Source organism: Manduca sexta, chromosome 19 (genome assembly GCF_014839805.1).
Source record: "Manduca sexta isolate Smith_Timp_Sample1 chromosome 19, JHU_Msex_v1.0, whole genome shotgun sequence".
NCBI classification, from domain to species: Eukaryota; Metazoa; Arthropoda; class Insecta; order Lepidoptera; family Sphingidae; genus Manduca; species Manduca sexta.
This window is the reverse complement of record NC_051133.1, coordinates 327,464-399,552: the sequence shown is the minus strand read 5'-3', so window position 1 is coordinate 399,552 and position 72,089 is coordinate 327,464. Positions and strand designations below refer to the sequence as shown.

The 72,089-nt window shown below is 36.4% G+C and overlaps 3 protein-coding genes across 3 annotated transcripts in view; all 3 read left to right on the top strand.

Annotated features, from left to right (window-relative positions):
• LOC115441469 (tetratricopeptide repeat protein 7B) overlaps window positions 1–1,504 on the top strand; it is a 17,549-nt gene extending 16,045 nt beyond the window's left edge. The window contains exon 16 of the mRNA XM_037440317.1: window positions 80–1,504. Within this exon, the coding sequence (XP_037296214.1) occupies window positions 80–285 (206 nt within the window). The 3' untranslated portion in view covers window positions 286–1,504. The remainder of the gene's footprint in view (window positions 1–79) is intronic.
• Window positions 1,505–17,110: 15,606 nt separating this feature from the next.
• LOC115440483 (organic cation transporter protein) lies at window positions 17,111–43,562 on the top strand. The gene is made up of 7 exons (XM_030164810.2): window positions 17,111–17,353; window positions 30,197–30,398; window positions 34,058–34,158; window positions 34,551–34,705; window positions 34,969–35,619; window positions 35,990–36,171; window positions 42,162–43,562. Exons 1-7 carry the CDS (start codon window positions 17,190–17,192, stop codon window positions 42,339–42,341), a joined length of 1,635 nt encoding a protein of 544 aa, XP_030020670.2. The 5' UTR covers window positions 17,111–17,189; the 3' UTR covers window positions 42,342–43,562.
• An 11,661-nt stretch (window positions 43,563–55,223) lies between these two features.
• On the top strand, window positions 55,224–62,795 carry LOC115440486 (organic cation transporter protein). The gene is made up of 7 exons (XM_030164823.2): window positions 55,224–55,490; window positions 56,766–56,991; window positions 58,058–58,313; window positions 58,581–58,903; window positions 59,198–59,498; window positions 61,217–61,398; window positions 62,484–62,795. Exons 1-7 carry the CDS (start codon window positions 55,285–55,287, stop codon window positions 62,643–62,645), a joined length of 1,656 nt encoding a protein of 551 aa, XP_030020683.1. The 5' UTR covers window positions 55,224–55,284; the 3' UTR covers window positions 62,646–62,795.
• The last annotated feature ends 9,294 nt before the right edge of the window (window positions 62,796–72,089 follow it).

The following is a 72,089-nucleotide window of genomic DNA, read 5'->3' as shown; positions in this document are numbered from 1 at the left end:
TATTCCGCGCGGGGTAGGCACGGAGCCGCGAGAGTGGAGTGGTCGCTATGTTTGCGTGAGAGGTGTGGTATTGTCGCAGGCGCGGCGTACTACGAGCTGGGCTGGCTGGGGCTGGCGGAGAAGGCGCTGCGCGAGGCGGCGGCGCTGGAGCCGGCGCGCGGCGACACGTGGCGCCGCCTGTCGCTCGTGCTGTGGGCGCGGCGCGAGCCCGCCGCCGCCGCCGACGCCGCCGCCGCCGCGCTGGCGCTGCGCGACCACGCGCCCGTCGAGCGCCTGGCGCTGTGAGCGCGCGCGCCCGCCCGCCCCGCGCGCCCCGCCCGCCCCGCGCCTGCGCACCGCACGCGCCCGCTCCGGCCAACACGTAACTACCGACTCTGCATGTGCTGCTAACTACCGACAGTTCCGACCAGGGAGTCGGGTGTGGCCGCATACTCACTCGCCGGTGTCCCGTAAGGCGCCGATGTTCGGCGCGATTGGTTCACAGTCGATGCTCGTCATCTGTTGGATTGCTCGTGGTATGCGACTACTCTACATTTCCGTCTGATTTGTTCATACGCGCCCGCCCCCACTACTGTTGGTGTGTGCTCCTGACTTGTGCCGATTGCTGTACTAATATGAATATTTTGCTAGCTGGAAAACAAGTGAACTCACACGCCCATACATCAGCTACGACATGTCTAATCTACGTGTTGTAACAAATATGTACGAATTGAAACATAAAAATTAACATCCAAAACGCCTCTCCCGTCACAAGCTACCCCGTTTCAAGTATACACCATGAAATAAAACCAAACAATATCGTGTTAATCGGCTAAACACGGTAATATATAGAATGTGAACCCATATAGAATGATCAGGACATTGTTATATAGCCAAACTACCGATATTATACACGTTGTTTATAAGCGACAAGTCAGCATAGCGTGAAATACAAATACGTATTAATATTTTGATGAGTATATTGAATACAGGTACTTTATATGCATTTGTCTCTGTAGTGGAAAGTCTCTACACATCTTTATAATTATGAACAAAAAACTACGTGACCATATAATTATAAGTATAGAAAATCGATGTTCCACATTTCTACCACAATAATAGAAATTTCAAATCTATATTATACAAGGTGTTGTAAAAACCGGGTATAATATTCAAACCGTAAAGTGGTGTTAAATTTACTTTAGAAAAAAAACTATAGCAAGCGATAAATTTTGACAGAAATAAATTTCAATGTTTAACTACTCTATAATTTGAAGGTATTTTTTCCCTTTAAGTATAAATTGTAAATGGCTTTCCCTGAATCGTGTTCAATTATAACACCTACCTTTTGTAACATCCTGTATACGATAAATGACTGTAAAATATACTTAACTATCGTAAATAATTCAGAAATCGAGATTAATAATATTTATTAGTATTTTCTTTTTATTTTTATCTACAGAAATGTTGAGAAAAAACCTTAACTGAAACTGAAAAATATTTTTTACATTCCACTTAGTCTGAATAGTAACAATTAATGGAGGAAATTAAAATGGACCGACACAAATGTGTTGATGTCAATATCGATAAGTGAAATTTAAACATACTCCGAAAAATACAATTAAATTAGAATCATTTTGAGGATACATTAACATCCATTATCGTAGATCCAATCATGGAATTGTGCGGTACTGTTTAATTATTTGGGAATCAGTATTTATTGCACTTGGCTTTGTTATTTCAGATCGGTGATTGTAACCATTTACTGAATACTATATTACAAAAAATAACACCTAAATTATCTATAATAACATAATTTAAAGCAATACAATCTAATTCTGTTTATTGAAGTTTACCAGGGTTGTAATATTTAATAGTATTTTTAATTCTGTAAGTGTCTTGTTGTTCTTAAATGGTTTTCTTCATACTGGCTTAAAAGAATTGATAAGTGAAATCTTTCAATTAGAGTTGAATTTTTCTACACAGTCATTTCATTTTCTGGCAACCCCGAAAGCTTAAAGCTTAATACCTACCGCCAGTGACTAAGTTGCCGTAGATTTATCAACACAAAAAATACTCACACTACACAAACTGAAACTTACTAAATTAGCGTAGAATACATGTGGACAATAAGGCTCGGCGCACACTCCGTCAGTCGTATCGCAACGAGTAGCATTGTGCGCCATAATGTGTTTAGTTTTCAAAGTCAAGGCGTTATTCAGGATTTTAGACATATTTGCCTGGAGATTACGCTTCTATTTACATAGCGGCACTGTAACCCGACGATGGCTATATTTCACGCCGCAAACGTATCTTTTGTATAATTCTCAATGACTTAACTATACATGAAGATCACTTATTTACTACTATGTTGACAATATTGAGCATTTTGAGGGTCCGCTCATTTTTCTTTCATAGCATTTGGTATAAGCATTGCAATGCCATTTGATATGCGAAGGACTTACTTTATACTATCTAGATACTTTAGAGATAATTTAATATTATTTTTACATAGCGTTCTTTATAAGCGTTGCGATGGCGTTTGATGTGCGACGAGCTTACGTTCTAGATATTTTAGTGTACTCCGACTGAATACTTGCTGTACTCTTTTATAATTAGATAGTAGATGCCATGGAATTAATAAAGGTACGGTTCCGAACAGCGCATGACACCACTGGAATATGTGGCTACTGTTTGTCGCCACAGTACTGTTCGGATTCACACCTTAACTATATCGCCTTGATTGTTCTTTATAAGAGAAGTGTGGTTAAGGAAACTTGGGAATACGCATTATCTATACTATTATATAAAGCTGAACAGTTTGTTTGAACGCGCTAATTATATATAAACTTTGTTCAATTCATTTCATTAAGGGTTATAACCTAAAGGCTTAGAACCTGAAAATCCTAAAGTAGTCTTTTCATTGGTATTTGCAATAACTCGTTAGAAACACTGTATGGAATGGTTAAATGCGTTCTTTCCTTAATTGTACATGTGCTGGTCCATTAAAAGATTTAAAGATAGTCGAGTAAAATATTTAACTACAAATACGATTGAATGTTCAGACGATGGAACAAAAACTTAACCTCAAGTATACACCCAGTTCGTAAAGGAAAATTACCGGTCTGTTTCAATCTCAAATTATTGTAACAGAAAATTAAGAAGTACTCTTGCATGTGGTTCAAAATGAAACATTAGTTACTGATTCTAGAAGCAGAACATTTTCTAACAGAAAAGGGTTATGATGGCGCAGATGTTTTGGGATATTAACTTTTATTACGAACTGTTTTAGTTTACAAATTACCTGAAATTATCAAAGAAATAAATAGATGCATAAAACTATTTTGGTCTACAAATTATTTGAAATTATCAAAGAAACGAATGGCATAATATAAATTCTCAAAATGCTTTATATTACTGCGCCATGTTACTACATTCTAGATTACATTTCCAGGAAAATATACAGTTCAAATGATTTAACTATTTAAAGATAAATGAATTTGACCATTCAGTGGAGTCGTGGTAGTACATTAGTACATGTTATTAAAACTCGAGCCCGGAACTCGCGAGCCTTCTCTAACCGTTATCTGCTAATCTTTAATTCTCAACGATACGCTATCTGGACACTAATATCGTATTAGAAAAAGGATTCGTGCAAATATTTGGCAAAAACTACAATCGATTATAAACGTCTAATTTCAAATGGAAATGATGGATCTTTAAAGCCAAAATTATTTCGATAAATAAAAGACGTCCAATCTGACTGAGCAAAATTTTGTCGGCGCAGCAACCTGACTCCACTGTACCTGATGGTAAGTGCAGTGGGGTCCAATAGAATGTCGACTGACGAGAGATTACCACTCGACAGTCGACAAAATTATGCCGGCCTGTTGGAGCGGGTTATACACAGGTTAATCCTGGAACGCGACACACGTGGGCTACTATAACGGGTTTTAACACTGTGTTCGGTGGTCGCTATTCGGGCGGATATAAAATATGTCCGACTAATTTTATGTTGTCGCTCATGTATACGTTTAGCTGCTCGAAAACTGCTAAAAAGTTTTCTAGAACAAATCGAGTTTTAGTACACAATTTTAGTTATCATTTATCGAGAGACGCTACAAAATACTCATATCCAGGAGAGACAAAATAAAATTTATGTTTCCTCATTGGGATAAAGATCTATGATTGTGGCGCGAGAAGTAATTTTTGGGGAAGATTGTAGATTCTACTTGTATAGAAGTGTAGTCAATCCACGTGGGTTTCAAACCGTAATAATAAAAAAAAAGTGAATCATAACAAAACTCATTTCTGCTTACATTGTCTGCAAGATGAACAAATAAGATAAATCAAGTTACGTCGCGTGGTCACTGCAGGTGTGTATTCAAGGTACGGGGGGTCAATATACAATTCTTCAAACTTTAGTCCAGTACTCTAGCCCCGCAGTAAACCTGGCAAATTACATTTTTCATAAAACGAAAATATAATAACTTATGTGCCTCACTAAAAAACAATTTGTCACCCCAACAATATCCTAGATCCGCGCCTGATTTACCAAGAAGTATGTAATATAATTTATGTATTTATAACACACGCTGTAGAAATTACGATTGTAATTATTTATAATATAATGCAACGCATTGAAACGGTGGTTGTTTTTATACGCGGTATGTTTGGTGTATTTATTTAAGTCGGTTAGATGGTTTTATTGTAATTCATTTATGATCCCTTGGTTATAAACATTAGGTCTACATTAATATATTGTTAGTGTTTTGAGTACCACTGCGTCATAACTCCTTTCTTTGCCTTAAGGTGGTAGCTCAAGGTCCATTTTCATACATTTTGTTTCGGCTTTAATCTGGGTAACTAAACAAGTATTGGCAAGTAAAGAATTTAAATTCACGTCTAGTTAGTGATTAGTTCTCGCAGTTGAAGAAAAATGTAAAAATAATTAATAATCATGGATATTTCTGCCTTTAAAATTTCGTCATATTAAATTTTAAAGGCCGAAATATCCATGATTATTAATTATTTTACGTTTTTCTTTCAACTGCGAGAACTAATCACTAACTAGACGTGAATTTAAATTCTTTACTTGCCAATACTTGTTTAGTTACCCAGATTAAAGCCGAAACAAAATGTATGAAAATGGACCTTGAGCTACCACCTTAAATTATAATGTATATTTTTGTCTCCTGCGCATATCTCACTCCGATTAGAGACTAAGGGTCAATTCATACGAGCGCAAGGTCGTACGTAGCATCTCTAAGCATCAAATTGTTCACAAGTTGTGCGAATGCCCGCGTCCGATTCGCGCGCATTCGCACGGGTTTCCGTTTAGTGATGATAGATAACAGTTATCAGTTTACTACGCGTTAGTCCGCGCCGAAGCGCGCGCACCAATCAATGATCATTTCAGTAGAAATATATACTTTACGTTATGGAGATAAAGGTTCATTTCCTTTATAAAATTTCAGGTATTCATTTCGATGCGTTGTATTTATGCTCGTATGAATTGACCCTTAATTTTGATTAGGATGACCGCTGCTAAGAAATATTTATTGGTTGAGTTCTTGTTGCTAATCACCGTTACTGCAAACGTTGTTATTAACGGCGATGTAGACAACATACTGACAGCTCTTCCAGATGTTAGTTTTATCCAGCTTTGAGTATACTAAGACAGACAAAATACACCTATCCATATTGAAAACTACGCTTTTTCATACAAAATGTGTGAGGACTATGTTTTAACGACTAGTAATATAGTGTATTTTGATGTGTTACTTTTATTTTTGTTGTAGGCTGCAGCACGTGCGCAGTTTTTATCGTGTAGACAGGGCCTTATAAATGTTATAACTAAGGGTTCGGTGTTTATCGATTTACCCCCTTATTCATAAACGTTTTTTATCTAAGGACGGAGTAAAGCTGTGATAACAAGCCTGTTTCTCAGTGCCCAACGGCACTGAGAAATAGACATAGGGCCGTTGTGATTGGTTATTATTGTTGTATTTCAATATTAGCCAATCCCAACGGCCCTACGTCTACGCAATGCGAAGACTGCCATGCTGTCAGCACTGAGAAACAGACTTGTTATCACAGCCTTACTTGATCGTTCGATAAAAAACGTCTATGAATAAGGGGGTAAGTGTATAAGGGAATGATTTTTATAACACTGTATATTATAGATAATGTGTCAATTTGTTAACTGATGATAAATATTGATATTCGTTTGAGAGTTTATGATCCACGATCAGTTGTTTCAAATTGTTTGAAGCATTGTTCACGACTCATTCTTCCCGTGAATCAAAGCTTCAAACTGTTTAACGTGTTTGGAACAACGCGCGCCGGTTGTTGATCGAGATCCATTGATATTTTAGAATATGCTGCCGTAGATGTAAATTCATGTTAAATACAATAATATTTATATTTCTTAAAAAGAAATGTTAATAAAAGTAATAATATAAGAAAATTCCAATAATATAATCATGCATTTCGCTTTATTACTTGTTTATTGTAAATGTAACGTTGTTATTATTTCAAGATATTTCACGTGTTGTAAATACTTGAGATGCCATAATTGTATATTTACCGTTTTATAAGTCTATCTAACTGAAACGTATTTACTCGAAATAAAAAAAAACTGAGTCTGGAAACTTCGATCAAGCAAAAATTAATAAAAAAAATTGTAACTCATGTTTTTCGTTCTATTATATTTTATATAATTTCCATTCAACTAGTACATAGACAGAAGTATTGATATATTTTCGTAGAATAATATGAGTTATTATGCAACGTCACAAATATTTTTACACCAACAAAGATGATACAAGTAATAGTTTGTCTGTAGCAAGGGTTATGTTTGCATTCCTTGTTTATTGACAGTACGCAGTGACTGTACCACCATCCAAGTCTCAGACTTAACGTTCGTATACATACATCACGGGCGGAACGTGAAATATTCTAAACGGGAACCCGACACAACATGTAGGTGCTAATGTATGAATGCGATCTGAAAATATTTCTAATGATAATTGGGATTCTATTCCACTGCTCTGTACCGCTCGTGTTACACTAAGACATTAGATAGGAGGTCTTATATTATGAATTCTTATGTTTAATTGTATAATTGTAAAATGTAGGTAGATATTGTAACTTTGACTATTTTAAGGACCAATAACACAGTCCCCCCCGTGACCATGAAGGCTGCAAAGTCTTCGAAACGTCGGGAGAAAATAATAATATATAATTAACCGAGATAAAATCCGATTTTTTATTTATTTCAATATATTATTTTAAATGTCTATGTACTGGTTGACGTCATATGGCTTGCCTAATGGCTTCCTAATTTTAATTATTAGCTGTATTTGCGGAATCCTTGGCAATAATACTTGTGAAATGACTAACAATAATAATTTAAGATTGTGTGATGAACATTGGATAGCGCTAACATGCTGGTACAGTTGAAACAGGTGACAAACGGCGAATGATAAATGATCCTTAACTGCGGATTAATGGTAAGGATAAACCAATCTAAACAACTCAATTGAAATCTTGTCAAACTAAATTCTGATTGGTCGGTTTTCGATAGCAATTCTAAGGTGGCGTATTGAATGGTATATTGACATTAGTAATAAACTATGTGCACGTAATACGTATCTATCGCTGAGGCTATACTAATTTCAAATGCCACTAATTATCCCACTAAGTATAGCTGAATATTTTGACAACGACAGACAGCGTCAGACGTCCACCAACCTACAGATGACCTAATAAAATTCTCAGGAGGTCACTGGATGCGGACGGCTTCCAATATGTCGATCTGAAAATCTTTGGGTCCATGTTCAGCAGTGGACATCCTGCAGCTGATGATGAATTAGGCAATTGATTTGATTTTAATTTAATACTCTATTTTACGCCATATTACGATGAATGGTTGACCTTAGTGTGGCCGCCATCTAAGCAAGATGGTTGTTGTGTTTCAACTGTATATCTACGTTTTTGGTTGCGCGGGAACCAACTAATATAAATCAATGTTATGTATAATTGAAATGTGTCAGTCTATCCATTATTAAAAATTTATGTAGAGTCGAAAATGTTGTAAAAATTACTTACCGAACTGTGAAGTCTAAAATCTAATTAGAACTTACTAATCTGAATTCATTGTATTACGTCACTCTTGTATACAAGGCATTATGTACAATGCACAGATGACTTCACAATATATACAGACGTTAAAATTATCCATTTATTGTCCATTTGTATCAAAATATGGTAAAACGTGTATATATTTCAATTAGATAAATATTTTTTATTATAGTGTTCATTCAGTGTCATCTGTAGACCACGTCTTCGATAATGAATCGTGAGTAGTTGCAATACCAAAGTGTCGTGACGTGGTTCATGGATGATACCCTCGTTGGTAAAAGCGAAAAATAACTATTGAAATATATATGTATTTATAAAAAGTGAGTGTTCGTTAGCTTGTATTGTCTATATACTTTTTTAAGTGGATTTATTTTTTAAAATGTATTGAAGCAGTGTCGTAAATACAATATGGCTCCACGTTCAGAAACGGGAAAGCATAAAATACGAGTAGTTATTAATAATTAAACACTAGAAAATAGTCCTAGTGTGCACTATTCCAAATTAGAGTCAGGTCACATTCCCGCAGGTATAAGATTCATGCGTTTGTAAAATAAACCCACTTAATAAGGTAAATACTGTGTTGTATATCTTTGTAAATGACCAATGTATTTTTAAATCGGTCGTAGTTCACTATTTGGTATTCGTGTAGCAAGATGGACGTACACTCGGGCGTGTTAATCATGAATGCACTGCGTGATTGCAGCATTGAGATATAGTTTCATATCAAATCACACTGCCTATAATATCCTGTATAGTAAATGACTCGCACTGCCGGTTGTTGAATTTAATATGCAGTGGGGGCTGCCTGTTCAACTCTTACACCATGTTTTTATTGCTTTGAATGACGAACGAGCATGCCGTTCGTCTGATGGTAAGCGATACGACCGCCCATAAACAGTAGAAACACTATCCAACAATTTGAATTACAAAGTATTGTTTGGTATTCCACTGCACTCGCAATACTGAGACATGAGATGTTAAGTCTCATTATGTCCAGTAGTTACACTGGCTACAATATTCTTCATACAAGAACATAACAGTGACTACACACTGCTGCAGGCGGACTCTCCCATATAAGGGATCTTACCACCAGTAAAATAAATTGCTAACCAAATTTCGATACATTTGTCACTGTTACTTTACCTAATTCCCTACTAAACAAATACTATAAATAAATATGACAACGGGAAAATGTAAATAAAGCTCCACGCGGAAGTTGTACACCTACTAATCACAAAACGGTATCAAATGTATGTAATATGGTAACATTGTTTAAACACACGTGCTACTGTTTGCTCTTGTAAGATCTCAGACGGTACGCAAACAATACAACAGTACAGTAGTAATACCGCAGCTTCAAGTGTCTTATCTACTACTCTGAAATGTTAAGTACATTATTGTAAAAAGTATGTACGTACCGAGTCGGCACAGTAAATGGAGCATCTGATAAGAGATAATTAAAGTAGACAGCCAAAGGTTGAAGGAATTGTGACGAATTGGGATTGGCAAGGTCATAAGGCTTCCGAAAAACTGCACTTTAGAATTTAAATAATCAAGTAATATCTACTAATTGTAATGAATCATAATAATCTAAAATTGGTTAGTATCTTAATATGTCAGGGTTACCTTCAGATCATATACTCGAAAGTCTCCAATAGATTGAACCTTACCCTAACCTAATCTATTGCCTCACAAGAACAAATCGACTTTTAAAATGTTTAATAGAATCTTACGATATAAACAATACCATATCAAAATCAATCAATATAAATTGTTTTTTATAGAACATTTGCGCACCGCGTGTACGGCCATCTCTACCCAACTGTTTCTAATACATGTATCCACTTGTTACTGTGTACTTATATACCTTGTGACTGTATGTAGGTATGCGCGGCGCCGTACGCGCCGAGTGCTACGCGTTAGTGTTTTGTGTCGATGTTACTGTATATAAAACTTTAAGGATATGGAAAATATATGATAATTATTATGTTACACAATGTTGTGGTTTTATTTGATGTGTTTTGAGTGCGCAGAAATACTACAGCGTACCCATTGTTAATTTTTTTTATTGCTTTGAATGACGAGATAAGCTGGCCGAACGCCTGATGGTAAGCGATACGGCCGCCCATAAACAGTAGAAACATCATCCAACACCTTGAATTACAAAGTATTGTTTGGTATTCCACTGCGCTGGGCATCCTGAGGCATGAGGTGTCAAGTCTTATTATGTCCAGTAGTTACATTGGCGACAATGTCATTCAAACCGGAACACTACAGTGACTACATACTGCTGCTTGGCGGCAGAAATAGATATTGCGGTGGTTCCTACCCGGGCGGACTCTCACATGTGTGAGACCTACCACCGGTCTGCAGCGTCTCTAATTCTCACAAGTTAGACTTCGCCGAGTTTATATCTCGTAGGAGGAGACGGCGTTTGTCTCCATATATCTCGCATAGAGTCTATTATCGGAGAACAGGTGGTATGAGCAGGATTTTAAAATCTAGGATATTTAATCTAAAATTACGCGTTTTTATTTAATGCCAAGATAAGTAAGGATTTTCAGTATGTATTTGCTTTTTAATCGCAAAATTACATCATTCATTAAAATAAATGATAAACAGATTTTTTGATTAGCGTCCTAAGGCTTAAATGGTTCAGGACTTTGATTAGCCAACTCACGCTTAACTCCTTCATGAGTCACTCTGACTTAGATACACTATCATTAGTGTAGCAGGGCAGGCAGTAGTGCAGCGTGGGTTCTTGCCCACGAGGCGAACCCAAACTATGCCACCCAACTACCGGGCGAGAGCAAAAGAAAGATAAAATCATCACAATATTCTTGCGCGTCCCCTCACCACTAGTACTTGCAATAAAAGTAAAAAATAAAATAAGAATTTATTTTACGAATTTTACTGCCCCAATCACGTCGCTGACTGCATGTCCTGTCTTGAGAATCCGAGGACTTGCTGGCTCGAAGCCTGTGTCGGGAAACGAAATTTAAGTTTTCGGATTTCAAAATTGAAATATCAGTTTTTAATTAATATTTTTTGGCACAATGTCAGCAAAGGTGAAGTATGTGGTATCATTTAATAACGCAATGTCAAAATGACCCTGTATAATTGAAGAATATGTCGAATCTATGAGTGCAACGTACTTTATCTAGTCATCTAGTCGAGTGGTTAGATTGTGTCAATGATTAGAGGATCTATAGAAGATCTAGTTACAGGTTGAAGAGACCTACCTAACTATATATATCTAAAGTTAGTAGTAAATAAACAATATCCATATAATCTTGAATGGAATATAAATTTTAAATAATAAGTATCATTCGAAGCTCGACATGATCCAGGTATTGTGCAAGCTGTGTTATGTTCTGCGACCTTATTCTCTGCTCCACGTCATTTTGACAATACTTCACAAGCATGTAACCCACCGAGTCGCGTTTAAGACAACAGAAATTGGCAATAAAAAAATACCATTCCACGCTAATTTCACGTTGAAAGATAGGTAACACGGCCGTGTTACGAGTTTGCACTGTCATACAGAATTAGGCCCTTGGTATGAAGAACATAATGTCTATATGTCACCTGGTTGGTATTAAGCAGTTATTATGCACTATAATTACAGGTAGATTCAACACTCAACATCATGTATACATATAAAACGAAGTCGCCTTTTCTGTCTGTCTGTATGTCATCGATTTTCGCAAAATCTACTGAACGGATTTTTATGTAATTTAGTATGGAGGTAGCTAAAGACTCTGTGAAGGTTATAGGCTACTTTCTATTCCGAAAAAATATATAGCAGGATGTTTATCTCGGAAAACTTCCTCACGCAGGCGAAGCCCCGAGCAAAAGTTAGTTTTTATATAATCCTTTGCCATCCACAGACCCACTTACACATTAGCTGACTTTTCCTGCTTCAAATCTAATTTAAACGCGATATGTTAAGACATAAAGCCCTTGATTAGCAAAAATCATGTCTTCATTTGTACTTCATTCAATCAGCGCGTGGGGAAGACGGGATCTCCAAACGCACTCTACCGTAAATAAATTACAATTATAATCTATTTTGTTTCCATACTGATCCAGATAGCACATAATACCACTTATCAGATGATTACTTTAAAACCTTGCATTTTAATATTTTATAAATAATTACATGCTGGATAAAATAATTAAATCCTCATGAATTGAAAATTTGAAATGTACGTAGTATCTAAGTGGCGAATAGAGTCTGCGTATAGTTTTTTTTTTCCGGGGCAAACAGCATTTGCAACCACTGGTGTATTCAGATTTAGAGGAAACATCTCATACTGTTCATTATGATATTTAATTGTTAATGTGTCAGAATTATGTTTCGTTTAGCTCGCGTGGTTCAGAAAACACATAGGGCAGAGCATAGTTTATTAACGTAGTTTATGGCCTGCATACATATTTAAAATAAATATGTATGCGAGCTAAGAAGTTAAACTAACTTAGCTTAGTTTTCGCTCTTCAACCACCATAATATTACCGATCTTTAATGACTCAAACGAACTCTTATAATTAATGAGCTAATCAACAAAGATAATGACATATCTCCATTAACTTATCCCGCTTAGAGCTACGAACTCGAAGGCACAATCTGTTGTTATCAATTCTTAACAAGCTTAATATATAATCAATTGATTTATGTACTTTACGGATAACATAATAAGCGTGATTATGTACGAACCTAGATGTACGCAAATACAAAGGTAAAACAACGAGAAGTTTTCACATACCTTCAGAATTCTTATGAGGACCTCTAAGTTATGTAGATTTCTTGATATTTTATTCCACTCTTGAAGCGAGCAGTCAACTGTAGGTAAATACATACTTTCATTAATTATAATCTTTCCGTAAAATCAGGATCTCTTAGTTAGTAAAATTCTTTTGATATTGTCGATTTGCGGTGAATATTACCCTACTAAGTGATCCATTTTCTTGTTTGCTTACCAGCTTCATACTTTGGATAGGTTAAAAGGCTAGATGCGTGTCACAAACGATCGAACTCATATCCTCCTTGGCAGCATTCTCATCTACCTTGAGCCGTGACAACGTAATTCATATCAGACTGAAAGTGATAAGTGACGAAAAATCGACACACCGATATGGAATATTTCGTAAGATTAGCCACGATTGGTAAATATTAAGCAAAATTACTTAAATACTCTGAATAATTATTTAGATATAACTAGCTATACTTAACTGTTAAGGAAAACGTAACGGAGTTTGAAGTTACCTACATACCATGTAAATAAAATATCAACGAAAGATACGTTTAGGTACCTTCCTGTATCCATGAGCGAAACTAATTATTTTCTAGAGGAACTTGAGTCTAATACTTAAAAAAATATTATGGCAACAAGCATCTCCCTCTACGTACGCCTATGACTGTACCCATCACTAGTAAGTTTTGAAGGTTTTGCTGTATTTCTGATTGACCATATTAAAGCCAGTGCATTTCTGGGCAATATGGAATATCACAGCCAATGTACCAGCGAGTTGAGAGCAGTACAGTTCAATGTAATGTTTTGTAATCTGTAGTTTAGTTTACATTACCTTTACCACGGCTTGTTGTTAAAAAAAACCTGGAACTTATTCTATTTTCGCATAAATAAAAAGTATAACTCGAGTATCCGCGCCTACTCTCCATTTTTAAATTATCGAATCAGTTAATACAAAGTTGCAGAGCCGGATCATATGAGATATATTCAGATAAAGATGTATGATAACAATAGTGACATAAAAAATAATCGCGATGCGATTAGATATATAGATATTCTAAGAATGTGCTTGGTAATCCTAAATTTATCGATAAGGCGTACAATGTTTAATTTGTATGTTGACACGTCCAAAACTAGGCGGTCCGTAGGCTAGTTCTTGGTATAAAGGCTGTCAAAAAGCATGTCAACCGGTACTAAGGTGGACTAAGGCTTAAACCCTTGCAGTAGTGGCCCGTGCCCAGAGAAGTATAATAAACCGCTAATAATATTATTATTTATTAACTAGCTTTTGCTCGCGGCTCCGCCCGCGTTATAAAGTTTTTCAGGCTAAAGTATTCCGTTATAAAAGAAGTAGTTTCCCGGGAGCGTATGTTCTTCCCAGGGTCTCAAACTGTCTCCACACCAAATTTCATCTTAATACGTTGGATAGTTTTTGAGTTTAATACGTTCAGGCAGACAGATGTAGCGGGGGACTTTGTTTCATAATATATTTTTTAGAACTTTTTAAGAGGAAAAATCCGATGGGATTATAGGCGATATAATTTATGACGATAAATCATTGTTGCATAACTTTAACCGTTTACGCAGCGCACGCAACGGAAGCTCTCAAAACTAATAATTTTCCCCGTTTTTGCAACATGTTTCATAACTGCTCCGCTCCTATTGGTCATAGCGTGATGATATATAGCCTATAGCACTCCAGGAACAAAGGGCTATCCAACACAAAAAGATTTTTTCAGTTCAAACCGGTAGTTCCTGAGATTAGCCATTACTGCTCTGCTCCTATTGGTCATAGCGTGATGATATATAGCCTATAGCACTCCACAAATAAAGAGCTATGCAACACAAAACGAATTTTTCAGTTGAAACCAATAGTTCCTGAGATTAGCCATTACTGCTCCGCTCCTATTGGGTATAGCGTGATGATATATAGCCTATAGCACTCCACGAACAAAGGGCTATCCAACGCAAAAAGAATTTTTCAGTTTGGACCGGTAGTTCCTGAGATTAGCGCGTTCAAACAAACAAACAAACAAACTCTTCAGCTTTATATAATAGTATAGATTAGCATGATTATACCACCCTCTCGCTTGAATAACCATAATGGTAGATTTTCTTATACTTACGTGCACGGCAAAGAGACCCTGATGGTAAGTGGAATGGGGTTCAATCGCATGTCGACTGACGGAAGACCTTTACCTCTAGACAGTTGACATAATTATGCCGGCCTGACAACGTACATGGAACCGGATATACCCAGGCTGATCCGGAACGTGACACACTTACGTGGGCCACTATGGCGGGTTTTAACATCTTGTGTGTGATGGTCGCTATCCGGGCGGACATAAAATATATCCTACCACTTGTAAAATATGTAGATGAATTGAGATGGCAATAATTGTTGAGAAAAGGTCGCCTCCCTTTGAAGGGGATATGGTAAGCCGTTTGTCTTATTAAATAAGTCAACCCCAAAAGGGAAAAGTCAATAAAATTATTGTTGTTTTAATTATGAATTAATTTCCAGTCTCCAAGATTTTTTTATGTTAATTGGACTTAATATCTATTTTATGATAATTAGGTCACGTTAAATAATTCAATAGACAATAATGATTTCTTATGTTTACGCGAATGTTAGACATTGAAATTAAACTAATTTTCGGATTCTATCGCGGTGCTAGTATTTTTATTTTCTCCCGACGTTTCGAAGACTTTGCAGCCTTCATGGTCCCCCCCGTGACCATGAAGGCTGCAAAGTCTTCGAAACGTCGGGAGAAAATAAAATACTAGCACCGCGATAGAATCCGAAAATTAGTTTAATTTCAATGTCAATAGACAATAATTATCCTTCGGTCAGGGAATGCTAACTAGTTTTGTAACGGCAAATACGGCGAGGTCTTTGCGTGGAATCTTAGTCCCCATGTCAAACAAACATGGATTGTGGTAAATAGAATTATATTTAAGCGAAATTAAAATAAACACGACAACGTTTTGCAATTCACTATAATCTTCTTGACATTCAATGTTAAGTCTTATAATCATTATCATCATCCACATAAAGTACATTACTGAACATAGGCCTTTCCTAAAGGTTTTCAGACGGACCTTTCGAAGGCGGCCTGCATCCAACGCGTTTCTGCGACATTTATCAAGTCGTCTGTCCACTTTGCCAAGTCTTATATTGCTTCATATTAATCTGCATATTGTTGAAACAAGAACTGAACATTTGCACTGTTGCTTGGTGGCAGTAATAGACAACGTGGAGTTACATATACAGACTAAGTTTTGCCTACAGGACGTACCATTTCGTTACTTATAGTATCTAATTCATATTCAATTCGGTAGAAATATCCATCAAATCAGTTTATCTCATCATTATATGAATAGTTTGTACTTTTTAAACGCGTTGTTTTTCCCCATATGTTCCCTCCGGTTGCTCAATAGCCATTACGTGTGTTTTTATATACTAGCTTCTACTCGCGGTTCTTCCCGTGTGGGAGTTATACCACCACCGTGTTCGTACATCCAGCATTTTTAGGAAAATATATAAATAAAATATTTAAAACAAGTCAAAAACGATGAGTTTCTTCACGTAACATTATTTGTTATATATATACCTATATGGTGTATGTTCTTGAGATCCTTGATTATTTATATATTGTCACAGGTATTAATCGCAGTGGAAAGATAATTCAAACTCAATCGACCATTGCATAATAAATCCTGATAACATTCTGTCACGGACAATGTATAAGTATACATAGTTAAATGATTTATATTAAGGCTCAAATATATATGTAACACATTTTATAGGTTTCGTGGCCCATCCAGCAATGATCTTTCTGTGAATCGAAACGAATGAATACTGTAAACTAAATTGCTAATTTTGTGCCAAGTATATCATTACAAACTACGAAGGTTTTGTGATTCCATAATAAAATATACAAGAGTATTACAAATCATCGCGAACCACACATTAAGTTTCTTCGTAAACATTATACAAACTCAGTAATATTTATTGCGTATTTTATAGAATCTCTAAACCACACACCTCGATTGTTACACTAACAGATTCCAAAAATATAAAAAAATCATAACCTGTCAAAAAAGGTTAGCACCATAATGTCCAAAGAGAAGAATACAATTATGACACCTTCAATAGACGTCAAGTATGTCAGCCCAGAGTCGCGAGTCGAGTGTAGATTGTAAATTGTTTAATGGTTTGTATTAGTATCAGTGGTAGGCGCGATAACGCGGTGGTAGGTGCCGCGTGGTGGCGACAGACGGACAGTAGCCGCCGCGCGGTGCTGTAGTGCGATGACGAAGCCCAAGGATGGAGTGGACCTCGACGCGATCCTGTCGGAGCTGGGCCAGTTCGGCCGCTACCAGATCCAGAACTACTGCCTCATACTGCTGCCGATTATGTTCAGCGCTGTCTACAACAGCCAGTATATATTTGCCGCCGGAGAAATAGCCTACAGGTGAGTGAAATTTTGAACTCAAATTCGATGTCTTGTGAAATTTTTGTGTCTTTGTACGTGCAGACGTGAGCTGGCTGTAGTGTTTTCGATTTAAAATCATTACTCATATGCATTTTTGTGTGATTTTAAGTTTCAATCGTTTTAAAAATCGTGCTCAGTATAGAAAATACTTTTATTGGCTTGTAAAATATGTGGATACTGTCCGTAAAGACGATTTTACCTTGATTTTTTATTTGCTGTTTCCTTTTGGACTAGTTTTTACTGGCGGGTACGCTCGCCTCCCAAAGTTTTACGCGAATTAAAAACAGAACTATACACTTTCCCGCGATAAATAATAATTATCTGTCAAAAACTGTGTTAAATTTCATCAAAATATATTGAACGTTTATTGCATTTGTTTCTACCAATTATTCGAATATCTTCATTAAGTTATCTACATATTATTATTATTTATAACATTAATTGTAATTAGTAGATAGATACTTAAATTTATTTTCATGTAGCATTTGCTTGTCGCTTCACCCGCGTGAATGAGTTTTCCGTGATAAAAGTCCCGCTATAGATTTCCCTGGGATAAAAAGTAGCCTTTGTCTTATCCCGGGTCTCAACTCTCAAACTATCTCCATGCCAAAATTCATCGAAATCCGTTGGATAGTCTTTGAGTTTATCGCGTTCAGACTGACTGACCGATGCGGAGGACATTGTTTTATAGGATATTTTTTTAAACTTTTTAATAGGATCAATTCCGTCATACATGTTTGTGGCGTAACTTGAATCATTTAAGCAGCACACACAAAGAAAGCTCACAAAAGTAATAAATGTTCCCCGTTGTGTAAGAGTACAGCATTTTCTATAAACAGGCTATCCAAAATTTTAAGAATTATTCAATTCAAACATGTAGGTCCTGAGATTAGCGCCTTCAAACAAACAAACTCTTCAGCTTTATATAATAGTATAAATATTGATATTGCGCAAAATGAATTAAGATTTGAGGTTGATAATTGATAAATATCGCATGTATAATATATTTGGATACAATCTTTATGTTATCGTTGGATTATTAAATAATTATTTTCATATTTTCTCTACAAAACTATGTTATTCAAAGCTATGCAACTAACAGTTCCACATTTCTTTCACTATATCTAATTATAAATGCAACATTTAGGTAGATATAACCTCCGCATAAACTACAATAATTATTACGCTGGTTTTATATTTGCTATTGTTGGCACCAGCACAGAGTCAACATTTATCAAAGAGGAGCCCAAATCTAAATTATTTTTTTATTTATCACCACCATCTGCAGCAGACTAAGCCAAATTATTTAGATCCCTCGCCTCTATCATATATGTAATGTAGTACATCACTAATTTATTGCGAGTCAGTTAACTCTACATAATATTACCTATTCTTTAAATTGTTTCGAAGCACACTCATAGTTCAGGAGTACTAGTTGAATAAAACAAACGTAACTTCTAATACTCATAATATCATTAACTGTTGTTTCTTCTTTCTGCTTCGAACCAACTATCTCTCTGGGCTGCGTTAAACTTACCACTAACTGAAAAACTATCGTTACTAGTATTACTAGACATATAAATCCTTTTTACTCTTCCGTGTATAAATCAAACACGAAACACTGTGATACAACATTCTATATGAATGATTCTATAATAATATCGTTTTGTGCTCTTATATAATCTGCGTATGAATACAATTTTATTTATACAGCGCGTATTCGCATACCATTCCAAACCAAACCATAAGTTATTTGAATTTTGCTCAATTACTACAATAAAGTGACAACACCGGACATTTAGAAGAAATGCTCATGATATAGCGATCTTCGCCGAAATCATTTAAAATACTAATGACTGACAGATTTTTTTTTGTATGTCGTAAATAAATACGTACATTGCCAAAAATAACATCACATGAAACATAAATGCGCTAGAATTAAGCCTCTGGTACTAATCAAAACAGTCCAAATATTGTGTTTGCAGATTTGTTTGAAACTATTAAAAGCGGCGGTAGACTAGTTGGCTGTGGAAGGGACTGCCGAGACGAATGACCGCAGGTTCAAATCCCAAGGGCATACCTCTAACTTGTCCAAAATGTTGTGTGTATTATTTGTGAATTATCACTTGCTTTAACGGTGAAGGAAAACATCTTGAGGAAACATATTTACCTCAGAAGTTCTCTATAGGAATTTTGAGAGCCTGTGTAGTCTACAAATCCGCACTAGGTCACCGTGGTTGACTAAGACTTAATTCCTGTCAGAAGTAGAGAAGGCCCGAGCCCAACAGTGAGACAGTATATTATATTGAAACTATTATATCGATATAAAGTCTTAGCCCTACATTTGAATATCATTCGGCCAACATGCTTCAGAACTTTCAATGCCGAATTGATAAAACTGTTGTTCTGGGTGCCTCACCCTGACACATCGAAATATAATGTTAATCCGCTTAATATCCACTGTCACTACTTAAAATATGTAGTTCATATCGGAACACAATGAGTGTAACGGAACGAAGTCAGGAGGCGATAGTAAGAACCTACATCTTCGGACTGATGTTTACGAACGGCTCAGTCCCTAGCCCGATGTATTCAAATTTATATAAGTATGTAATAATATACATAATGGATCATGGACCCGCTAGTCTATAAGTAGTAAATATTTATCCTTTTATATCTCCAATTTAGACATAAAAGAATATAGGTAGACTTCAGGTCGTAGGTAGACAGGTAAAAAATATTAGTTTAGCGCTGCTCATGCAGGTTGGTGATGAAAATCAAAAGGCATTAAACGATTATAATAATTATAATAAATATTGATAACAAATGTAAATTTTTTGCCGTTCCACAAATATTTTAATTTGCATACTGTGGTCTCCTATAATTAAGAAGCATGTCACACTGTTAATTGTGAAAATGCTACACCATTGTTTTTATTATACGTCGTTTACCCTTGGAGCTCCTTAATTAAATAATTCGATAGCGACCCGGTTAGGGTTTGCACAGGTACTAGAGCATATGTGTCATTATTTTAAGATTTTTTTTTTATAAATTACACATATAAAGCTTTCTCTTTAATCACTTTGTCCATTGATGAATACCGTATTTAAATTCACATTACAGACAGACGCGGCGGGAGTAGATTGTTAAATAATATGTGAGTAATGAAGGATATTTAAAAGTCAAACGTTGCCATTCTTTCTTGCGATATTCTCAAAAAACCGGTTCACGAGTGACGTACCCTTCCAACAAGTTTTCGAACCAAACAAACTCGCATGTTTCGGCAATATCTATCTATATTTTCCTTAAAATATCTGTATGTGTATAACAATGCCTTGCCAACTCTCTTTATTATTATTTTCGTTACGGTACATGTTTTCATTAAGACATAAATAATGCTGTTGTGTTAGGTATTACTTATAGATTATAATTGCTCGCTTCACCCGCGTGAATGAGTTTTTCAGGATAAAAGTTTCGCTGGGTATTCTCCCGGGATATAAAATAGCCTATATCCTTCCCAGAGTTTCAAACTATCTCCGTACCAAATTTAATAGTAATTCGTTGGGTAGTTTTTGGGTTTATCACGTTTAGACTTCAGACAGGCTGACAGTTCTTGATTTGATTGTTTTATAATATATTTTTTAGAACTGTTTATGTGGAACAATTCTGTTATAATAATATATATTTCGTAACTCTAATCGATTACACAGCACACGTAACGTAAGCTCGCCAAAAGGATACATTTTTCCCGTCTTAAGGGACTTAACATCCAATGTCTCAGGATGATGAGCTCAGTATAGTTTCACTGTACTGTACAGTTCCATTATAGTTTTTATATTACCATAAGGCGAGCGGCTCGCTCTTCTAAACATTCAGTTATGTAAAAAGGAACAAGGATTAGGAAGGACAGGGGGAAGTTAGGGTCTGTTTACTAAAGATGAATGAACTACCGCTCTTATCAGAGATAACGTAATAAAGAAGTAATGTGGTGCAATTTCACGGTACAGTGGAGATTCACAATGAAGTTTATGCGTCACTGGTCGACCACTAAACGTTCACTAGATTACACCGGAAAATTGTATTGATTTTTTATCAGTTTTAATAGTTTTTATTGTTTGTCCACATCGCTCTAAGTATGTGTAATGCGACGCTACCGACAGAATTTTATTTTTATATCAGACCTGTATGTAATTTTGTTAACTACTGGATATTGGTCTCCTGTTACAATAAAAATGAGTAAGTAGTTCGAGCAGACTATATTCAGCCCGCAGCGCGCCTAACCTAAAGCCTAAACTATTATGGCGAGTTATAGTAACAAGACAAATTTTATTTTACTCCTTCAGAGATGTATAGAGTTTAGATTTGAACAAGTTATTGCCGCTTCGGTTCTCCATTGTACTGGCTAGGCTATCGCCTATATCCACGTGATATTATATTTTTCCGGAGGCATAAGTATCTCCTTTTCCTTTTCCTTATTGCTTTGCTTTGCTTTAACATTCGCAGCGCTTCTACGATCCTTCCTATACTGTGTTATTTGTTTAATTTGTCACTAATTATAATTAATTAAAAACAAGAGATAAAATAGCAAAATATATTTCTTATTAATTTCTAGGTATTTTATACTGAGTAAAACGATAATTAAGAAGACCAAAGGTCAATTTATTACAGTTTAAAGCGATTAAAAATTCGATTTAGATCGGTATCTGCTCGCAAAAGCTTTGATTTCATCACGCCCAGACCACGCCCGGCTCGTCATTATGTTCGTATCACACTAATCTGACACACACGTTATATTAGGGTTGATAGATTGGGGCAGAAGTATTCACGGCCTAAGTAATTTGGCTGGACTTCACCAATCTGAGCTCTTCCATAACAGACGCAAAATTGCCAGTAATTACATCGACCACAATATTTTTAAACCGAAACTGTAAGTAACAGAAATAAAAACCCACACGAGTGTTGCTCAAATCTTGGATTTAGAACCTCAACGCCTCCTACGAACCCAAGGGGGTGACATCTAACTAAAAAATCTACTGACCCTTAAATACTATAAGTAACACTACATCGCAAAAACAGCTCCTGTTTTATTCCTTTCGTTTTTCAAAATTTCTGGTACGTGACCAGCTGTAGGCGTAAGATAGATGAGAAAAATGCCTAGTAAGGAATAGAACAGATCACCGAGACCAATCCGCAGGTTCAAAACCCAAGGCACATACATACCTCTGACGATTTGAAGCTTCACGTGTATTATTTTGTTTTTTTTTTTTGCTTTTACGGTGAAGACAAACATCGTCAATAAACCTACATACGTATCTGAGAATGTTCCATAAGAATTTAAAACAACACGCAGTTGGCCCGCGTGGTGGAAAGGCCTAAACCCTCTTAGTAATAGCGGAGGACGTATTAGGCAGGAAACAGTATATAATATAGGGCTGGTAATGTGTAACAAGCTACTAAACCGATCAGGTAGCAGCCCTAGCGATGTCCACTCGGTAGGCGTGTGATCCTTGTTTTTTACGTTATCGATGATTACCTCACTACGTGATATTAGAATCTTGTTTTGTTCCCGAAGGCTTATCCGGGAGCCGCAAATGCTTATTAGGGCTTAAAAGTGATAATGCTAATCCATACTTTAGATGAGTCTATCATACTTATTTCTCTTGATTATCACTGACGGTTATTGTAGGATCTGATTCAGTGGTCTGAGAATTGGAAATGCGTTTCATCGATTCCAGAGTAGAGTAGACGATCTGTTATAAAGAAATATTAATATATATCTTACTTACATAACTAAAGTTAAAGTATGTACAATATGTAGAATTATAAATTCATAATGCTTAAATGCACTTTTTAATCTATAAGATTTTTTAATATGCTATATAGAATTTGGTCTCAAATATACATGGGCTCCGTTTTTCTAAATTTATCATTCGAAATCCCTGACGCTGTTCTGGTAGTTTTCTTCCCTGAATGGTGTAGATGTAGAGATATTATATCAAAATCATCGCCAGCTTTCTCCGCTATGACAAATGTCCGTCGAATGTCGGTCCGTGCGTCGGTCGGTCATAAATAACAGCGGTGTGACGTGTAATGGGTTTACTTATTATAGTGTTGCAGTGGTTACACTCGCATCGCTCGCACTTCGGCGATCTGCAATAATCTTCGTAAATATGTATACAAAAGCTCACACAGAACGAGTTTTTTCATACAACCATTTATGACAATACGTGTAAGTGTTCCGTCTATTGGATTTTTCGTCATTCGTTATATGTCATCACAAAGTACTATGGTCGCATAGTATTGCACTTCGCTACCACCACCTTCACCGTTACCATCAATTTAGATAATATTATGACGCATACTGTCGCACAGCTGGGCACTGGAATAGAGGAAGTCCAATAATGAAACGTATTATTTTTTATTTTTATTAAATTTAGACGGAAACCAGATTACAATCAAAAACTCAATATAAAATATACAAACATAAAACTAGATTGTATTCCAAAACTTTGCGCCCTTATACTGTGTCCGCACTTTAATTACTTAAAGTGCGGACTAAGATAAATCAAAACTGTTTAGTACTGTGTATAGTAAAAAAAAAATGGAACAAGAAAGTAGTATTCGTGTAACTTAACAATAAATAACTAACTATTGCCGGTAAATATTAATTGTTTTCTTATTTTAAATATTAATTGACTTCTTGAGAATGATCCAAATCTGCCATTCATAACGTCAAGGTATTTGGGTTTTTTCGCCAAGTCATTATACGAGCGACACATACGAACTATCGGATTATGGAATGAGATGTTGATGATGTAAATGTGCAATGAGAAGACGTTTGAATTACGTATTCTGTATGAGGTGTTAAAATTTATTAAAGCCAGTAGTAATTCAGGAGAGTCAATTTGTGAGTGTATAATTTTATAAAGGTATATTACTAATAACGTCCTTTAAATCAAATCGGAAGCTTTGAATTGTGAATAGTATAGTATACTGCTGCTAGGCAAGCTGAATCGGCCAAAGTGTACCACCGAAATGGACGCGATATCGCTTGCAAGATTGCGCACCACGGGGACCATATATCCACCGTCGCTGGCATACTACATCTGCAGGTTTTCATACGATATTTTTTCAACTGCTATAGAGGGACTGCCTCGGTGGCGTAATTTTATTGCGTGCACCATGTGACTACCAAATTCTTCGAATCTCGGATCGGCCAATGGTATTTTTTGTGCCCAGTACCCGACACAACCTGAATTCTGAAATATGTACCTCATATGGCAATTATGTCGGCATACCGACTAAAACCAGCGGTGGCCTGCTTTTGCGCACGTTTGAAGGTTCCTGGGAGTCGTATATGCATTCGGATTCGCCGAACCCATCTCCGCACAATGCCGCCTCGCGGCTCTTCTATTTTGAGGCTCAGAGGTCTCCTTCCTCAATGGCAGCACCATTTGTCGAACTGAAGCTGCACATTCCCTAATGTACGGCCACGACCCGTGATAGCTCCCTTTTAGTCGCCGCTCACGACAGGCAGGCGATATTATGGCAAAATTCTTTAAATGTACTCATATTACAGGGCGTGGTTGCTCTCTGCCTACCTCTACGAGGATAAAATGCGTGCGTGTGTGAGTGTCTGAGAGGTTTTGACAGCTCGCATTAACATAGATTATATTCGACCTTAAAGATTAATCGGTACATGTGTTCCACAACACAAATATTATCATTCATTTGGAAATGAAATGACGCCCGAGAGGTACAGCGCGAATTGGGAAATAGTAAAAAATATTATCAAGATAATATTGTAAATAAGTACTGATAGTGCGTTTCACAGTTCATCATTTACACTAAAGATCTTTTATGTGGTATGGGGATGTTTAGAATACATAAATATTATGACATAAACATAGGGGCAATACTCCGAATCCACGAGCGTATGATCGTGCAGCATTGTCGATAATAGTATTGCAAGTTGATTGAAGATGTAGGCGACATTTTCATCTTTATAACTTCTTATAGATTGATAATTCTTCCAAACTATTTAAGCTATTTTAAAACAATATAATTAAATGTAGGTATGACAATATGTCATATTCATCATGTGTGTATTCTTTGTGAATTTATCGTTCGCTTTAACGGTGAAGGAAAACATCGTGAGGAAACCTGCACATCTGAGAAGTTCTCTATAGGAATTTCGAAGGTGTGTGAAGTCTACCAATCCGCACTAGGCCAGCGTGGTGGACTAAGGCCTAAGCCCTCTCAGTAGTAGAGGAGGCCCGTGCTCAGCAGTGGGCAAGTATATAATACAGGGCTGATATTATTAATTATTATTATATGACAATATGAGGTTATATAATAGACACAATTGTAAGACGAAGGTGCTATAAATAATGCACAACAAACACTCAACTGAGAGGGACACAAGGAAAATTGATGCACGTATTTCTCAATGTCGACTATTTTGTAATTAGAGTTAGTATTTACTTCGCACTTCGCACCGTTAAAAGTCTGGTTTTGTAATATTTTAAATATATACTTGGCTATTATACTTTGTACTTGGTAGTTGTAGGTACCAAAACCGTGGGAGTTTCCCTAGAGGTTTTCCTTATTTTCAGTTTATACTTTAACCTTTATTGTCTGTATTTATGTAGTATAAACTCTATCGTGATGCACCTTAATATAAAAAGTGCATACACATTCAAATGAATAGGTTCATCGACGGAGTCAACAACTGTCCGTAAACAGTAGCAATATCACCCAGGTATTATAATTACAAACAGAGGCGAGCGTTACACCTTTTATGCCAATGGCAGCCTTAAGGAGAGTATATAAAGAATAAATTCCAGTTTGCTCCTGTAGATTGTAATAAAATATATTAGTTTGTTATGATACTTTATATTTAATGATACCCGCTGATAATGAAGATGAATTGATACTTTTACTGTTAGCCCGTACACCTCCATTGGCAACCGAGTAAAACAACCTAGCAAAGATCTGTTGTTTAGCGCCTTGTATTAGTTAAGACCACCGCTTATCCAGGCTTTTAAGTAACAAATCATGGTTCAAGGCAATGCTCTATGCTGCTTCCGTCTCCCTACATATTAAGGGTCACAATGCCAATAATTACATTGACTAATTAGGTTCCGAGAAGTCTTCTACCGGGGTCACTTGGTCCACATCCTTTGTAGTATTTATTATTATTAAATTGAATAATATCCACCTACCCTTTTTATAGTTTAATGACTTATGCCTCAAACGCTCTATTATAATCATACAGTAATTAGATCTTTATAAAGATCGATTACTATCAGGAATGGCTTTGGTACTTGTCTGTTTTATGCTGCTATTTTAATTACCTGTTAATGGAATTCATAATATCTCCAAAAAGGGTTTCTAAGAGAGTTTCCTATAACTACACCGATTACGGCACTCGCATTCGCTGTTTAATCTGCGAAAACATTTATATTATTCTCCCAGAGTTTTCTAGTATTGTTGGTGTTCATAACCAGCAGAGATTACTTACCATCAATTGAGCCACTTGCTTGTTTGCCTGTCTTCTACTAAATCAAATTTAACTCCACATAATAGTTCAAGGTATTTCCCAACACGTCCCGTACCACGATCCAGGATCCGGTGACCTCTATTTTGAGATCGTTTACAACAAAGATTGAATATGTTGTAGACGGGATGTGGATCGTTAGCCGTCTGACCCATTAGCGCACGTGCCTGACCGTTAACTAATAAATAATAAAACAAAGGCATTTTTGTTGCGATCATCATCATCTCAGCCACAGGAAGTCCACTGCTGAACATAGGCCTCCTCCAAGGATCTCCGCGTCATGATTTGTTGCGATGATTAAAAGAAACTTAACTATAAAACTTAAAATAATTAACTTATTTTAATTGTCTCGGAGGCGTAGTTGTACTGCATGCGCGGTACGACAGCGCTCTAAGGTCCTGGGGTCGAATCCCGGGTGGGGCAAAGTAATATTTGGGTTTTTCCGCTCAGTATCAGCCCGGCGTCTGGAATTTGTGCCCGATATGGCGATAGGCTCGCCCCCTATCACATCATGGGACGGAACACACTTGGCGAAAATTGGGTGCCTTCGGGGATAAATGCGTGATGTGTGTGTGTGTGTGTGTTGTGTGTGTGTGTGTGTGTGTGTATGTTTTAATTACTATTATTTTCTTATTATATAAAAAAGCCGTAGTAATAGCCAATAGTTTACGTGCATGTATTATGGTCCTATAATTATGTATTGCTTCATCTGTGCCAAAGCGATTCAGGATCCAAGTAATTCGCGTACAAGCCGACAACCGCGAGTTTGTGTTGTACGTAATGAGAGTATTATGAACCTTATAAACACACGTTCTGGTGACGTTGCAATGGCATTGCTTAACATTGAATTTCTTAACATTTTCGCTTATAACTTTTTTATTTATAGCTATACGACAAAAAGTTATTGAACCAAAGTTGTAAAGAATTTAATTTGCAACAAAAAATGTTGATACATTTTTTTTGTCAGATAAATAGTTTAAAAGATACATCGTAAAAACCATTTTAACCCCTATTTTCAAGATGGCGGCCGTGGGACAAGGGTGGCGACCCCACAAACTTGGTTTTAGCTTTACACTAACCCACCCCTTTACACTTCAAAAAAATAAAATTGCGTCCTCTAAAAAACGCAACCCCAAATGTAACTTTTCAATGGACTATTAGTTCATTAAATGCTGAGGAACGCAATTCTAGTATCTTAATCTAAGTTTTAATCGTTGTTGCTACTGAGTCTAATTTGATTATTCTTGATATCAAGCACAATGACCAGCCCTATTTCTTACAAATAAAATATCTTCTTTATCATGCAGACCACAAGGTATTTTTTTGTATATCTTCTATACAGTCACATTAGTTATATGAATGATTTGGTGCATGCACATCACCGTTAATATAGAATGAATTCAAAGAGTAACTTAGACATGTATGATAAAAGTGAACAATAAAATATAAAAATAGAATTAATATATAAATTGTGTACTGCGTGCATTCGTTTACATTTACAAACAATATTCATAACTTTTTATTTTCATAACTTATTAGAATAATTTAACTGTACATTTTATAAAGTTAAACGCGACAATGATGTCTTTACTATTTGCTATGGCAATGAGAGATATAAGAAACTGAATATTAATTAATGTCAAATGAATATTAATAATTATTTGAAGTAAAGTCAATAAATATTAAGATTATGAAGGTACGTTTGAGACATTTTGTGTCATTTATTTATTATATTAAAATGGTTTGCTTTTATGTCCAAGGTAACCAGGTCCCTTATAGACATTAAATCACGTTTGTCGTAACATTTGAATTTATATCCCGGCAGATTGGTTATTTCGGAGGGAAGTTTATTATAAAAGATAATACTATTTACTTAAACGATTTATTCGTTTTACGGGGCCTAAAATTTGCAGCTGCAAGTTTTTTCTCCTTTCTAGTATTCAAGCGGTACAAATGACTGTTTTCACACATGATGTTCTGAAAAATGTATTCGGCCAGCAACCTATATTCACCTTCTTAAATAGTTTTCTAAGAGGTTCATGAGAGCGAAGGCTGTAAATATCCCGAATCGCTAGTTTCTATTAGAAAAAAATAGTTTGCAGATCTGCAGCAGAACTCCACACAAGAATGCAATAATACCTACATAATGCTGTGAAATTTAATTTTTCAATAAGCCATTAACACTAATTCAGAGTTCTAATCTATATCTTCTAATTATAACAGAATCTAATGAGCTACACTAGGAAGATGTTAGGGAAATCGAGTGTCGGCCTCGGTAGTCGCGCGGGTCATAAAAACGTCTCGCCCTAGCAGGCCCGGTGATGGAAGCTGGACTTCCGTAAACACTTTGCGGATAGAATACATATTGTTTTCCTTATTATTTTTTACATAGCCAATTGTTCAACTGTTTACTGTTGGTAAGGCATTCTAGATTTTTTAGACAGGTCCCAGAAATCCTGGAATACTAAGACATGGCAAGTTATACCTAGTGTTGGGATCTTTCACCTAGAACTCTGATACAGTGTTAACTTTAAAAGAACACTACATTACTATCAAACATAATCAGTGGCATCTATATGGTATTATGGCTCCTTTAGCAATTTATTTCAAAAAAATTCTAACAATGGCTATCAGGAAACCAAATAAATTGATTTGAATATAAGTAACAACATCCGTTTTTCTAATCTTTTTATCTACTTGTATAATACCGATGATACATCAATACTGATGTGTTATAACATGTATTAATTGTGAGTTCATTCACTTATCTATGAGTAATTAAAAAAAAATGTAAAGAAATTACAAATAATTTAATATTATCTGCTACGTACTTGCTAATATTTTGTTATTCTGTGTATTTATGAACAATGACGACTTTCTAATAAGCAAATATATCTAATTGTTTTTTTAGCCTTAGAAAAACGAACGCGTTCCTACAAACTAAAATTTGCCTAGATTTATTTTTTTATAACATACCTATCACTTTACTCAAACTGTTGTATATCCGGTTGGTTCTTTCAGCCCTTCTTGTGTTAGTTTATATTTAACCTAAGCCTATAGACAGTTATTCCATTACTAAGTATGCAGAAACTTTATAATCAGGAACCATTTTGCGCGGTCTTGTAGCTGATTACTTAGATTTGCTTCAACTACTTCCAACAACTTCTTCGTGCATTCTTTCATATTTGGATTACTCGCAAACGTGAAAATATCGGAAAAATACGTATTGATAATTGCCTGACCAACATGATTGATGTTTCCAGATGCAAAGTGCCGGAATGCGAGTCCTCGCCCCCGGAGTTCGAGACGGACGCGTGGGGGCTGTGGGCGCTCCCGGAGTCGTCGGGCCGCTGCGAGCGGTTCGAGCCCATCGACGAGTTCTGCACGGCCAACAGCTTCCATCCTAATGACACAGTGCGCTGCTCCTCTTGGATCTATCAGACTGATTATACTATTGTTGCTACGGTGAGTTAATGTTTAAGGTATGAGAATATCTTGTGTTAATCCGATTTTGTACTTCGTAAATTTTTTGTAGCATTGGTTTGCCTTAATAGAAAAATATGAAGTAACAATTGTCACTGTATAGTCATCGAAATACTTAATTAAGATAGTGTACTGTTGTGTGAAAATTCTGCTAATGGTAACTTTTGCTTAAATCGCAAATTGAATAGCTTATAAGTCATAATATAATATTACGAGGAGTTCTCCATAAGAATTTCGAAAGTATGTGAAGTCTGCTAACCCACGTTAGGATAACGTGGTTGACTAACGCGTAAACCCGCTCTGAGCGGGCCTATACCCAGCAGTGGCACACTTTATAATATAGCTCAAATATTATTATATATTTGTGATTTTTTACTTCAATAAATTTGGTTTAAATTATTATTATAATTTCATCCAATTAGAATCAATTCCGTTACTAAAATTGTTTGTAAATAAGTTAATCTCGGGCTTATTTATCTCCACCTACCTAGGAAAAAACTCTTAAACAGGTGCTTTCGCCGAGATACTATCGTGTACCCCCCTAGTTGATCAGAGCCGGGGATTATAATCGAATTTATTTATTCAATTATAACGTTATCAGAAAAGGCTTAGCTCTTAGAAACCCCTGTGAAGATCACGTGTACCTCATTATAATGACGTATAGCTGTTGGCAGCGTCTAATGATTATACGATTATTGGTGTGTTATCACGATTCGCGTTATCTTTGGACGTTTTGCGAACAATAAATTATTCAGACGTTTAAGGGATTACGGTATTAGTGAATATTTGTAATATGCCACGAGAATTGATTCCGAATATTTTGAGTTTGACTTTTTTATGTTAGTTGATAGTAGCTCACTGTTTATCAAACGAATTTTTGTCATCGTTTAGTCAATGGAAATATTTGTACCGAGGGTGTTTGTCTGTCATTTTTATTACGCCGGCAAAACGAAATAGAGCGGCGATAGCCTAGTTAAGTGTGGAACGGACTATCGAGACGAATGTCTGAAGATTCAAATCCCAAGGGCACACACCTCTGACTTTTCTAATATGTTGTGTATTCTTTGTGAGTTACCGCTTGTTATAACGGCGAAGGAAAACATCGTGAGAAAACCTGCTTACTTTAAAAAATCTCTAAAAGTATTTTGATGGTGTGTGAAGTTTACAAATTCGCACTAGGGCAGCGTAGGTGACTAAGACCTAATCCCTCTCAGTAGCAGAGGAGGCGTGAGTACAACAGTGGGACTGCATATTATATTGAAACTATTATATCGACGTAAAGTCTTAGCCCTACATTTGGATGTGCCCAGCAGTGGGACAATATATAATACAGGGCTACTATTATTATATAAAGTAAATAGCACGTAATGTCAATATAACGCACCATTTAACTTAGCTCAAATTTACGATCTGTGTCACTGGTTTTTTAGAGACTAGATGACAGTCGCCGTTGAGGTGCTACCCTAGCAAAATGGCGCCCTGACTTTTAGACTATTCAAAATTTATAATACATATAGAAATAAAATGTCATTCTGCAATATGTTGCCTTTACTTTTATATACCTAGACAATTTAAGAAATATTTTAGTTTAAATTATTCAAAAAGATCTAGATTTTTCAACCGACTTCAAAAAAGGAGGAGGTTCGCAATTCGACTTTGATTTTTTTTGTGTGTTTGTTACGCGGTTAGTCCGCCAATTGAGGACCGATTTTCAAAATTATTTTTTGTTCGAAAGCGGATACATCTGAAGTGGTCCCACAGGCACCAAGTCAGGATCTGATGATTGGACCCTGGAGAAATCGAGGGCAGCCCTAAAATTTTATAGGCTCACACATCGTTTTTCGCAAATTTTATGAAGTTACTTAAGTACTTGCGTATGGTAATAATCATCTTATGTAGCTGAGCTGATAATGGAAACTACTACTCCTTAACAGTGAGGAGTTACTGGAAAAGGCATCTACTAATTTAATAAATTCTTTTTAGGTTTGAAAGAGCGTTTGTCTTTCGGTCTCATGATTATTACTAACACAAAAAAGCAAAAGATAGAAACTTTTTAACAAAAAATTAAACCACCTTAAAACTACTAAAACCAAAAAAATATTTAACATTACCTATATACTGGTTACCAATTTTGGAGTCCGTGCCTAATAAAAATTAAACATTAGTCATTAAAATTGCTAGATAAGCTAAATAAATATATGAACAAATGTACGAAAACAATGTTTGATTGTTATTAGGCACCGACTCTAAAATAGGTAACCAGTATATAATTAATGTTAAAGATTTTTGTGGTTTTTAGTGGTTTGTCAAGGCGATTAAATTTTTTGTTAAAAAGTTTTTATTTAAAGAAATTATTTATAAATTTATACCCGTAACCCATACGCCGCCAAGAACGGAACGAATTGCTCAAGACTGTTTGATTAAGAACGGATTAAGCGATTGGCCCGGCTTACAAAGTGAAAACATTTATATTGTAGTCGATGTTTTTTAAGTACATTACACGCTTCCGATTGTCTAGCCGGCCGGCTACCACTCACGCATCCAGTCCTAGATCAAATGCTCTAGAAAAATCTTAACTTGACTCGACTTAAGTCTTTACTTGACTCGACTCGACTCGATCAGCTAACAACCCAAACACATTACAACTAATCCATTTACAATAATTATTTCACCTTTCACATTCAAATCACAGAAATGAATGACTTATCAATCCATGACAATGTTTATAAATCTACTCCACTCATTATTATAATAAAACCGTGTAATATGTAATTACTCTAGTTTTTGTAATCATAATAGAATGATGAAATTCCCGTTTGTTTTATCAACAATTCACCACGACCGTGGATGATAATGCTGTTGTAAATGTAAACGGAACGTTTACTTTCAACCTGTAGGATATTTTTTAGACAAAATGTAGTGTTTACAATGAACACTGTCTATCAAAATATGTAAACCTCCTGATGGTCATATGTTTTTTAAATCTTCAATAAGTAAATATTATCATTTTCGTGACGTTTCGTTTAGTGTGTTTAATATAGATAACGTAGCCTTTTACTATTACGTACGCTGTAGTGGATTTTATTAGAAAAGACGAAGTCTAGCTTCTTCTTACTAATCTGCCCCAATCCCACTCAAATGTGGGATAGGAAGATGTATACTATTTCAAATTAACAAAAAAGTAATCCACATTTTTTGGCGGATTTAGACACAAAGAAATGCTAATAGTTTTTAAGTAATATCGTGTTTCTCACTACCTATCCTTATAGACAGCGATATTATTAAATACTGGTGGGCTGGCAGACGATGTCCTACCACAGACCGGTTTTTTTGTAACTACTTTTCATAATTTAGGTATCGACACAACAAAAAATGTATCAAGGGATGTTGTATACAGAAGAATGTATACATGTGGCGACTGATTTTTATTTATATAAATGATATTTACATTTAATATTTCAAGGGCATATCTAATTGCAAAGTTGTTTTACATTGTTACAGTGTTCATACTTTGTATTGAAATGATATGGCTCTATGAGTAATTTTGTTAGTATTTATGGACCAGCAATCTTATCATGCAAAAAATATTACTCACGGCAGTAGTAACCTGTAATTGTATATTTTTTCTATATATTTTCCAGTTCGACTTGGCGTGCCAGGAGTGGAAGCGCACCCTGGTGGGCACCATTCACAGCGTGGGAGTGTTCGCCGCACTTCCCATAACTGCTTACATATCTGACGCGTAAGAATGATACCAATGTCTTTATAACCTGTCGGGTTGTTTTCTAGGGCAATAGAGATACATCCAGGATGGTGGTCTTATGTGATATAATGATATTATTACATAGGTGTATAAAAGTAGTTTTTTCGGGATAAAAGTAACCTACTTCCTTTCTTACCATTCAAATTTAGTCTGCACAAAATTTCACCAAAATCACAGTTTAGTCAAAAATGTGTAACGGACACACAGATAGATAGAGTTACTTAGCATGTATAACATTAAGTATGGTCTGTGAAAGTCCTTCCACCCGGGTAGATATTGCCCTCTGAAAGAGATATGTTATTTACAAAACTTTATTTTTGCTTGCTTTTGAATTATTTTCAAAAGTTTACAGAATATATTTTATCAATCAGGTTCGGTCGTCGCACGGCGTTCATCATGACAGCGGTGGCGGCGGGCGTGATGGGCGTGGTGCGCTCCTTCGCCAACAGCTATCCGCTATACGTAACCCTTGAGTTCATCGAGGCCACCGTCGGCTCTGGCGTCTACAGCACTGGGTTCATCCTTGGTAATAAACTCCGTATTATAAAACTTAAAGTTAAAACACGTGCAAATTTAGCAAAACTAAACTATGAGCAATTCGCTTCAATAAAACAGATGTTCAAAATACAAGTCTTGAATAGAAAATGTAAAAGAATAAGTTAGTTCTTGTACTAAATTAACGATGTGTTAATAAGGCTCTACATTCGGTGACATATCATGATTATGCTCCATGCCTTTAATTTGGCAAGGCTTGTTCAATAACTTACTCGTCCTGTTTGAATTTTTCAGCCCTCGAAATGGTCGGCCTGAACCGTCGAGTTCTTGGAGGCAACATCATATCCTGTACATTTGCCATCGGTCAGGTTGTTGTCGCTCTGGCTGCCTGGGCTGTTCCCTACTGGCGGACATTGACCCTCGTTATCTACGCGCCATCAATCCTTTTCATCCTCTACTGCTTCCTAATCGAGGAGAGCGTGAGGTGGTTACTCAGCAAAGGAAAGAAGAAAGAAGCTGCTCGAATAATTTTCAAAGCTGCTGCAATTAACAAAAAGAAACTATCACCAGAATCAGTGAAAATCTTGACAGAAGACGTCAAACCAGAGGAGGAAGAGAAACCGCAAGAGACGATAGCAGATCCCTCAACAGAGAAGAAGGAGTCGCTGGTGATGCAAGTGTTGAGGTCCAAGACCATAATGACCCGTTTGATCATTTGCTCATTCTGGTGGATAACTCTGACATTCGTGTACTACGGACTGTCGATAAACTCTGTGTCCCTAGCTGGAAACAGTTACGTGAACTACATCCTCACCTCTCTGGTGGAGATACCAGGATACGCGTTGAGTGTGCTCACCCTAGACAGGTTCGGGAGGAAAAGCTCCATCATGACAGCCTTCTTTATATGCGGAGTGTCACTCATCGCACTGCCGTTTGTACCTACTAGTGAGTATTAGAAATTATTATATAAAGTTAAATCTTTAGTTTGAAACATTGTACTTATCTCTAAGTGTCATATGCGTTTGAATGTGGCTTAGTTTACTTGGGTGTATTAGTTCTGCACTATACATAATATATCATATTTCAGCAGTAGTACATAAAATTAATAACATTATAGTAACTTTTTCTTGACATTGAAGCCATTTTTAATTTATTATTTAAAACATTTACCTTTTTAATCCAATGCTTTTTCTTCTAATATTAGTACATGTAATGTTTTCCATTTAGCACATATATTATCCCACGCTAAACTTATAAAACCACTTCACATATGGTAGCATAAAGACCGTAGTTAGACAGTAGTGTTTTCCCATAGCACTGGGGTGGCTCCAGACTACCCTCAACATGATCGGCAAGCTGTCTATCAGCATGGCGTTCAGTAGCATCTACATCTACACGTCGGAGCTGTTCCCCACGCAGGCTCGGCACTCGCTGCTCGGCTTCTGTTCCATGGTTGGGCGCATCGGATCCATCGTCGCGCCCCAGACGCCACTGCTGGTCAGTATTTTATCTTAGTGGCAGGGATTGTCAGTTTGATGGGTCTATTCCGACATTTCTTTAATATCAATACCTCAAATGTACATAAGACAAAAAAACGAAAATAGGTTAGATGGAATACGTTTCCCTATATGTAGTTAGGTATACCTAGAACGAAAACAACTCCCTCTCACTCCAAAGCGAAATATCCGTCATTCTTATAATAATAATAATAACGTTTATAGCCGAAATTAAAAATATACACAAAAAAAACTTAGAAAAAAGCAAAATATTGGGAATAAGGATGTGGCTTGGCTTAACTACTGTCTAAGGTGTAAAACCCAGCCAGCACTGATTCAACCATTCCTGGGCGCTTTGGTGTTAGGCGAGGTACATAGGAATTAGGATTATCTGCTTCAACATGACACTAGTCGGATAAAGTAGCGGTATTGTCACGGGCCGATAGCGGGCTCGGTGATGTTCCTACAGATGGTGGGCAAGCTATCGATCAGCATGATATTCGCGTCGATATACATCTACACGATCGAGCTGTTCCCGACGGTGGCGCGACACTCGCTGATGAACACCTGCTCCACTATCGGCAGGATGGGCGCTATGTTGGCACCACAGACGCCATTGTTGGTCGGTCAGTCGGCCAATACAGCTATCTAGTAAATATAGTAGCTGTTATATTGTAAACAGATGTAGTTATATTGTAGCAGGAGAAAACATAGTGGCCAATTGGTTTGGTTGTTGGCTAGTTTTTGTAATATTGGCAATTTAAGTTAATGTACTTTTTGCTTCATTGTAATAGATACTGTTGTTAGTATAATGTGTCGATATGGCCACTTACACGTGCTTCTTATCGAATCTCTAATCACCTTCAGTGATATTATTTTGTAGTTATAAACGTTGTTTCGTAGGTAGATTTTATTAGTACTGTTGTAAATATGGTATATGTTCTTAGTAATTAAATAAAGTTAGTAAAAAGATGTTATTGACATGAGTGTTTATTTCGGACTAAAGAGAAGTAACTATGGCAAACAAAATACAATTAGTTCTAAAAATAGAACATATAAAAATAATAAGTCACGACGAAGGTTACAATCTCCAACAGCCGCCCTTAATCGCAGTTGTGACAGAAACAAAACAAATAAAATAATTAAGTTTCTAAACCTAAGTTAACTACACATCGTTTGTGTACTAGAGGTCCGAGGGCCTTCGTTAGTACATCAGCAGGCATATCGTTACTTTTATATATTCTAACTTAACAATATTATTAGATACCTTTTCCTAATAAAGTGAAACCTAGTATCTATATGCTTCGTCCTGCTGTGGTGTACAGGATTTCGAACAAGATTAATGGCACTTTGGCTGTCAGAAGCTAAGTTAACTGAACAAAGTATACCTGTTATCTCGTATATAAACCGACGTAAGTAACACGCTTCCTTCGTGGCAGACGCTAATGCCATATATTCTGACTCGGCCGAACTTAACGCAACAGTAGGTTGCTTCTTGGATTCCCATGATACTGGACCTCCACTTAACTTGTAAACATAACCGGTGTATGACCTTCTGTCGATTGGACAGTTTGCCCAGTTTGCGTCACAAAAACCCTTTAAAGGTTCTCTATTCTTCCTGTAAACCAATGAATAGTTTAGGGTACCTTTTAGGTATTGCAGAATCCTTTTAGCAGCATTCCAGTGCTCTTTAGTAAAACACGTATTAAATTGACTTAAATAGCTCGTGGCGTAAGCGATGTCTGGTCGTGTGTTTACCGCTAGATACATGAGGCATCCTATTAAGTTTTGATAAGGATAAGACTCACCGACTTGACCATCCATTCTTTTTCCATATTCTTTTTTTAATTAATGAGTATCCACGGTCTTACAATCCTTCATATTAAATTTTTCTAATATAGAAAGAATATAATTTCGCTGGTTCAACCTTATACTCTCGGAATCACTTTCAACTTGTAGTCCCAAATAACATTTCAGTATTCCGAGATCTTTTAATGAAAAATATTTCGACAAATCATTCTTGACGGTGTCAAATGTCAAATCAGAATTAAAAGAAAGACTATTATGTCATCAACAAAGATTCCTAATATTACAAGTTCTTTACCAAAAAGTTTAGTATACACACAAGGTTCGGAAGGAGTTCCTATGAAACCTATTTTAGAAAGCGTTTCATTTAACTTTTTATTCCAAGCTCGCGGTGCCTGTTTAAGACCGTAAAGAGATTTCTTCAATAAACAAACTTTGTTTCTTTACCCTTTTGAATAAAACCAAGAGGTTGCTCCATGAAAACTTCTTCTTCTAAATCTCCGTTAAGGAAAGCTGTATCGACATCTAAGTGCTTCATTCTCAACTTCATATCTGCAGCTATCGCAAACAACGTGCGGAGGGAAGAATGACGAATCACTGGTGCGAACGTCTCCTTGTAGTCTACACTTTCAACTTGATGAAAACCTTTGACGACGAGTCTCGCTTTATACTTGGTAATATTACCATAAGCATCCCTTTTAATTTTGTAAATCCATTTACATGGTATAACCTTTTGTTAGGTCTATCTACTAAATTCCATGTATGGAGTTTCCTTAAGGAACTATACTCATCAACCATAGCATGTTGCCACTTATCAGCATCATCGGCATGAGTAGCTTCGTAATATGTCGTAGGTTCATTAGAATCTACCATTGACGTATTGTAAGCTTTATAAAAATTTGTTGTTTTTCTGTCTCTGGAAGGGTATCTGCGCTCAGGGTGCGATTCCTGTTCCAAATTCGCTGTCACTTCTTCCACACTAGGCAGCCTTAAGTCACTGAGAGACTCTCGCTGTTCCAGAGTCACTGACTCTTTTGCACTTTCTAGATTTACTGGTAAAGTTGCTTCAGCCGCCGGGCTGATATTCTCATCACAGTCATAGAATTGACAGTCATGATCAAACTCAGAATCAATCTCTTTTTGCTCATCAAATAACAATATAGATTCTGACTGTGCGACAGATTGCTTCTGCTTTAACGCTGTAAAGCAATTTTCAAAAAGGTTGCATCTCTGGATATAATAACTTTTTCGTGGGTTAGCAGGGTCCCTAAAAATATAAGTGCCTGGATTTTCAGAATAACCGACGAAAATTGCTTCCTGTGCCTTGACATCTAATTTTTTCCTGTGACACGAAGGTATATGGACTAGAGCTCTACAACCAAACACTTTTAGATGGCTAAGATCACCTTTTCGTCCATACCATTTGTCATAAGGAATTTGTCCACCTAAGGCTCGATGAGGAGACCTATTCTTAAGGTAAATGGCAACTTGGAATGCATCTTCCCAGAATGATTTCGGTAGTGAACTTTCAGCTAGCAACGTTTTGAAGCAAGATAATCAACAAACTCTTTATTCACGAACTCCTTACCTCCATCAGTCCTAATTGCTTTAATTGTTTTATCTAACTGATTTTCAACAAAACATTGAAACACACAAAATATATCTTTGACTTCTGTTTTAGAAGAAATAAAATAAGCAAACACTTTTCGCGTATAATCGTCTACTATTGTCAACATATATCTATTTCGCTTGAGAAAGAAGTTGTAGACACCGGTCCCATCAAATCCATATGGATCAGTTCCAAAGGGAAGTAGCCCTATTAAACGCTAACCTTTTGAAAGGTTTTCTTGCTTGTTTACCTTCCACGCAAGCGATACAACTAGTTTTATCTACTCCTGTATACTTTATACCTACCTTGTGATTTTTCAGTTGGTTCATGCCTATACGACACAAATGTCCTAACCTCTTATGCCATATTTGATAACTATCCTGACAACCAGAGTGCACATCTTGTGTCAAAAATTATCCGCCACATTCTCGGAAACATTTACAGTACCATCTAAAACGTACAGTCCACCACAGGGCGAGGCATGAGCAACAGATTCACCTGTAAAATTAAAAGTATCAGATTTATAAAAGTTACATCCATTTTATCAAAAACACAAATAAAACCCTTTTCAACAGTTTTATATACAGATAACAAACTAGCTTTCAAATCTGGTATATAAGCAACATCACTAATATTGTTGACCACGTTCTCGGGCGTGTTTATTGAAATATTTCCAATTCCGCAGCACTTAATCTGTTCTCCATTTGCGACAGTAACAGTACCTTGATTCTGTATCGAGATATTCTGAAACCAGTCCCGTCTAGAAGTCATGTGTCTAGTACAACCTGAATCTACATAAATTATGTCCTTTCTTGGGTTTCCAGAGTATTAAGACTTGTAAATATCGTATCATTGGTATTTACCGCATTGCCTTTCTCCTTCTTGTTTCTCTGTGGACAGTCTGGTCTCTTATGTCCAGGTGTCTTGCACTCATAACAAACTATATTCTTCTTCATTGACTTAGGCTTCTTCTTCGCATGAAAGACAGAGTCTAATGATGTAGCCACATCTTTGGACATTTCATTAAGCAGTTTTGTTTTCACCAACTCTGTAGTCACGTCTACATTGCAATTTTCTAAAGCCATAATGAGAGGTTCATACCTTGGAGTTAGACCTCCCAAAAGTATTGCAGCAATAGACTTGTCCTCTATGACTACATCAATATCCGCAAGATCCTGTGCGGTTGACATAACTGCGTTAATATATAGTTCAATATTTTTGAACTCTGATAGACTCAACCTGTACAGTCTACGCTCCAAAAATAATCTTCGTCCTATTCCCTTATCTTCAAAGGCTTTTTGCAAACAAGTCCATGCCTCAGATGCAGTTTTCGCACATCTTATATGGGTTATCGCTGCACCTTCTACTGATAAGCATATCTTTGCTAATGCCTTTGCGTCTTTGCGTACCTTTGTAGAGGCAGGGGTTGTGTCTCCATCTCGGTATCCACTAATTGTTTCCCATAAATCCTCATGGATAAGGTAATTTCGCATCTTGAACTTCCAAGTTGGATATCCATCTTTTATCCTCAAACAAGGAAATGGAAAAGATGTGATCGACGCAGGGATTTTTCACACTCGAAACATCTCCAGATTCATGTGACATTTTCAGACTATTACTATTTCCTAGTCACACAAAAAATATATTCAACTTTATTTTACCAAATAACGTGAAAAAAAAAAAAAAAAACTAAGCGTTCGTGCTGATAACGTGTTGTAAATATGGTATATGTTCTTAGTAATTAAATAAAGTTAGTAAAAAGATGTTATTGACATGGTGTTTATTTCGGACTAAAGAGAAGTAACTATGGCAAACAAAATACAATTAGTTCTAAAAATAGAACATATAAAAAATAATAAGTCACGACGAAGGTTACAATCTCCAACAAGTACTTAAGTACCTAATTTATAGCTCTTTCCATCTATATGTCTTTTTCTTCCGTTACACAGCAGTATGCAAACATTGTTGTATTGTGGTCTAAAGGGAATTGTATCCAGAGTTCTATGCTTAACGCTGAGGTAATGAAGAGTTGGTCTCTTCATTAAATATACGAGACTACGTTCTTTTATTTTCAATATTTATCTTCCAAAGTTTTAATCTTCGTTAATATAAATTATTTATTATGCCGCGACAAAGGCTTCTGATAATACAATGAAGACATAATTTACACGAACTCAATCATTGAAAATTCCATTGGATAATTCTTTCTACAATCAATAGGTTCATAAATGTTAAACATTGTAACTATTTAAAATACAAATGCCTTTCAATAAAAATGTTAAAGATAAACATAAAGCTCTACATTCCTAACTGCTGACGCCAGCTGAGAGTAAATTCTGTTACTAAGCATCTATTATAAAATTAAATTCTTAACCTTTTTCTGAAATCTAAAAGACTAAAGGTTGTTAAATAGTAATTTCCCTACCACGTAAGCGCTTTACATAAAATATGATTCTGAGTTTTCGGATTATATAGATCCAAGATCTGGATAATTAAAAAATATTGTAATACATGATCTATCATATGCTATCTACAATTTTCCAATAAATTATTCAATCCAATCTGTAAATTTCCAGATGGCGGTGATGGAGTCCCTCCCATACCTGATATTCGGCATCATGGCTTGCACGTCGGGGCTGTTGATGCTGCTGACTCCAGAGACCCTGCACATCAGGTTACCGGACACCGTCGCGCAGGCAGAGAACATCAGCGTGGCGCCTCGGAGCAAACGCACCACCGATATCATCGTCGATTAAGTTTACAGTGGATGATTTTAAGGCTTTTTGGTTCGTACCATAATCAAATAGCATGATGGCATAGATTTTTATTTTAACAGGGCTGTGCCGGTATTAAAATTCTTGCTCCCGGTTTCCAAAAACATTTTATATAGATGAGGACGATCTGGAGGTGATTAATGGGATTTTAGGTTAGGTCAGCTCGATACACCGCCGCACCGGACGGCTTAGGACCATGGTCCTTTCTACTTGCCAAAGTGAAGATTTAAAAGATAGTTAAAAATAAAATTATTTTTTGGACAGCCTAGAAAGGTTTTATAATTTTCATCATCATAATATTTTAGTCTATGAGTGCTGTATCAAGGGTAACGTAGTGTAGAAATCCATAGGAAATGCGGAAAAACAGGCCAGAGTTTATTCTGAGATTCCTTCAAAGTGACAATTCGTTTGAGTGCGTGTGTGTCGACTAGTCATGAGGTCTAGTGTGAGAAAAATTGAACTATTGTGATGTATTGTGTATATAAGTAATGTATAATAAGCGTTTATTGACGGACGAAATTAATATGATGTTGTTAGACAGGTGTCTACAGCACCTACTGGACCTTAAATATAAATCGATCTTACAAATAAAATAATCGATATAAATAATTCGTGAGCATGACGATCTAAATAATATATTTTTGTGATTTATTTGCAATTGAATATTTCTAAGGTCGTTTATAAATTTCGAACGATAGAATATTTTTTTTTCATCATATTCCAGTGAAGTAGTTATGAGAGTAATATTGTGGGGTTATTTTTCTAGTTTGAAAACCATTAGTCTACTCTAACACATTATTAAGTAAAGTTTGTGAATTTATTTATATTCTCGGGAACTAATCAATTTACAAAAAAAAACATTGTACACAGAGAAATATAGCTCGGCATTTCAAAATTATCAAGTTAGGAGAAATTATATTGTGAAGTATTTTCCTGCTAATTATAAAAAACTAAGACAATATTATTGTTAACCGTCAAGTTTAGTATTGCTCAGTAATTACATATATAATTTAAAAAAAAATTGCTCTGTGAAACAATTGTAGTTAGTTGACTGTTGAAATGACAAATGTATACAGTTTGTAACTTCTAAGAAATTACATGTTTTATTTAATTTATTGTATGTATATTAAGTCCTAGTTGTAATCGTAAACATATTATACAGCATAATTTAAATACTTGTAAATAAACAAGTTTTATGTGATATTCGATGAAGTTTTATTTTCCGGATATTTACATTTTTGGACAGAGCTCACGCGACAAGCCAGTCCTTATAGTCAGTGTGAAACAAATCATGAGTTAAAAAATTACCCTAAATAATTACCCGCCCTGTGTGCCTTATATTATTCTTCAGTGAATAATAAGTAAAGCCTCGTATCGATTACGCGCGGAAAATATCCAAACATCGGTTCGAGTCGCAGCCGTGTCGAATGGGTAACAGTGGAGTAAGTAATATGTAGCGACAGCGTCGCACATAGTGTCACGTAGATGCTTGGATGAGTGTTAACTCACGTACGTCACGCACCACATTAGTATATAAGCACTATTTGTACATAGAATAAGTCAGACCAAATATCAGCCCGTGTCTCATTTCATCTTGCCATAAATTAATGGCAAAAATATACTACGTAAGATGAGTAACTGGTTACTCCACGAGCCCATTCAATCAATGCCGCGTTTGAACACGCGGCGTCGCAGCCCACTTTTTATCCGTTTTTAGGAATGCAACAAAACGGCTGCAATGATGCGCCCGCGCAATTTAGACGGTTTAAAATTCAAACCAAAAATGGCTCGCTTACCAAATGCTTGAGTTGCCATGAAATATTGTACATTTAAAGTTTTAAAAGCAAATGAAAATGATATTTTGAAATAATTATAAATATGTTAAAATTTTATTAAAAAAAAATCTATATAAATCTTGTACATAACAGGCACGGCAAACAACTTTAACTCCGCCCCGTGAGTAGGGGATTTCATTGTACGTTAGTGTAGCTACTTACGAACAAAATAAATCCCCCACAGTGTCAGTAATGTAAACCTCCTGACCATTTGTTGTATGACTATTTATTTTATCATATTATGTTCAAATTGCGCCGGCTCGGAAAGTAATAAAAAATAATACAAACACCGGTTTTGATCCTAAACAATGTGACTCCCGGACGGAGCAAAGAAAAGATCGTAAAAGATCTTCCAAGGCACCACACGGGGCCTATAACTATATTATATATATTTTATTTTAAATTATTATATAACAAGAAACATATAATATTATGTAGTAAAATCAAGACATACGTATGTACGTGTTTGTGTTAATCCAAAGCAAATACTAATTGTGATGTTGGTTCACAGATTTCATTTGTGTCTGGATTTACTTACCTTTCATTCTTATTTATTTTGTATGTAATAGTATATTACATGTTTGCTACAGTCAGAAATATCATTCAGTTATTAGTTAGAAGGTCGCTTGTAAACGATTGTGAAAGTCAACGTGAAATGTTATCCTCTCCAATGAACAATGAGATTTATAAAGGCTAAACATCATGTTCATTGTCTATTCTCTCCTCTTTCCTGTATTCCTATTTTTATTATTTAGTGATTTCGCATCTACTACTTGGTATTATAGTTGTTAATGGCTAGGAAAAATCGGGTAATATCAGGTAACGCATACACTAGTACGCTGGCGTTTGCTAAGAAACATTGCTTTTCCAAGAGGGGAGGCTCGGTAGGGAGGCATCACAACGTATGGGGTGGGGCTGTGGTTTATGTAGATTTTGTAAATTTTTATCCCTTGGGAACAGTACTTTTTCCTGAATGAATGGTAATATGTCCTGTACCTCTGACAACGTACAATACAAAATTTATAATCATCGGGTTTAGAAGTAAAGGCGTGAAGGTATAACACATAAATAAACTCACTTTCTTAATATTAATTAGGATACTTGGTGGCCCTCCTGGCTTCTTCTTCTTTACATTGAACAGGAGAGGGGCGATGACGTTTCTATTTTAGGCGGCAGTGTGACTTCGCAAAAATTACTTTGGGAGCCCCTGTTATAATAAAATGGCTAACTTGAGTAGGTAGAAATAATAATAGTTTGTACAGCTAAATAGTACATGAGGAATTACCCATTAAAAGGGTAACTCTAGTGTAATAACTGACCATTATGTCAGCGCAATCTGAAGCCAACTGCTACTACAATACTATACTAGAATCATATGTAGTACATACCTAGTCCATTCTTTCAAGCGCAGTTTGTGGGGAAAGTTTAAATCGCAAGAAATCGTCACGTGTCCTTTATTTACTTATAAGTATAGCAAGTTATAGTGCTTTTACATGGGAAAATACTTTTAAAATTCCGGCCAAGGAACTGGGGCTAATAGGACGATAAATCGATAATATTCATACACCTAAATACATGTATGTGTATGTGCATATATGACTTGAAGTTTGTAGCGCGACCGTGGCCCTCTTCGATACCGCCCTGAATATAGTAATTGCTTAAAACATTATCTATTTGTATATAAATACAGCATGACATTGTAATCCACAATATTTATTTACTTATTGATAAGCTCATGAATATATTACTTTTATTGCGGTGATAAGGTGTATGAACTCGACTCCTGATAACGCATTATCTACATCACATCTAAAGTAGTGATTGTAATAAGTTTTGTTTATAACGGAACCATTGTTGCTCCACCATATATTTTTTTATAAAATTGTTTTATGACGGAATATAAAGAAAAACCTTTAATTAAATTGCAATTTATATATACACTAGCTTTTGATCGTGGCTCCGCCTGCTTGAATAATTTTTTTTCATGATAAAAGTCCCGCTATATATTTTCCCGGAATAAAAAGAAGCTTATGTCCTTTCCAGGTTCTCAATCAAGTTCCATGCAAAATTTCTAGAAATCCGTTGGGTAGTTTTTGGGCTTATCGCGTTAAGACAAACTAGTAAGGTCGGGAACTATAATTTAATATAATAATATACTAGTTTTTGCTTGCGCCTACGCCCGCTAAAAAAAGTTTTTATGGGATACATAATTTTCCGGTATTCAAAGTAGCTTACAGCACTATGGAGTACTGTACCTTCCTCAGATTAGCGCGTTCAAACAAACAAACAAACAACTCCTTCAGCTTTATTATAAGTACAGTTAAGAATATTTCGACTCCAGCGTACAAGTACCATGAGGTTCAATAGTACGCAAAAGGAAATCTATCAAACTTCATTTAGTATTTACAAAAGGCTTGGCAAAGCAAGTACATACGCAGTGTTCCACAAGAATACAAATATCTCATTTTTATTGGGCAGACCTATTATAATATTCAACACAAACAGAATGAGGACCTTGACTTCATATTAAACACTACGATTATACTTGAGTAATGAGTATCCAATAAAAGGAAAAATATTCGTATTACATGAAATACTTGGAAAATGGAATTTCCTGTAATTAGGAGTTTAATGTTATATTTAATATCGTAATAATTTATGTGGGCCATAAATAATACATTATCTAACTCATACCTTGCTTTATTTCGGTAAATACCAATTCAAGTTCAATTCTCGTTAGTTCCTGTTTACGCTATATTTTTTTTGTATAATGAAATTCAAATACAGCATAGCGAAGGTTAGGACGGAATCTAGAGGCTAGACGTCTTGCGTTCCATATAATCTACGCGAAGATTGACTGTCTCGGTGACGTAGTTTTACTCAGGTCGTGAGTTCGAATCCCGGGTCGGACCAAAATAATTGTCACTAGGTTTTCTATCTTAAAATTACTCGGTCGCAGCTCGGAGTCTGGAAGTTAACGGTGTGATACCTTCCTTCCCTCCCCCCACATTTGCATTATATCTCCTGCGTACTTGGCTGATCTCAGTTGGCCACCGTGGCCGAAATTCTGTTAGGAATCACTTATGACATAGATCACGCACCTCTACTGTGAATGGGGAAGGTGATCAGTTACTTTCAGATTCTAGAAACTGATCTATAGCCACCACTTCACAAAAAATAATCTGTGTGAAATTGATTTCATGGACATCTTTTAAACCTACCACATTACTCATTTATACTCTTCTTAATAGTATTTGAAGTTTATCATTTAACCTAGGTCTCGTCCGTATGCCTGTCTAAAAACCTTTTAGGATGCCCATAAGCAGTTGAAAACTTCGGATATTACCTATTCTCACCATCGAAGGTCTTGTCATTGAGATATGCTATCTGAATATGTACAAGGGGCTGTCGAATTAGCGCAGCAACTATGTGCTATAAATTAACTAGTAATCATCGCGGCGTATCGGACCCGTGCTTGATAACAGATGGAAGGACAATCTCCCAATCTATACAATGTATGATCACATAACGTTTATCTTGGATATACCTGAATTTACCAGTTAAGGAAAAACTACATTTATTCTGTTTAATTCGTGTTTCTTTTGATGTATTTTTAGTTTAGATTATGTTTCTGTTTGCCGCGTAATCATGCAAGATGGTTACAATTCCATGAATACAAGGAGATTTACAAACTATAATACCAATGATTACCTTGTTAATGGGACACTGAGGATCTTCCGTATTCTAATTAGATAAGTCTTTGACGGCTTCGGTGGCGTAGTTGTAATTGTATGCGGTACGAGTATGACTAGAGCGCTGAGGTTCTGGGCTCGAATACCGAGTTGGGCCAAAATAATTGTGACGGGGTTTTTCATTTTAAAATATTACTCAGTCGTAGCTCGGAGTCAGGAAGTTGGCGAAATATAAAGCCGTTATTCCTGCGCCTGATCCCTCTCTGGTGATGTCGGATTGCCATCTCACTGAACTATGAGAATGAAGGAACAGAGAGTGCACCTGTGTATTGCGCACGCGCTTGTGCACTATAATATCTCTTGCGTACTTGGCTGATCTCCGTCGAGATTGACCGCCGCGGCCGAAAATTCGGCTAGGTGAATTTAAAACTTTGCTCTGCTAGGCTGAACGAATTACCTGCCCAAGGGACCATCAGCATTTAACCAACTACGGGCTAAGTCTTCGAGACTTACGTACAGTACAGTGGGATTACAATTAATTCCTTATTAATCTTTAATTTGGTTTTAATCACAGCGATCAAAGCAATTGAAATTTAGATTATAAATTTTTTAAAGTTCATGGATCAACATAATCTGGCAGCATATTTATTCAAACTTTGGAGTTAGTTACTCTTAAGTTATTGTTCTAAGGTTGACACTCCAATATTGGGCATCTTTTTCCTTGTCTTTGTCATTTGCGTCAAAATTATGACATTTGTTATAATATTATATTAAAATAATTAATAACCATACTTCGTGCAGTTCTTTTTGTATTAACGAAACAATCGTATAAATCAAATGCTATTTCATTCTATGACCGGGTGAACTAAACCCAGGGGAATTAGAAGTTTGCTTTCATAATTCTGTCCAGAGCATGACATTAAACAGTAAGTATAGTTATCTAAAGACGGGCATCAGAAACAAATTTAGGCTTCAAACGTTATTACCATTTCCTAATAAGCCATCTTAGATTAAAGATTTAATACAAGTTACAAAGAAACAAAAGTTAGTTAAAAACGAATAAAATAGAAGTTACGAAACATCAATGATATGCATTCCAGATCATACAGCTTCTAAACAAGAGTAAGTGAAACAATAAATACTTCATAGTTTTTAATTTTTTTGCAGTCATCAGATGAAACGTCAATTTGGATAAGTCTGTTAAAATTATCCATATATTTATTTTCTTTTTTTTTTTTTTTTTATTTATCTAATATATTGTATATGTCGACTTTGTCTCGGGATTTGTGGCGAACGTGGCATGTGTGGTTATATGTTGTAAATCATAAAAAAGCCTGAAAGAAAATACATATGAGTTGGAGACTTTGCACAGGCGAGTTTCTCAGCAGAAGTGGCATTTTTTCTGATCATAAAATAACTAGATCATAAAATTCAGAATATGCTTTTCAATTATATCAGGTATAGTTTCAAGGTAATGTTTAGAGCATTTCATTGCATTTTAATTCAACTTTAAAAATGATTTAAATAAATCAAATCGATGAGACAAATTGTAGTTATAGATAATGGTGAGAACATTAAAACCTTTATTTTTAGATTCTGGAAAGATGATGCCCTAAAAATTTATGAATACTTTGCAACGTGCAATTGGACATCGAAAAAAGATAATCATATTAAAATTTATTTGAGATATTTTCATTTCGCGCGCTTAATTTGTCTTCAATCAAAATCTGATATTACATCTCTTTAATATGAAACTAATTCAGGAGATTTCAAAAGTGCAAGTTTTAGACAATAAGTTTTTAAGTAATATAAATGTTTTGTCATTAAAATTGACTTATTATTCTGAACCCACCATTTTATGTAATTGTTTTTGTTTATTTATCAATAATGTAAGTCGCAATTTAATAAGTTACGATCCATATCTAAAATATCGTATTTATTTTTCGATATTGATTTCTTATGTTTGCGCGAATATTACACATTGAAATAAAACTATTAATTATATATTTCGATATTTTTCGCAGTAATTTATATTATAATTTTTTCCCGACATTTCGAAAATTTTACAGCCTTCAAGGTCCCGGGGCGGTCTGAGATGTTCTTCGTCCGCAAGTCAAAGTTACAATGTCTACGTACATTTCATTTGGTTTCCGAAAGTGACAACACTTACCACAATATAAGTGCCCCGTTAATATTGTAAACAAATATGTTTACAGCACGGTTTTACAGCCCGGTTCCACAATCCACAGCTTTGTTTTACCAATGCATTATAATTTATATATTTTTTTTATAATATAAAAGTCGCTATATCAAACAATAGTTGCTAATGGAGTAAACCTTCTGCAATTAAATTTTACAACATGCATTATTGTAATGTATAATTTTACGACATGAAGATTGCGCCATTTGCATTTTAACCGATTCTAAAGGAACAAGGTTTACCTATTCTTCGTACTTTTTTTATGTTTAATATATTTTTTTCATGTTTGTTCAACGATAATTTATTTTACTCCAATATACTTTTTGCTTTTTTATGGTCAGGGATGCACCTATCTAGTGGTCATGGCCCGCCCTAGAATAGATGCTACGAGTACGCGACCTCGGCCCCCGAGCTACTGCAGTCACTACCAACTTTCCCTTCCATGAGTGCAGTATCCACTCCTACAGGCCATACTTTCCTTTCCCATAACATCCTCTACCCACAAACCCTATTTCCTCTCCCCGGCTGATGATGGGCAGCAGCGTCATCAGCGTGAGTCCCCTCCTGCGCTCGTCAATCCGCCTGACAAGCGTGGCGAGTATTGGCAAATACCCCCAAAGATGGCGACACACAAAATGACCAGGCCCCCAGTCCCCGGCAGCCCTGCTATTCCTGGCTCCGGTAGCGGCCACGGTAACGGCGGGGCAGGGGGTGCGAAGAATCCCCGGGTTGGACCCCGCTACCACCCTCGACGACGACTGGCCCTGGTAACACACAACATTCGCACTTTGAGGACAGACGAGAAGATTGTCGAACTGGAAGAAGAATTGAGTGGGTTTCACTGGGACATTATGGGGTTATCGGAAGTCCGAAGAATCGGGGAGGATACGATAACCCTGAAGTCCGGAAATCTGCTCTTCTACCCGGGGGGACGACCAACAGTCCCGAGGAGGTGTCGGATTTCTCGTCCACAGGTCTCTCATCAACAACATCGTATCCATCGAAAGTGTGTCGAGCAGGGTAGTGTACCTTATACTCAGAATATCAAAACGATATTCGTTGAAGGTCATACAGGTATACGCGCCGACCTCGACACACCCAGATGAAGAAGTAGAGGAGATGTATGAGGACATAAGTCGGGCCATACATACTTCCAAAACCTACTTCAATGTTGTTATGGGGGACTTCAACGCAAAGTTAGGCATGAGAAGCGATGCAGAGTTGAAAGTGGGGAAATTTGGACATGGGCAACGGAACCTCAGGGGTCAGAGGCTGGCCGACTTTCTGGAAAAAGAGGGACTCTTTGCGATGAACTCTTTTTTCCAGAAGCCGCCGCACAGGAAATGGACCTGGCTGAGTCCTGACGGTTCTACGAGAAACGAGATAGATTTCATCTTGTCGACGAATAGACGGATGTTCAGTGATATCTCTGTGATCAACAGGGTGAAAACCGGCAGTGATCACCGAATGGTTAGAGGCTCATTGAATATCAACGTCCAATTAGAAAGGCGTCGCTTGATAAAGTCTACGCTCCGACCTACTCGCGTCCATGTCCAAAACCCCGAAAGCTTTCAACTTGAGCTGGCAAATCGCTTTGATTGCTTAAAAGAAAACCTTGCAGTGGACGAGCTAAACAGCGGTTTGGTAGAAGCTGTCCATACGGAGGGATCTAAGTATTTTAGACCTCGCCGTAGAGATAGACCACAAAAACTTTCGATCCACACTCTTGACCTCATGGCCGAACGTCGATCAATGGCGCTGCAGTCTTCCGATGACGCCGAAGCATATCGGCGGCTCAATAGACGGATCTGGAAGTCCTTGCGACACGATGTCCGTGCTCACAATACTGTGAGCATTAAAGAGACAATTGAGCGGAACGGAGGCTCCAAAGTGTTTGCAAGAGACTTGTCTATTGGGCAAAGCCAGTTGTCTAGGCTGAAGACGGACGGCGGCCGCATGGTATCGACGAGGGCAGAGGTATTAAGGGAGATCGAGAGGTTCTACGGACAGCTTTACACCTCGGTTGCCAAACCGACTGCTAGCTCGGCTGAAGACCCGAGAGCCGAGTTGATCCGACACTTTAGCGATGATATCCCGGACATCAGCCTGTGTGAGATTGAGATGGCCCTGAAGCAACTTAAGAACAACAAGGCGCCGGGTGAGGATGGAATCACTTCAGAGCTTCTGAAAGCGGGCGGAACGCCAATACTGAAAGTCCTTCAGACGCTCTTCAATTCCGTTCTCCTCGAGGGTTCAACGCCAGAGGCATGGAGCAGGAGCGTGGTGGTACTGTTCTTCAAAAAAGGTGATAACACTTTGCTGAAGAATTACAGGCCCATCTCGCTCCTGAGCCATATCTATAAGTTGTTTTCGAGGGTCATCACAAATCGTCTCGAACACAGGTTTGATGACTTCCAGCCACCCGAACAAGCCGGTTTCCGAAAAGGCTTTAGTACTATAGACCACATTCATACGCTTGGCAAGTCATACAAAAAACCGAGGAGTATAACTTGCCGCTTTGCTTAGCGTTTGTGGACTATGAGAAAGCCTTTGATTCGATCGAGACCTGGGCTGTGCTACAGTCTCTCCAGCGGTGCCACATTGACTATCGGTACATCGAAGTGTTGAGATGTATATACAATAACGCCACCATGTCGGTCCGAGTACAATATCAGAGCACGAAGGCTATTCCACTACAGAGAGGCGTGAGACAGGGAGATGTTATATCTCCGAAACTGGTCACTGCCGCGCTGGAAAACGCCTTCAAACTCTTTCAGTGGAAAGGATTCGGCATCAACATCAACGGCGAGTATATCACTCACCTTCGATTTGCCGACGATATTGTAGTCTTGGCAGAATCGCTGGAAGACCTTAGCACTATGCTCGAAGACCTTAATCGAGTCTCCCAACAGGTGGGTCTTAAAATGAACATGGACAAAACGAAGATCATGTCGAATGTCCATGTTGTGCCCACCACATCGAAGTTGGGGCTCGACTCTCGAAGTTGTAGACGAATATGTCTATTTAGGACAAGTGGTCCGGCTAGGCAGGTCCAACTTCGAGAGAGAGGTCAATCGTCGAATCCAACTCGGTTGGGCAGCGTTCGGGAAACTTCGCAACGTCTTCTCGTCCAAAATACCTCAGTGCCTTAAATCGAAAGTCTTCAATAGTTGCGTGTTACCAGTGATAACATACGGCACCGAGACGTGGCCTCTCACTGTGGGCCTTATTAGGAGGCTCAAGGTCACTCAACGAGCTATGGAGAGGGCTATGCTCGGTATTTCCCAACGAGATCGAATCAGAAATGAGGAGATCCGTAGGAGAACAAAGGTTACCGACATAGCCCATAGGATTAGCAAGTTGAAGTGGCAGTGGGCTGGACACATAGCTCGAAGAACCGATGACCGTTGGGGTCGAAAGGTTCTAGAGTGGAGAGCCACGTACAGGCAAACGAAAGGTCGGACGCCCGCCTACAAGGTGGACGGACGACCTGGCTAGGGTCGCAGGAAGTCGCTGGATGCAGGCCGCTTCCAACAGGTCGACGTGGAGATCCTTGGGGGAGGCCTATGTTCAGCAGTGGACTTCCTGTGGCTGATATGATGATGGTGATGATGATACTTTTTGCGTTCGTTTTGGTATACCTACGGAATGGTCCCATTTTAATTTCATTGCTATAGGACCTTGAACTACAAAGATGTCAAATCAGTTAGGATTGTGATGTTTTTTTTGTGTTAGATTCAATATAGTTTTAAATTACTGGTTTATATTAGTGTTGTTTGACCTTGAACTTCGAAAATACACCCGAAAATTTCTCAAAATAAGTAGAATGAGTATGATTCTTTTGTATTTGGTTCCATTAGATATGTTTAGTAATGAACAAAAAAGCGAAAAATAAAACTTTTTACATTTCATAACGGTGTCGCCAACTCTCCCATAATAATATTTATTATGACTTTTATGATTGCAATATTTTTGCAAAATTAGTAATTATACTATCATTATCTATATTACTATTATATAATAACGATATCGACCCATCTCTTATCGAACTGAACTAGGATGCTCCGTGGTCACGCCAGGCGATCCACAGCTACAATTAGCTATGATGTAATTACCTTTATGGACGAATGTTTATTAACTTAAGCCGCTCTCGTAAATTAAGCACAGTGAGTATACGATTAGAATTTTTTTTTTGTTACTCTAATCATAAAAGTAATTGATAATTCATGTGTCATATGTTTCTATATATACTTATAAAGAACATCCGACGTAAAAAAATGATACCTAACATGATATTAACTGCTAAATATATCCGGTTAGAGGTTCATGGAAATGAAAGTATTATAGTAAGACAAAATATAATCCACGCAGCATACACGTACAGCCACCACCCAACTTACACGGTTAGAGACTAACAAATGAAGTCAACTTAGGCTAAGTATAATATGTTCAAATCATAAAAATATCTACTTAGTAATACATCCGTTTTACATATCGCACATCGGCAAAAAGAGACAGAAAACAAAAACGGCGTTGTTAGATACTATCACCGTCAAATCTAAACGACAAGCAATAGTTCCCTGTGTTATCTGGGTATGTAAAATATTGCCTTTTTGGGTAATTTTTTGTTGGTGCGCTCTATGATGATCACAAAAAATTCAATTTTGGTAAAAGAACTAATAAAATTTTTGTTTTGCCACAATGTCGCGTAACACGTTTCTAAATAAGACTTCGTTTTATAACTCGTTGAGCCAATCTCAGGTTGGTTGGAAGTACAAAACGGGTTCTTAATTCTTGAAAATATAGGTAGAGATACATCCCGTGTACCCACGGACCGTCCAGCGTATTTACATGCCATGATATAGGGAACAAAATCGAAAGACTTATTGAGGTCAAAATCGAACTATGTATTATTTTTTCAGTATACGCAGCATTGATATAAAACCAATCAGTTGATATAAGTATCGAAGTCATAAACATATAATTGCAACTCCAAGTACATATTATGTCCGCTAGGGTATAAAACATAAATCAAAGGCATTTTCAGTCACGTGCGATTCTACCCTAAGATCTTATCATAAAAAAAATAATCTGCCACAATAATGTGAGATAATAGGATCCTCAATCGTCAATATTTTAAATAGAGTTCACTTGCGTTTGGCTCGCGGCGAGGGTGGCCGCCTGTGCATTTAATAAAAATGGGTGATCGTAACAATGCGGAGGCTCCGAGGATCAGCTCGGCGAGTCGAAAGGACAAGCCCATTGACCTGGACTATCTGCTCATCAACGAGCTGGGACAATTCGGCAAGTTCCAGCTGTTGAACCTGCTGCTGGTCTCCGTCCCCATCATCATGTCCGCCTTCTTCAGCGAGTACATATTCTCTGCCGCCGCTATTCCTCACAGGTGGGTATTTTGCTCTCATGTTCTTCTTTTCTTCTGTCTTCTTTTCTTTCATCCATTCATTACTCATGTCCTAAATTACCGGTGTAATATGCTTTTACATCTGAGAATATCTAATTTTTACAACGAGCCTAGTAGATGATTAAATTCTGACCAAATTCTTAGTCTCAGTCGACTTCTAGAACTTTTGATCCACTTGACTTTATATCACAAGAAAATAATATAATTTTTAAGTTTAGAACATTATCAGTACAATAAGATCATTTGTCAATTGTTTCAGCACTGAGACAAAATGTTTATTTGATTCGCAAATAGAAAGTTTGTCGTAGTTTATTATAACACGACATGGCACGTGAACAATGTAAAGCGCAGTTAGAATAATATATGTGTGTGCCGGGCGCATGTTTAATTATCATAGTAATTTTATAACACTAATAGAAATGAACATGTTTTTGTCTATAAATTGAAACACAATTATGATTAAATGGAAAATGAATTACGCAAATGATAAATGTGCATAGTCATTATTTACAATCACTTTTTGGTATAATAACAAACAGTTTTAGTTTGGTTTCTGATTTGGGAGTCTAATTCGGTATCTCTAATGCTAACTATATGAGAAAATATGCCCATATTTAAATCTATATTAATCAAGTCGGCGTAAGAAAGCGGTTTAAACAAATCATAGTAAAAAAAATATACTTGCTTGTATGTATTAGTTTATATAAAATCATAATATGATAAGAGTAAGGAAGAACTATCGCAGACTAGCCAATACTGAGGACACAGGCAATGACGACCCGAGTAGGACGTAGGTAAGAAAGGTAGAAAAATAAAAACAAATGATATTAAAGTTAGCGTGGGTCGTGGCTGGTACACAAATCTGATACGACAGTGTGCATTATTATTGATATCATTAAGCCAAATGATATTGTTGATTGGTTTTTTATCGCTCGAAAATATTTCAGAAGGTTCTTATTTGATTTCGTTTAAAGGTTTTTTTTATATTAGATAATTTAAGACTAACTTTCTACTTACGTGAAGAGTTATTCTCTTTATTAAAAAAACCCACTGTATACTTTTCTGGGATAAAAGAAACATTAATCTAAGAAATATTGTATCTTAGTGCCATATTTCATCCATATCCATCCAATAGATTATGTGCGAATAGTTAACGAACATCCTATACACAAACAATTTATAGTACTATATATAAAATAATGTACTTTATAGCACTAATAATTTCCTTACCCTAGTTTTGTTTTCTTCTCTTTCTAGATGCCAAGTCCCCGAATGTGGTGAAACAGAACGGAGCTCTCCATTCGAGCCGGAGTGGATTCTGAACGCGATCCCTCAGACTGATTCCGGGTTCGCTAGCTGCGAGCGGTTCAACCCTATAGCGGTAAATGGGTCTCTGGATTACTGTCCTGCTAACTTGTTTCAAGAAGACACAATACCCTGTAACGGTTTCGTCTACGCTAGGGATAACTCCGTTGTATATGATGTGAGTATTCAGATTTACTAACAAGATATGACTAGACGTCAGTTTTTTCTAGTCGAGCTGGCCTTTGTATGCTGCCACCTCAGATATATTTGTTTAAACGCGGCCACACGTGTTGCAGTGAAAGGTTGATACTCAGACAGATAAATAGCAGTTAATAGCCTCTAAATGCATTCTAAATGGAAATGAATACGCGGCTTTACTCCACCTAGCCTAACTGGCAGCACTATTCCTAGTGAAATTTAGGAAACAAGCGGCATTCAATTAACAATAATTATAATAAACATATTGTACATCTGAGATAATCTACGCAGATATATTTTAATTAATTATTTCCGTCGATGGCCCAATAAGCGGTTATCAGCCACGGATTGTAATACACCCAATATGAACGCATTTGTTCAAGCCTAATGCAATGATTTGTAGATATTACTTCTGGCCGATGTCACAGACCGCTATACTTAACAAGCACAAATATAAAATTATCTTAATTAGGTTGGCTGCTGCCTTACGCTAAAAAGCTAAAAAGTTTCTTTGATTTTCGAAACTAATTAGTCCTTGATAGCTGCTATGCGCTACTTGTGGCGAACGATAATGAATATCCAAATATATAATCTCATAATCTGATTAATACGTTTTATCGAGAACTGCAGTATTATTTACATGGATTTTAAGTAATAAAACTGTATTCTTAAGCCAGTTATGTAAATTATTTCGATAGAAGCCAATTGACACGTGCAGGTCATCCGTATGCCTTTAAACAACAAAACACAAAAATATAAAACATGTTATAATAAACAGAATAAAATTATTAGCAAGGACAAACAAATAATATTATGATTAGGACTGAAATACGCTTCTCATCCTAAACCATCTCTCATTTAATTTCATAGTAACCAGTAACTCGGAACTTAAACATGTGTCCGCACTGCGCAAAATAAGAATGAGTATTACATCGAGATGTGAGTGATCTGCCGCTTCCTCGATCCGGCTTTGACATAGTCCGTGAGCAGACTGTACATTATTCCTTTGTTAGTCAAAATACTCATTCATACGTTACCGTTTACAGTTTGATCTTGGTTGTCAAGAATGGATGCGAGCCTTAGCCGGTACCCTCAGCAGCGTCGGTACTTTGCTGGTGCTGCCCATCATCGGATACATCTCAGACAGGTTCGGTCGTCGTATTGCCCTGGTCATCAGCGTCTTCAATCTTTCGCTATTCGGTCTCATCAGGGCCTTCTCCGTCAACTACGCCATGTACCTTGCGCTGCAAATCATCCAGACTACTTTAGGAGCTGGAATATTCAGCTCAGCTTACATTTTTGGTATGTATTTATTATTTTTATTTATATTGGTTTTAAAAAAATATATTTTTACTAAGAATGTTAATGAAAATCTAAAATCGCCGCAGTATAGTATTTGCAAGATAGACAGCTTGGCGGCATAGCACTGACAGCACAAAACGTAGCATCAAACATTTTATCACACCATGAATGTGATCCAAAAACATCAGGCGCTTCTGATGTCATGCTTAAATCATGTTCCTGCGTTATATTTTTAAATATACTTTTTAAACTGTAATTCAATTTCAGCAACTGAATTCGTGGGTCCGAAATACCGTGTGTTCACAAGTGCCACCTGCTCGTCCATGTTTGCCGTGGGTCAAGTTGTTCTTGGCTGCATCGCCTGGCTGGTGCAGCCTTGGCGGTACATGATCATGACCCTTCACATTCCTTGCTTCACCATCATCATCTACTACTGGATTCTGTCAGAAAGCGTCAGGTGGCTACTCTCCAAACAAAAGTTTGATGAGGCGCGGGTTGTTTTAGAGAAGGCTTCAAGGGTCAATAAAAAGGAAATTAGTGAGAAGACTATGCAGGCATTGTTGACTCCTCCTAATGCTCCCGTGAATAAGGTATGGGATTTAAATTTTTTTCTAAGTCAGTAGATTTTGATTTGAAAAATGCTCATTTTTTATTGATTTAAGTGTTTAACATGCTGGTAAAATATATGCCAGATACAATACGGGAGACGGTGCTCAGCACCAAATTAATTGTGATGAACTCTTCTCTATTTTTTATACTTTAATCAGAAAATGAATGACTGAATGTAAAAGCATAGTTCTTTGCTTGTTCTACGTTCTCTAGCCATGGTCTGATAGTTAATAGAAATATTAACTGTCAACAATCAAGGTCTTGATTTCTCACAGGTGCAACCTAACGGTCCCGGACTTATCGCCTCAATCGTGAAGTCTCCCGTCCTGCTCCGGCGCGTGTGCACGACACCCATCTGGTGGATCACAACCACGTTCGTGTACTACGGACTGTCTATCAACTCCACCAGCCTGTCGGACACCATGTACCTTAACTACATCCTCACGTGCGCCATCGAGATCCCTGGCTTCTACACCGCCGTGCTCATCTTGGACAGGATCGGCAGGAAGCCCACTCTTTCTGGAGGATTCTTATTCAGTGCTGCTTGTAACATTGCCTTCGCTTTCATTCCTGACGGTGAGTTAGATATTATTTTACTTTACATTGTAAATAATTATGTAAAGTATTAAAACGTTTTTATTTAAGATATACTGTAGCATGTCACGTGTAGTACGATAAAATTATATTTTAGTGTCGTAATTTGTCACTAAGAATTCGATAGGGGGTTAAGCTAAGTAGATATAGATTAAATATATTTAATCTATATCTACTTAGCTTACGGTAGTACGTGGTGGTCTTATTTGGAAATTTTCTGCTTTCCTAAAAATAGTAACATTGCATTAAAGCAAATTGCTGTAGGTGTAGGGAGTTTTATTATGGTAATTGGATTAAATGGTAGTCCGAGGCGGTGTAACTTCTGTTTGTGGTCGTAGGGCTAACCACCGGGCGGATAAATTTTAAACTTGTATGAAAATAAAAAAGTCCTTCGTCACCTTTACCTCGACATAAATGAGGAAGGCTACTCACCACTGCAAGAAAAACAAAGATATCTGGGCCATAAAAGGTACAACAACCGCACACGCCATTTCTATTGACGCCAATTAATCTTATCAAATATTTTATCGCAGGATATTATTTTCGTTTATTGATTTATTGCACTGAACGCGTCTTATATCCAGTAATCGCCGCGTAGTATAAATCGGATAGAGGCGATTATAATTGACGAAGGTGGACTTGAGGATAAATTAGGATTTATAATCGATACATTCCTTATAAACTATAAAATAAAATTGAAGGTTTAAAATCGAGATTTTCCTTATTTTATTGAATAATAAGCAAGACGCTCACTAACGTTTGCTCACAAACATTGCCCGGGTATTTAATTATAATGTATTAGGTCCATATGAGACTTTCATATTAAGTCTAATAATTACATTGTATGAGCTCCACTTTAAATTAAGTGCTTCCAAATACTACTTGGCAACAGAATAAGAAATTTGATAGCAATTACATATAGGGCATATAAGGTAACTAGATAAAAAGGAGTAACTAAGACTTCGACTAATTACACAGTTCTCTGCCACTATAAAGTCAGTATTAATACTTAGATGGTAATTTTTGTATCTAGAACACATATTATCGATTATCTCGTAATCTTTTAAATGACTAAAATCGCTATGCTAATTAAAAAAACCTGACATTTACCTCGATGATCGCGTTATATAACTTTCGCCTGATAATAAAATCTATAAAACAAGGACATCATGTTCGCTGAGAGGTAACTTTGACTAATTTTCTACTTACCATTATTATTCTATAAAGAAATAATATATTATAAACAAAAACTAACATCTTTAACAATCGATACTGTTATTAATCTTATCCTATTGTATAATGAAAAGGATTCCACGCAGAGATAAATATTGAAGTGTTGCACAAATATTTATTTTAGCTTTTGAGTTTATCATAGAATAGCTCCTATTATTAAGACTGACATTAATGTGCCCTAGGAATAGATTAAATGTACTATGTAGTGTTGAACACAAATCATGAACTATATGGTTGTCTTAGTACCTACGTTTTTAGATACTCATCATACTATAAAAAATATTTTTTTCTTTTTTTCTCTCATATATAATATGTGACTTATACATTGTAATATATATACGTCATTAGACGTCATGCAAATGCTATCAACTTTTGCATCAGACACGTTCAAATTAATTAAACGATCCAGTTAAAAACTGTCAAGTAATTTCGTGATAAACCTATTCTAATTTTGCCATTCCATACAGACATGACGGTGCTGCGCCTGGTGCTGTTCCTGTTGGGCAAGTTCGGTATCGCGGTGGTGTTCACCTCCTTGTACCTGTTTACTTCCGAGCTCTACCCTACCGAGTACCGCCACAGTCTGCTCGCCTTCTCCTCCATGGTTGGGCGTATCGGCTCCATCACTGCGCCACTTACGCCTGTCCTGGTAAGTTTGGTTTATTACCTTAGGAATTAGTATTATTTTTGCCTGTATTTAAAAGGGCTTTAGGGGAAAAGAATACAGTGATAAAATAAATGGTATGCTTGATGGTGAACTTGTTTCTAAAGATCAGCAGTGCTGTCAATAGGCTAATAAATGAAAATTCTTCGTGGTCACTGATCCTGACGCTGATATTTTGGTTTATAATTTTTGGGTCAGTTTCAAATGTGGAGGCTAGTTATTAGCAGTTTGATGAAGCATTAATGTTACCTAACTAAATGTTATTAGTCTGTAAAGCTTCCTACAAAATAATAAACAAAATAAATTGTCCAATGATCACGTTGAAGGTTCAAAGCATGAACTGTGTGAAGTGCCATTTAGTACTCAAAAGTGATTTCAGTTCTGGTTCAGTCATTACTATTATTTATAGATAGGCATCATCCTTTAAAAGTCGTTTTACATGCCCATTTTAAGCACTTATATAAATCTGCAGTAATCGCAGCTCAAAATCTTGTAACTGCGTATACATGTCTTCAACAGATACTCGAAGTGGACAGCACTGTTTCCCTGTCTTACTTCATCTTCTTTTTTTTTTCAAATTTTTATTTATTCTAACGCCTACTTACGTCGCCTTTGAAAGGTTAAAATCTAGGGAGATGTTACTTATTAGTATATAAGCAGACACCTGCGACTGTATTGCGCCTGAAAAAATTATAAAGTCATGTTGTATGCGTAAGTAGTTAGTAGTTGTGTTAAATCTTGAAACGGTATATTTGGTTAGGAAGTTGGTGATGTGTTACGCCTGTGCTTGGAAAGTACGTGAAGCGGAATCACATTATATCACCTGTAAAGTCTAATCACTTCAGTATAGCCAGAGATTACTGACTATACTTAAATACTTTACTAACTTCAGTAATCATTGTAATCTTTTTTTTACCTATTTATAAAAACAATGTAACTTTTTTAAAGAGTTTAAAGATTTATCAACCAGCATGTTATAATAAACATTCTTATAACATTCATAGTTATAACTGACATAAAAATCATCACGTCAATTATGACCATCTTCAAGGATCTGTTTTTAATTCTAGATGGAGTATTGGTCTGGCATTCCCTCAGTAATGTTCGGCGCCATGGGCGTCCTGTCCGGCGTCCTTGTCCTAACGCAGCCGGAGACCCTCGGCACCAAAATGCCTGACACGTTGGCCGAAGCGGAGATGATTGGCAAGCCAGAGTCCAAGCTTCAGCGGTAGCATTCCACGGCGATACGCGCGCTCTCTAGTACATTAACAATAGATTATAACACTATTTATAACTAATTAATAAAATACATGGGATAATATTTTAAAATATATTTGTGGTGCAATAAACAATATATACCACATATTAATGTAGCTTCTTTAGAGAGGAATGCAGTTAGTGCTCTGTTTATGTATGAAATTAGGTAATATACACACACAAACATGCATTTAATCCCCAAAAGTCACGTTCCGCTGTGCGAACTTCGTCCCATGACGTGACAGGGGACGAAACTATCGCCATATCAGGCACAAATTCCAGAAATACCGAATATGAGCGTACGCATTTTAGGGAGTAAATACGTGAATGACTAAAATAAAGATAAACACGCTTCGAAAGCACGTCAATGGTCAAATATGCAAAATTTTCTGGCAAATCACAACAGATAATAACTGATTAGATACGCGATGACAAAATACATATACTATTATACTTATTGTTTATCTACATTAAAAATATTTAAGAAGTGGATGTAATAACCTTAAATTTGAGGTTTTGTTTTTAAATACATGGTTTTATATTATCAATGAAAGAAGTTATACAAAAAATCATAAATGTATGAAGTTCTTCAGATGATATCAGCTGCTGATATTGGCGCCCACGGTGTAATCCTGACGATGATATTCTCTTATTTATTAAAAGTTGCTACGTTACTGCTGTAGAAGAAAAGAAAAACATTGTTTCTTCTACAGCAGTAACAATCTAGAAATACAAAAAAATGTTTAATTATAACCGAGCTATACAACGTTAAATAGAAGTCTATTTTATTCTTCTGCCACTGTGGTCGCATGAATAGGTACTCTATTCTGTAACACAACTCTATGAAACTTAAGGTAGCTGAAGTTTCTGTAATAACTGCAAACTTATTTGTCAGCGCGTAATTTACATTACGCACAAAGTCTACGCACATTAAATTAATTTCTCTTAAGTGGTAAGTATAAGGTATTTCTGCACCTTGGGTAGTGTTGGGGTGCCGTGAGACCTTCCAGTACTCTAGGCTGCTGGGCGCGTAACAAAGTTGAGAAACTCAACCGCCGGTACCCAGCCCGTTGTATCTTCTCACGTTGCTGTGATGCCTTAAAGGCGTGTAACTGTAGGTATGTAGGGTGTGCGGTGTGTTGTATACTTAACACCTGAACAGCGGCAGGTGAAGCAGGAGTGTAGTGTAAGGAAACGGCAAATAAGAAACAGTATATAAGAAACAATAAGTGCCGTGCCAAATGCCGACCTATAGGCCCTATGCCACCCCGGCCTCTTTACTCTTCTCAGGGTGTCTTTCGTCTTCAGGAGTTTTCCGTCTTGAGGAGTCTTCAGTCTTGAGGAATTTCCAATCTTGAGTTTTCTTGCATCTTGAGTTCTTGAGCCCCATACATCTTCGTCGTACGCATTAGTTTACCTGGGTCGCGGCTATACCGTAAAGAGAGCCGCGACCGATTGACCCAATTTCTACGTTAATTGTCCTATGGCATTTGGAAATTTTGGCAATTATTTATTTCACCATAAAACACACAGGTACATGTTATATATCAAATTAAAGGTGCTAATGAGCGCTATCCAAATACATAAAAATTACTTAACATAAATACTACGAAAAATTATGATCAAAAATGGACACAAAATTTGCAATTTTACCTTATTCACTATCACTATTCTTTACCGTTTATCACTATTTACTGCAATTATAGCGTTTATAACGTTAGTATAATGTCCCCGACACCGACGGTCGGTGGGACACACGGGAGTCGACACATCGTATACGCGCACTTGTATCACTTTCACTTATTGAAGGGTCGGCACGCAGCTGACGGGGTCGGCGCGTCACCAACAGCTAGAGTTGTCGCGATTTACAACAGGCACCGCGAGGTTGTCTCGTATGGGCTGTAGAAGGCCACCGCGGCTTTTGGTTACTACTTTTAGTACTTATGCTGGTGTAAGCTGTACATGAAATGGTCTAGAACTCGGCCTAATGATCGGATAAATGTCTAAAATGTCCACATTGGGTTCTAAATCCAATGAAACCATCATAACCGTTCTTCGCACAGTCTCCCAGTGGGGGCAGTAGAACGGGTTTTTTCACGCGACATAAAATAGTTGTAGAGAATCAGCTTTGATATCGTCTTTACACTGTTTGTATAAAATGATGTCCAGTAGTATAAAAGATGCTGTTCTATTCTACAGTATAACCGCTTAATTAACAAGTAATAATTTTAAGTAAGCTGCTCACCTAATAGTCCAAAAATAGTAAGAATTGTAACCATCCGGAGTTATACAAAGCGCTAAGTGTTATTGCATTGCAATTTGAATATTAGACATCAGAATGGCGACCAGCGCATTGTTTATTTCTTACAAAGCACTAAAAATTATATTGAAAGGACCGCCTTAGCCTTGCGGTTTCTGTAATTGTTTGGAAATGAATTAATAAAGAAACAATCGAGAAAACAAAAGTAATAATTATTAGTCAGTAATAAAGGTGAGAAAAAACGACACTCCAATTGAACCTGTGAAGGTTTTACTAGAGTGACGGATGCTCGCATGCAAATGGTCTAGTATTCTCTTAGTTTTTACGCAAGCCATTTCAAATTTCACCAGTGATTGAGATAACATTAGGAATAATTGACAGATTATTCTTGATATTGAAATACTTTTCATGTTGATATGACAAACATGCATAATAATTAATAATAATACATACGGACTTCAGAGATCCTTGAGCGCATAGCGAAATCTTTTGAATCGCTTTTACTTGTTAAATAAATCTATACAGTTTGAGATATCAATTGTGTCCTCAATATAAAATTATGTTTGAACGTCTTTCGCAGAATATTTTTCTTTTTAAAACAAACAAACTCCCTTTGTTTTTGTAGGATTAAAAATCAGTTGCTGATTACGTTTTTGTATGTAAAGTTAATCCTTAGGAATAAGAGAGCTGATAATAGGTACCCAAGAATAATGTAGCATACTATCAGGGAATCATTTTTAGGATCAGACCAGTGCTTTCAAACAAACTCTTCACCTGTAATATTAGTAAGTATCCCAGATTACTTGAATCAAAATCTAGAAACATAGGTGAGTCAATGAAGTGTATTAAAAAGGATAACCTCCTTTTTTGGATCTAAGTTACGAGAGCTTAATCATGTTAGATGATTATATTCAGTCTTACTTACACTAAAACTAAAACTAAAACTTGTTTAGCTTTAAGCGTTTTTTGTAGTAGTTGTAGTTTTTTGTTTAAGCGTCAAGAAGTGCTTATAAATAAATTAAGTAAATTTGTGTTATAACTAAGCATAGCTTTGTGAAATTCTTATAAGTAAGACATTATGTTACGAGATTTTGGAATTGAATTCGAGACATATCAGTTTGGAAGTCTTTAGCTATTATAATGTGACGAGAAATGCGTGTCTATATGTCGGTGTAAGACTATGTTCGGGCTGCCGAATGAAAAGTCCAGGGTTCGTGAAGAGACCATTTATTGATGAACTTATGTTACAAGTGGTTTACTACTGGCTTAGTTACTAGAACTCTTCCTTATATCTTCATGTTACTGATATTTTCACGGGGCTATGTAAATACAGAGTTCACTAACCTGAGCTACGTTGTTAAAAGATGGCAGAATGCTAAGCTGATGCAATTGTATAAGGAACCGAGGTAGGTACAGGTCAATACAGACTAAGAAAACGATATGTCCTCAAAATTAAACGACGCTGTTTCCAAGCCGGTAAATCAGAGATCACTATCAAGATATAATGTTAATTACAAATGACTGATTTCTATCAATGTGGTCAATATCGTTAAAATGCAATGTTTGTTTAAATTATTGAACTTTCTCTCTGCGTTACATAAATTTCTTACCATTTTGAATAAATATTTCTCGATAGCTAGAGAGCATCTGCGTGTCTTGAGATTAATGGATGGATGGACAAATATTTGGTGTATTAGAAGTGCAAATAACAATAGCTGATGTTATGGATTTCTAATTGATTCAATACCTCTAAGGATGCAGTTTCCAGTAAGCATAAAATGAGATTGCTTTCAAGCTATAAAATGGCATACCTGTTTTCAAAATACTTTCTCAAAAAGATAATAACTGTTTATTACATTTTACTCACTTTTATTCTGACTCCAATTAAGGGTCGCTGCACAACTGTTTTTCATGAATGTTTTTTTTAATTTTCATTTTTTGAATAATGAGACGAGCTTGCCGTTCGCCTCATGGTAAGCGATACGACAGCCCATAAACAGTAGAAACACCATCGAACACCTTGAATTACAAAGTATTGTTTGGTATTCCACTGCGCTCGCCATCCTGAGGCATGAGATTAAAGTCTCATTATGTCCAGTAGTTACACTGGCTACAATGTTCATCAAACCGAAACACAACCGTAACTACACACTGCTGTTTACACTGTGCCACTGGAATAAGGAAGTGTAATAACTAAACTATTCGTGCTAACTCTGCAACCACAAATCACTGCTCACCACTTATAAACATATTATATTTAATAAATATGAATACGGGCTGGTACGTTTTCCGCTGTTAAAAATCAAATATTGTTCCTGTCTACAAAGGGGGTCCTAAACAAAATATAGAAAATTACCGTCCTATCTCTCTTCTCTGTAGTTTGGCAAAATTATTTGAAAAACTTGTCCACCATGTAATATCTCCATTCATAAGACAAAATATTGTACCGGAACAACATGGTTTCATTAAACAAAAGTCTACTACGACGAGTTTAATAATTTTTACAAATTATTTGTTTAAAAATATGGATATTAGATCGCAAACAGATGTAATTTACACTGATTTTAAAAAAGCTTTTGATAGAGTCGATCATAAAATTTTGTTAGATAAGATCTCATATAATGGTATCAGAGGGGACTTATTGCGCTGGTTTCAATCATATATGAGTAACCGAAACCAAACTGTTTTGTGTAATGGTTTCCACTCTGATTCATTTCTAGCTACTTCTGGTGTACCTCAGGGATCGATATTAGGTCCATTATTATTCCTCATTTACATAAATGATATTAACACATGCTTTCATATTAGCAAATTCTTATTATACGCAGATGATCTCAAGGTGTTTAGCTGTATCAAATCTGTAAATGATTGCTATCTCCTGCAAAGTGACTTAGACAGACTTTCTGAGTACTGTAAAAAAAATATCTCAATTTAAGCTTAAGTAAATGTAAATACGTTAATTTTACGAAAAATAAAAAGATTATTAACTTTGATTATTTGTTATGCAACGAAAAACTAATTAATGAGACTCAAATTTGCGATTTGGGAGTCCTTCTGGACAGTAAACTACATTTAAATCAACACATTGATCAAATAGTTGCTAAGGCGTCCCAAATGTATTACCTTGTTATGAGAGCTTCATGTGATTTCAAACACGGAAAAACATACCTTTATCTTTTCAACACCTTGATACGCCCTCAGGTAGAATACGCATGTATGATATGGGATCCATTTTATGCTAAATACGATCAGAAGATAGAGACAATTCAGCGGAAGTTTTTTAGGGCCCTGCAATATAAATGCTATAATATGGGTGACACTGTACCTTATAAAGAGTCGCTGTCAAAATACAAATTATTAACATTAAAGTCACGACGCTTATTGCTCCAAGCCATGATGCTCCATGGGTTAATACACAACAAGTTTGATTGTCCAGAAATAATTAATAATACATTCTTTATTATGCCCAGGACCATAATAAGACGAGAGGCGCGCGATTACCCGCTATTTGCTACATCTTCATGTCGTACAAATGCGGGTGAACGTGCGCCCCTTCATAGATTAGTTAAAATTTATAATAACCATTTTACTAACATAGATATATTCGCTAACAGAAATATAGTATTTAAAAAACAAATTGTAGATGCATTAATGATGCTCCAAAACGCGTAAAGCAAATATATTGTATTGTAATCTCACTGTACCTATAGTAATTACATTAAGTATTTTAAGTAATCCGTGAAAACGTTGTGGAGTGAACAGTATCTTAATTTTGTAAAAAAAAATATTTTAATTGTCATCTATCTGTACACTTGTTTGTTTTCCAAATAAATAAAATAAATAAATAAATATTATGGCAGATTTAGATACGCAGTTACAAATACATAATATTTTTTTATTTATTCTATTTATTTTATTTATTAAATAATATTTATTAATAATAATAATTAGGTACATCAATAGCATACATATCTTTAAGTCTTAAAAACATCGTAAAATAAAAATAGTCTGATTTTGTTTAACAATAAGTCAGTACCTAAATTGCTTTCTATAAATTATCACGGAGAACCAATCTTACAGTCGCCATTACAGAAGCCATACGATTTTTGGGGCTCCATGTGGACTGCAACTTGAACTGGAAGGCACGTGTTGAAACTATATGCATTAAGTTATCACAATTTTGTTATGCTTATACCAACTCACTAAAATAGTAAGCATTTGTATTGTATTAATGGCATGTCATGCGTATGTGCAGTGTCCATACATTGAGATACGGAATAATCTTCTGGGGGAACTCTGCCGACTGGGAAATTGCATTTAAATCATAAATTTACGAAATTTCAATATTTGTAAAAAGAAACTTGCATATGTAGGTAGGTACACTAAATATTATAGCAAACATACTAAATAGTAATAAAGTAAAAATTCCACCTTACAATACAGCTCTATTAAAAAAACCCGTTTTCTGCATAGGTCCAAGAATGTATAATAGATTTCCAAGTTATATTGTAAACGGAGAAAGCATAGATATATTTAAAATTAAATTAAATAACTTTTTAATTGATAAGACATATTATCATACAAGAGAATATTTACAGAAATAATTTTGCGTAATACATTGTGACAACTGCTGTGATAGATTATGGATGACTACTTAATGCATATTATGATATTAGCTGTAGCGACTTTGAGATTAAATTTGATATTTTGTAATGATGTTATAACACATTGTATTATAGTTTTTGCAAGTCATTCGACTAAATATGGTAAGACACTATGTTATAAAATACGTCACCTAATAATTTACCTATATTTTCAATAGAAATAAATTTACTGATTGATTATATTATTAATTGGTTTCTCAAAAAACATGCTCAACCTAATTTGGAAACCTCTGGCAAAAATTTCATACCTTTCTTATATTTAAATAAAGATTCTTTCATTTTCCACCTGGTACGTGGTGGATATTGGTGCCCATGTTGTGATACTCACGATTAGACTTTTTATATTTTATTGATCTGTCACGGATGTCGTCTGGTGTGAGTTTCTTACGTACTAATATTATCTTTTATTACAAGATTAAATCTGATAGTACAAAAACAGCTATACTTTTAATTTCGCACAGAGATAGGCAGCTACCATCAGCCTGTACAGCTTTCTAATAGAAGAATATAACAGGGCGTAAGAATCAATATTCTCTGAGCTGGTTAGAATTTGCTAGTTCCGGTATCTTAAAAGTAAATAAACAAAATATCTTGTATAAGCTGGTGGATTATTGCGTGAACTACTGCGGCTCTATTGGATCTGGTTCACATGGCTCTATGGTTTTCCATTTATAGTAGGATGGAATCTATAATCTATCTATCTTCAGGAGGTTCAGTAAACAAAATGCTTTATTCATCACACAGACAAACTTAGTTGCGCTTATAGTAAGTCAACATACGTGAGAATATATATAATGACACTGGGTACAATACCCCTAGAGCTCACAAAGGCGTCTTACTGCACACGCCATACAACCACACCACCGAGGTAGACCCTTTAAAAAAGTATGTATAGTCATGAGACAATAAACAGCACTGAAAATCTACATCGCAACAGCAATACCGCGGTGGTGCCTACACAGAAGGACGCTTATACCAGGGATCTGGTAATCTCAGAATTATCTAGGCAAGGCGTTTTCAATTTCAACTGTGATTATCATAATCTAAGGCATTAAGGACAGATCATTCTAGATTAAAAGTTACTTATTATGATTGACATGGTAAATGCATAGAATAATACCCTTTTTATAAATCCTTAAGCGTTATGAGAAAACACTTTGTGAAAAATAATAAAGTGCTTTTACATTGTCTGTGTTGATAAAGAGACTTTCCCGCCCTCACACCCACCGCTACAACTCCTGTAATTCAGGATCAGTAGTGGCACGCATATTTGATGATACCGAGCTCTGAAGCTCGGCGAGTCTCAGGGAATACTAATTTGTCTTTATCCCGGAACGAAATTAGATTAGAATTAAGAGATATGGAGGAGTTGGAAATATTAATTGTTCACTTCCATCCATAGTAAAACGGGAGATAAAATAATGAATCAAGGCAGCATTTTTACCTCAAATATAGAGAAAATTACAACTAAATAAGCCAATTGTAAAGCACCACGGATAAAAATTAAACGAAAGGGTCTTATCACATGAGCTGTTAGGTTTGATTAGGCATGGCACAAACGCCGGAAGGCACGGAAATTCCGTCTAGTCTCTTCAAGGCCCATGTAATATATGTACATCCCTGGATGTTATTTGCATACTGTTTAACATGATGTTGCGCTCTTAATGCCGGAGACTACACTCCCAATCTGCGTAATGAGCGGACTGTTCAAATTCGTAACCAAGTGTAGAGCATGGGCACGAAGCAAAATCATATATGAAATATAATCATATTGTGAATACAAAGATTCATCCCTGCCATGAAATATTTGCAGGCTCAATGCCGATCGGTATCGGTGGAACGATATTTGCCATTCCAGGGAGTCGATGACGCGTTAACGTCAGCGCCTCTAATTACTTTACGACCTACAAGTGATCATAAAACCTGACGGAAATGGTGTATATGTGGTCCTACTGGGTCAGAGTATTGAAAGTAGCAGCTCACTCCGAAAACCTTACAGCTCGGATTTGAAACCTCCGCGACTGAACTGTGTGACGTCATGAGATTGCACACTTAAGTGATAGTTAAATTTGAGTTCGATACATAAATGCCAGCTCGTGAGCTGCTATCAACCTGTACGACTCTGCTGCGCAATCGAGCGTGTTGATATTGTTTCCTGTACAAGTACAACGTCGAGTTTATAATCCCGGACTAACGTATTTAATTCCGACGTCGCCACCCTATCATGGTGGAGATTTAATTGTCCGATAGTAAAGTAATCCATATAAAAATTATTTAATAATGAGTTGATAAAATTAGGGTTTCTAATTTATGTTTATACTATGATGGACATTCATGGGAGCTAGAGCGATGGCCGTGGAGTTTCATAAAACGTTTGCTAGTGGCTCATACGGGCTTGAAATCATGATTGTCTTTATGTCGATAAGCATTGGTTCTATGTGTCTTGGCACAAACGACACAAATTGGTGTTTTAATGGTGCAGAACTTATGCACGT

Coding starts and splice junctions, on each gene's coding strand:
- LOC115440486 (XM_030164823.2), top strand. CDS start 55,285: ATGGGTGATCGTAACAATGCGGAGGCTCCGAGGATCAGCTCGGCGAGT. Junction 56,992..58,057: donor ATAACTCCGTTGTATATGAT/GTGAGTATTCAG, acceptor TACCGTTTACAG/TTTGATCTTGGTTGTCAAGA. Junction 58,314..58,580: donor CAGCTCAGCTTACATTTTTG/GTATGTATTTAT, acceptor ATTCAATTTCAG/CAACTGAATTCGTGGGTCCG.
- LOC115440483 (XM_030164810.2), top strand. CDS start 17,190: ATGACGAAGCCCAAGGATGGAGTGGACCTCGACGCGATCCTGTCGGAG. Junction 17,354..30,196: donor GCCGGAGAAATAGCCTACAG/GTGAGTGAAATT, acceptor TGATGTTTCCAG/ATGCAAAGTGCCGGAATGCG. Junction 36,172..42,161: donor CGCCCCAGACGCCACTGCTG/GTCAGTATTTTA, acceptor GTAAATTTCCAG/ATGGCGGTGATGGAGTCCCT.